This window comes from Tachypleus tridentatus, chromosome 1 (genome assembly GCF_004210375.1).
Source record: "Tachypleus tridentatus isolate NWPU-2018 chromosome 1, ASM421037v1, whole genome shotgun sequence".
NCBI classification, from domain to species: domain Eukaryota; kingdom Metazoa; phylum Arthropoda; class Merostomata; order Xiphosura; family Limulidae; genus Tachypleus; species Tachypleus tridentatus.
In genome coordinates, this window is record NC_134825.1 from 7,012,560 (window position 1) to 7,073,507 (window position 60,948).

Consider the following 60,948-nt stretch of genomic DNA (forward strand, 5'->3'; position numbering starts at 1 on the left):
ACGATCTTTAAAGGTCTACTAAACTTCCGCAACCACAAAAAAGAGGCAAAAACACAAATACTTGTAAGATGTAGTCAAACTTATTTCAGCTAAAGTACCAAACCATCTGAGAAATTGATTCGCGTAATATTACAGAAGTATGTGAACTTTAAATAAAGAAAATACTTGATATCTTTAAGGATGTGTTTTTAGGTTTAAACTCGGAAAGACTTAAAACAAATTACATCATTCGTTACATTATACGTAAGCATAAATATAGTTACTGTTCAATCTCTACAGAAATATATGTTAGACTGTAAAACTATAAAATATACTGACACGTGTTCACTGACTACAGCGACATATGTTACACTGTAAGACTACATATAGACCCAACTGTGGCTCGTGATATGGTGTAACGTGTAATAACACGCTTTGTTTGTTTTTTATTTCCCTCAAAACCACACGACGGTTATCTGCGCTAACCATCCTTAATTTAACAATGTAAGAATAGAAGGAAGGCAACTATTCATTACCATCGCCCACCGCCAACTTTAGGCTACTCTTTTACCAACGAACAGTGGGATTGACCATTAAATTATAACGCCTCCACGGCTGAAAGGGCGGGCATGTTTGGTGCGACGAGGATTCGAACAAGCGACCCTCATATTACGAGTAGAGCGAATTAACAACCTGGCCATGCCGGGCCGTAATAACAACCCTTCAGACTTTACAGTAAATGTGTTAAAAGTGAAAACTAAACCGATGCATGATCAGAATCTGCAGAAAAAGCATTTTAGATATTCAGAATCAACAACATCCTCAATTCAACAGCAACATAAATTAACACACGTTAAATCTCTTAAGAAACAAATAACTGACCGTAGTATACACGAGAATTTGTTTAGGTCTTAGAACAACGAGTTTTATTTTGTAACATATACTGACATATGTTTAGACTCTCAAGTAGTAACAGTTACACTATTACGTACAGTGTTTTATTGTACGACTACAACAACCTTATTTAGACTGTAACATTAGGCTCAGCAGCAAAGCTTCCTAGGTAGCAACATTTACTAAGCCGTATTCAGAACCTATACCAAAACATGTTAGATTGTATTGTATATTGATATGTATTCAGACGTGTATTTGATTATTACTTTTAGTGAAACGTTTGTAAACCTTCCAGTAGTGAGTGTTACACCAAAACATGCTCAATGATTGGAGTAACTTGTGCCGGGTTATAAAATAACCTGATGCATGTTCAGTCACTGTAACAAACCGTAGTAAACTATAAAATACACTGGCAAATGTTATTTTACTCCAACGAGAATTAAACTTTTAAAATATTTATACACATGATTAACCAGTGCACAAACTAGTGTTAGACTGTAACATATTCTCACACGTGTTCAGACTTAACACCACTTATGTTAGTTTATAACATATACTGGCATATGTTTAGACTCTGCAACAACGTTTTTGAGAGTGTAACATATTACTCTCGATAAACTTAGAAACATTTGTAAGGCGTAATTGAACGTTGGATAACAAGGCTCCAGGTGAACCAAGAACGTTAATTACTGGGTCCTCAGAGTGAAAATGTTGATGACTTATCTTTCTACCTTGTGAAATTATTTTACATCCTGTATACCATAAGCTGATGAAACCATTGTGGCAACAGCGACAATGAACTGTGTGGGTAATACAATTCTACATCATGTATAACGAATCTGAAGCTTTGAGAGTAGCAAATGGAGGACTGGAACTTGCGAAGAGAACTATTTACCATGTATTAAAGTATTACTACACGTTTTGGGTAAAACATTGAATTGTTTAAAAGGGTTCAGAGATAGGCAACTAGAATGGTGTCTCGAATGGAGAGGTTGTCACACGAGAGTAGCTGAAATGTCTAAAATTGTTTTTTTCTAGAAAAACAAATAACAGTTAGAGGCGATTTGTTTGAAGTGTTATATACTATGAATGGAATTGGTGATGGCTAGTAAGAATATAGTGTATTCTTGAAGTTATTTTTATATACTGACTAGGTCAGTCTCTACAGCAAACCATGTTAAACTGTACCATACATACTGACACGTGTCCAAACCCTGTGTTGAAACTTTTAAGAATTTTGCAGCAAACCATGTTAAACTGTATTTGTACATACATTGCAGAGGATTGTATTGTTTTATGTTTTCATCATTTAAAAAATATTGTATGCTTAGCTAGTTGTTTTTGTCCATTACACTTACCATTATTATATCATAATGGTCAAGTTTGGTATTACTTTCTTTTTGTTTGTGCTATCGTGTTCTTAAAGCATCCAACCCTTCATTCTTTTAATCAAAACATATGATTTATTGTTACTGACAATAGATACAGTGATGACTCACTGCATTTCTTTGCAGACATAAAGGAAACAAATTTGTGAAGAAATATACATTAAGATTTAGGACCATAATTATTGTTTGTGTGTCCCTAAGTAAGACGAGTAATTTTATTTATTTATTGAACAAGACGCTGAAAGAGTCGTTACATTCATCAAAGTTATGGCGTTCTGAATTTACACTTGTAACCATATATATTTATATATATGATAGTTGATAGACCTAATCATGATATTATTATTAATTGTGCATAAACAATTGTTTACATTTGTACTTGCTTATTGAAGATCCTAATACTCCTTTCTTATATTTTGAAAGTAGATGTGATCGGCAGGTTTCTTTACTTCTCTTACCCTCAAAATAATAACATTCATGTGTAATATTTACCAATAACTGAGAAGTAATACATCATTTATCATACCATTATTTATTGTAAGGAATGATAGCTGGAAAGTTTCAACATGTCAAGACTTCATTTGAGCCATACATCATGTTGCACAGGTCAATGTTGCATAATGTTTGACCTCTAAGACTACGCGAAATGCCGAGGTCTACCACAGAGTTACTGTATATGCCATAGGAACAACTGTAGTGAACTATAAAAAAATTTAAATGGAGACGTTTTACACAAAGCCAGTAGCTCTTGTAGACGTTTTACAGAAAGCCAGTAGCTCTTGTAGACGTTTTACAGAAAGCCAGTAGCTCTTGGAGACGTTTTACATAAAGCCAGTAGCTCTTGGAGACGTTTTACATAAAGCCAGTAGCTCTTGTAGACGTTTTACATAAAGCCAGTAGCTCTTGTAGACGTTTTACATAGAGCCAGTAGCTCTTGGAGACGTTTTACATATAGCCAGTAGCTCTTGGAGACGTTTTACATAAAGCCAGTAGCTCTTGGAGACGTTTTATAGAAATCCAGTAGCTCTTGGAGACGTTTTATAGAAATCCAGTAGCTCTTGGAGACGTTTTACAGAAAGCCAGTAGCTCTTGGAGACGTTTTACATAAAGCCAGTAGCTCTTGGAGACGTTTTACAGAAAGCCAGTAGCTCTTGGAGACGTTTTATAGAAAGCCAGTAGCTCTTGGAGACGTTTTATAGAAAGCCAGTAGCTCTTGGAGACGTTTTACAGAAAGCCAGTAGCTCTTGGAGACGTTTTACAGAAAGCCAGTAGCTCTTATAGACGTTTTGCATAAAGCCAGTAGCTCTTGTAGATGTTTTACATAAAGCCAGTAGCTCTTGGAGACGTTTTACATAAAGCCAGTAGCTCTTGGAGACGTTTTACATAAAGCCAGTAGCTCTTGGAGACGTTTTATAGAAAGCCAGTAGCTCTTGGAGACGTTTTATAGAAAGCCAGTAGCTCTTGGAGACGTTTTACATAAAGCCAGTAGCTCTTGGAGACGTTTTACAGAAAGCCAGTAGCTCTTGGAGACGTTTTACAGAAAGCCAGTAGCTCTTGGAGACGTTTTACATAAAGCCAGTAGCTCTTGGAGACGTTTTACAGAAAGCCAGTAGCTCTTGGAGACGTTTTATAGAAAGCCAGTAGCTCTTGGAGACGTTTTACAGAAAGCCAGTAGCTCTTGGAGACGTTTTACATAAAGCCAGTAGCTCTTGGAGACGTTTTACATAAAGCCAGTAGCTCTTGGAGACGTTTTATAGAAAGCCAGTAGCTCTTGGAGACGTTTTATAGAAAGCCAGTAGCTCTTGGAGACGTTTTACAGAAAGCCAGTAGCTCTTGGAGACGTTTTATAGAAATCCAGTAGCTCTTGGAGACGTTTTATAGAAATCCAGTAGCTCTTGGAGACGTTTTACAGAAAGCCAGTAGCTCTTGGAGACGTTTTACATAAAGCCAGTAGCTCTTGGAGACGTTTTATAGAAAGCCAGTAGCTCTTGGAGACGTTTTATAGAAAGCCAGTAGCTCTTGGAGACGTTTTATAGAAAGCCAGTAGCTCTTGGAGACGTTTTACAGAAAGCCAGTAGCTCTTGGAGACGTTTTACAGAAAGCCAGTAGCTCTTATAGACGTTTTGGACATAAAAGCCAGTAGCTCTTGTAGATGTTTTACATAAAGCCAGTAGCTCTTGGAGACGTTTTACATAAAGCCAGTAGCTCTTGGAGACGTTTTACATAAAGCCAGTAGCTCTTGGAGACGTTTTATAGAAAGCCAGTAGCTCTTGGAGACGTTTTACAGAAAGCCAGTAGCTCTTGGAGACGTTTTACAGAAAGCCAGTAGCTCTTATAGACGTTTTGCATAAAGCCAGTAGCTCTTGGAGACGTTTTATAGAAAGCCAGTAGCTCTTGGAGACGTTTTACATAAAGCCAGTAGCTCTTGGAGACGTTTTACATAAAGCCAGTAGCTCTTGTAGACGTTTTACATAGAGCCAGTAGCTCTTGGAGACGTTTTACATATAGCCAGTAGCTCTTGGAGACGTTTTACATAAAGCCAGTAGCTCTTGGAGACGTTTTATAGAAAGCCAGTAGCTCTTGGAGACGTTTTATAGAAAGCCAGTAGCTCTTGGAGACGTTTTACAGAAAGCCAGTAGCTCTTGGAGACGTTTTACATAAAGCCAGTAGCTCTTGGAGACGTTTTATAGAAAGCCAGTAGCTCTTGGAGACGTTTTATAGAAAGCCAGTAGCTCTTGGAGACGTTTTACAGAAAGCCAGTAGCTCTTGGAGACGTTTTACAGAAAGCCAGTAGCTCTTGTAGACGTTTTACATAAAGCCAGTAGCTCTTGTAGATGTTTTACATAAAGCCAGTAGCTCTTGGAGACGTTTTACATAAAGCCAGTAGCTCTTGGAGACGTTTTACATAAAGCCAGTAGCTCTTGGAGACGTTTTATAGAAAGCCAGTAGCTCTTGGAGACGTTTTATAGAAAGCCAGTAGCTCTTGGAGACGTTTTACAGAAAGCCAGTAGCTCTTGGAGACGTTTTACAGAAAGCCAGTAGCTCTTATAGACGTTTTGCATAAAGCCAGTAGCTCTTGTAGATGTTTTACATAAAGCCAGTAGCTCTTGGAGACGTTTTACATAAAGCCAGTAGCTCTTGGAGACGTTTTACATAAAGCCAGTAGCTCTTGGAGACGTTTTATAGAAAGCCAGTAGCTCTTGGAGACGTTTTATAGAAATCCAGTAGCTCTTGGAGACGTTTTACATAAAGCCAGTAGCTCTTGGAGACGTTTTACATAAAGCCAGTAGCTCTTGGAGACGTTTTATAGAAATCCAGTAGCTTTTGGAGACGTTTTACATAAAGCCAGTAGCTCTTGGAGACGTTTTACATAAAGCCAGTAGCTCTTGGAGACGTTTTACAGAAAGCCAGTAGCTCTTGGAGACGTTTTACATAAAGCCAGTAGCTCTTGGAGACGTTTTATAGAAAGCCAGTAGCTCTTGGAGACGTTTTATAGAAAGCCAGTAGCTCTTGGAGACGTTTTATAGAAAGCCAGTAGCTCTTGGAGACGTTTTATAGAAATCCAGTAGCTCTTGGAGACGTTTTACGGAAAGCCAGTAGCTCTTGTAGACGTTTTACAGAAAGCCTGTAGCTCTTGTAGACGTTTTACATAAAGCCAGTAGCTCTTGGAGACGTTTTACAGAAAGCCAGTAGCTCTTGGAGACGTTTTACATAAAGCCAGTAGCTCTTGGAGACGTTTTACAGAAAGCCAGTAGCTCTTGGAGACGTTTTACATAAAGCCAGTAGCTCTTGGAGACGTTTTACATAAAGCCAGTAGCTCTTGGAGACGTTTTACATAAAGCCAGTAGCTCTTGGAGACGTTTTACAGAAAGCCAGTAGCTCTTGAAGACGTTTTACATAAAGCCAGTAGCTCTTGGAGACATTTTATAGAAAGCCAGTAGCTCTTGGAGACGTTTTACAGAAAGCCAGTAGCTCTTGGAGACGTTTTACAGAAAGCCAGTAGCTCTTGGAGACGTTTTACAGAAAGCCAGTAGCTCTTGGAGACGTTTTATAGAAAGCCAGTAGCTCTTGGAGACGTTTTACAGAAAGCCAGTAGCTCTTGGAGACGTTTTACAGAAAGCCAGTAGCTCTTGGAGACGTTTTACAGAAAGCCAGTAGCTCTTGGAGACGTTTTACATAAAGCCAGTAGCTCTTGGAGACGTTTTACATAAAGCCAGTAGCTCTTGGAGACGTTTTACATAAAGCCAGTAGCTCTTGGAGACGTTTTACAGAAAGCCAGTAGCTCTTGGAGACGTTTTAGAGAAAGCCAGTAGCTCTTGGAGACGTTTTACAGAAAGCCAGTAGCTCTTGGAGACGTTTTACAGAAAGCCAGTAGCTCTTGGAGACGTTTTACATAAAGCCAGTAGCTCTTGGAGACGTTTTACAGAAAGCCAGTAGCTCTTGTAGACGTTTTGCATAAAGCCAGTAGCTCTTGTAGATGTTTTACATAAAGCCAGTAGCTCTTGGAGACGTTTTACATAAAGACAGTAGCTCTTGGAGACGTTTTACATAAAGCCAGTAGCTCTTGGAGACGTTTTATAGAAAGCCAGTAGCTCTTGGAGACGTTTTACATAAAGCCAGTAGCTCTTGGAGTCGTTTTATAGAAAGCCAGTAGCTCTTGGAGACGTTTTATAGAAATCCAGTAGCTCTTGGAGACGTTTTACATAAAGCCAGTAGCTCATGGAGACGTTGTACATAAAGCCAGTAGCTCTTGGAGACGTTTTACAGAAAGCCAGTAGCTCTTGGAGACGTTTTATAGAAAGCCAGTAGCTCTTGTAGACGTTTTACATAAAGCCAGTAGCTCTTGTAGACGTTTTACATAAAGCCAGTAGCTCTTGGAGACGTTTTACAGAAAGCCAGTAGCTCTTGGAGACGTTTTACAGAAAGCCAGTAGCTCTTGGAGACGTTTTACAGAAAGCCAGTAGCTCTTGGAGACGTTTTACATAAAGCCAGTAGCTCTTGGAGACGTTTTACATAAAGCCAGTAGCTCTTGGAGACGTTTTACAGAAAGCCAGTAGCTCTTGGAGACGTTTTACAGAAAGCCAGTAGCTCTTGGAGACGTTTTACATAAAGCCAGTAGCTCTTGGAGACGTTTTACATAAAGCCAGTAGCTCTTGGAGTCGTTTTACATAAAGCCAGTAGCTCATGTAGACGTTTTACAGAAAGCCAGTAGCTCTTGTAGACGTTTTACAGAAAGCCAGTAGCTCTTGTAGACGTTTTATATAAAGCCAGTAGCTCTTGGAGACGTTTTACATAAAGCCAGTAGCTCTTGGAGACGTTTTACATAAAGCCAGTAGCTCATGTAGACGTTTTACAGAAAGCCAGTAGCTCTTGTAGACGTTTTACATAAAGCCAGTAGCTCTTGGCTCAAATGGAGCGTGTGAGATGATTGACCAGAATTTAGGTGTTGCAGCACTACTAAAGTCCAAGCAACCCGCCTTGCAAGCTGTCCATTGTGATGACTATCATTTATGGATTTATAAGATTGGTATATCAACAAGGTAACTCACTACCAGAACATCGACAAATATACATGCGTTGTATCACAAGCTACCCTCTATAAGATTTGAACTTGAAGAACGATATGAGAAGCAATAAGTGGTCTGTCAAGTTCCGACAACAAATGGTGGTATACGTTGGATTCCGTTTGTAATAAATGCACTTAAAAGTTACCTTTGAAACTGTGGGATATTTATAACTAAGTCACTAAAGTCATTAAATGGAAATTTCCCGGATTTTGACGAACAATTTAAATTTAGAGGTATATTTTACAATATTAAATATTATTCATATTCACATAAGTATAATAACTCATGATTTTAAATCCTCTTGCCAAACAATAATTACAGGTGTAGTTTTGAACTTATACTTTGTAAATTAACAAAATATCTTGACGTTTAATGTTTCATTCAGTGATAAAGATTCTAAATAAGATCAAAGGTTGAAAGCCAAAGGGCAGCTTATACTGTTTTTACGTCCAAATGTCTTTACGTTTTGTCATATTCTTCAGGATGTTTACTGGAAAGCTATAACACAATGTTCAAGAAATTGTGTTGTAATTTTTTAATGTTCTAACTTTCTTCAAAAATTGTTGTTGGACGGAAAGGTTTAGTCACTATTTTAGCTAAGTACAAAATCTTAAATTACAAATAAGCAGTAAAAATTAATGTGTTGTTTGTTATGCTTTCATCGAAGAATTTTTGTTTTCACCACAGGTGCCAAGGTGAGACCAATAGAAGAGACTAGCTCAAGTGACTGTTTTAAAAACCAACTATAGAACATATCTGAGGAAGACAGACTCACATTTAATTGGATGAAACAATAATTTATAAAGAGTATTACTGACTGTGTAAACCATCAGTTCTGTGACACAACTGTTTGAGTCATCAAAGCTACCAACATTGTTAATATTTAATCATGACCGCAAGATGATCTACCTGATATAAGTTAATTAATAAAATTTACATTTTAACCTTTTTGAAGCCTATGCTGTACATTAATAGTCCTCTTGTATCACAGTTGCGTATGCTTGTTAATGTGTCTTTGTCTGATATTCTGCCAAGAAATCAAAAATATCCTTCCAAAATGCGATAAGAGATGTGAGAAATTTAACCTTATTTTGTGTTTAAAAGAGTATGTAGATCTATTGGTCCAAAGACTAGTTGAACACTACAGTGTTCCACTGACAGCTGCTAGTGTAAATATAGACATACTTGAAACATAGTGGCACAACCTCAAATATGAAATACTGACTTTATGGTAAAGAATAAAATTATATATATATTGCGTCTTATATTATTTAGAATTTATGCAAATATAATTACACTACGTAAAAAAAAAAAATATTTTCTTGCTCCTGGGCAGAAAATGTTATTTCCCAATTACTCATGCCTAAACTAAATGGAAAGGACCTGTTTTTCTCTTCAAACTTTGCTTTTGTGACCTAGGTAATGAAATTTTCAAATTTACCCATTTTTAAGAACATTCCAGATAGATTCAGTGCTGAGTAGCTGATAGAGAATTTTCTCGAATTTACAAGAATGTTCAAGAACTTTCTAAAATGTTGTAGAACATACGAGAATTTTCAAGAAGCTTTTAGAATTTTCTAGAACTTTTCATAGTAATATATATATACAGAGGCTCACCACTCACCACTTCAGTTTAGTTCTAGCTGCCTAAGTGAACACATAGACCTATCTGATTTTATCAGAGATGGCATCAAGAAGCTGCAAGCATTCTCCAGACGCATTCTGCTATGTATGTGGCCAATTCATCAATACAAGAGCGAAAAACTACTCTGTGACAGCATGTGCTAAAATGTGTGAAGCCTACAAGGCATATTTTGGCATGCCTATCAAGACAAACCCTAGGCACCTCATTTTACTTGTGAGCACTGCAAAGAAACTCTAGAAGGTAAGACGGACAATTTTCGCTTTCTTGAATAGTAAGATTTTATATCATACAAATTTTAGACCTTTTAAAATTTAAATATCTTTAAAACTATTTAAAATTTCCAGTAGTATAGAAAAATATCACATATGAGATATTTTGCACGAACCTCTTACACATTAGTTGTGGATTAAATAAATTTATTCTTCATAATAACAATTTTATTTTGCTCTTTTGTAGGATGGTACAGAGGGGAAAAGAGAGACATGAAGTTCGCTATTCCAAGAATTAGGCACGAACCCACTGACCACTCAAGCAATTGCTACTTCTGCATGGTGGACCCTTTCAAACGTCGGGCTAGCAAGAATTCATCTGCTATCATGTATCCGAACCTTACATCATCCATCACCCCAGTGTCACACTACCCTGACAGACAGAGGAGTATACCTAATCTGTGCAGTATCTTGTATGAAACTGTAACAGATAGAGGAGTATATCTAATCTGTGCAGTATCTTGTGTGAAACTGTAACAAACAGAGGAGTATATCTAATCTGTGCAGTATCTTGTGTGAAACTGTAACAAACAGAGGAGTATATCTAATCTGTGCAGTATCTTGTGTGAAACTGTAACAAACAGAGGAGTGTATCTAATCTGTGCAGTATCGTGTGTGGAACTGTAACAGACAGAGGAGTATATCTAATCTGTGCAGTATCTTGTGTGGAACTGTAACAAACAGAGGAGTATATCTAATCTGTGCAGTATCTTGTGTGGAACTGTAACAGACAGAGGAGTATATCTAATCTGTGAAGTATCTTGTGTGAAACGGTAACATATACTGACAGTTATTGGATTAAGCAGTAATGCCTACTACACTGCAACATAATCGGACATATGCTCAGTCTCTGCTGCAATGTGTGTTAAATTGTGTGTTTAGCCTTTAGGGCAATGTATGTTACATTCTAACATACAATACCACATATTCATAAACAGTCTCAATCTGTTTTACACGGGCACATATACTGGTAAGCGTTCAGTTTTGAAACAACACGTATTGTTACGCATAGTGACATGTGTTCAGACTCTGCAGAAATGGATGATAAAACTATAGCGTATACCTGTCTTTACAGCAACACCATTTAGATTGTAAAATATACGAACATGTGATAAGACTGTAAAATAGCACGTGTTAGATTGTAACACCGACACGTGATACAACTTTTTACCACTAAATAGTGTAACTGACTGCCACACTGCTGAAAGGACGAGCATATTTGGTGTGATGGGGATTCGAAACCGCGACCCTCAATTACGAGTCGAGCGCCTTAACCACTTGGTCATGTTGAATACTTGTTCAGGTTCTACGACAACGCCTATTAGTAAATGTAAACTTACTACTTTCACGATAACATGTATTCATACTCTACAGTAACTGGTGTTACACTTTAACATCTACTGACATGTTTACAAACACTGCAGCAGCGTTTGTTAAACTTGAAAATTTACTGACACATAATTAGGCTCTACGACAATACGTATTTGAATGTAATATATACTGATACATGATCAGACTTAGTAGAAACACGTGTTACACTGTAACATAAACTGATGTCAACATTAACGTGTACTGATGCTTCACTAGCTACAATGTGCACTAATCTTTTTCAACTTCTGAAACAACACTTGTTAGACCATAGCATACAATGAAAAGTTTCAGTCTCTGTAGCAATTATACAGTAACATACGCTGGTATGTGATCAGACTCAGCAGTAGCAAGTGTAAAACTAGCATATTCTGGATCACGTTTAGTGTCTGCAAGTACATATGGAACATATTATGTCAGATACGTGTCAAGTATTTCATGTTATGCATGTTATCCTGTAACATTTACTGTAGTTACATGTAATAGAATGTAACAATGGTAACGCATTTGTTACAAAATTCAGTTTGAACAACGTTTAAAAGTACACAGTACTTTAAGAAATAATATCAAAGCTATTAAACCTAACTAGAAACATCTATGTGGAAACCACCAGCTGATAAACCACCTTCTGATATTTATCTTATTCTCTTGCATTACGCTCCCCATTAGTAGAGCGGTATGTCTATGGAATTACAACGCTAAAATCAGGGGTTCAATTCCCCTCCGTGGGCTCAGCAGATAACCCGATGTGGCTTTGGTACAAAAAAACACAAACACATTCTTGCTTGATACAGACATAGTGACTAACCATTAAACACATATTGTGCTGCCATCTATGATCACTCATAAAAGAAGGATTCCCAGAAATTAATTTTCGAACCATTGTACTTGCATCTGTAACTAAAAAGTTAAATTCAAATGGTTAAATATTTATTGTGATTCTTTTAAATTTAGTTAATATTCATTATCACGTGCGTTACACATAATGTCAATTGACATACAATATCTTCATCTTTACTGTTAAATTTACCTTAAATGTTCACCATCCAATTAACATGCACGCCCATTCAGCTGAGAGCATTATAATGTGACTATTATTGGTTGGTAAAAGAGTAGCCAAAGAGTTGGCGGGTGGTGGTGGTAACTAGTTACCTTCCATCTAGTCTTTCACTACTAAATTAGAGACGACCAGCGCAGATAGCCCTTGTGTATTTTTGCTCGAAATTCAAAACAAACTAAACCTTTAAATGTTTTATTCTCTGTTATAGCATATTTTCCAAGAAATACCTTCAAACGTTATAGCGAGATTTCACTAAAATACTGGTTATTGTTAGAGCATATTTCCATAGAACATTGTTATATTTTAGTGAGTGATTTCAATCATATATTGTTAACTTCGTTTACCATAAATTTTTTAACCTATCATATACCTTTCGTTTTTTTCTTTTTTAACACAAAATTCTATGTATTTTCCACAATGGTTTACATTTTTATCCGTGTTAAAGGTTAATGTACATGAAACATTGCATCTGCGGCATTTTCTTCACCGGTAGAACTTTGTCTCCAATGGATACTTACATGTTAGAACATGAAATATTCTGAGTTGAAGCTTCGTTTACAAGAAATACTTGTTACCTCTGTTACAAATTGGTTTACAATTATATTATCACCTACGTTACGACGAAAGTTTCCCTGGACTATTGTAAACTCTTACTGTGATTGTTCTTCAAGAAACATTGTAAACTGTCAAGGCTCTATCTCCATGAAATATTAAAACATCTTAGGGTTTGATTTCCATGAGATATTGTCATCTTTATGACAGCTCATCTCTAACAAAATATGTGTCATATTTGGGTTTCAGTAAATACTATTTCTTTGTTAGTTTTGTTTTCAATAGAAATATTATCAACAGATGCAGTTTAATTTTTAAATAACATTATTCTTCCTATTATATAACCTTGTATCAATAAAATGTTGTTTTCTGTTGTATAGTATACTTCACAAAAAATTAACACAATGTCACAACCTGACATTCATGAACAATTTTAACCTGTGTTAGAGATAGTTTCCTAGTAAATATTTTAATCTGTATTACACCTATAATCCTATTAAATAGTTTAACCTTTGGTACAGCTAGAGTCTTTACTAAATACTTGACCTTGTGTTACAGCTAGATTTCTATTGAATATTGTAATCTGTGTTACACCTAGATTACTATTAAATATTTTAACCTGTGTTACAGTTAGATTTCTATTAAATACTTTAACTTGCTTTTTAACTAGTGTCACCATGTGAATTATAATATAGCTGTTAGTTTGGACTGTTATCAACTAGTGAATGATGAAAAGTAGAACTAGTGCAACCACGTGATTTATAATACAGCTGTTAGTTTAGACTGTTATGAACTAGTGAATAATGAAAAGTAGAACTAGTGTCACCACGTGAATTATAATACAGCTGTTAGTTTAGACTGTTATGAACTAGTGAATAATGAAAAGTAGAACTAGTGTCACCATGTGAATTATAATACAGCTGTTAGTTTAGACTGTTATCAATTAGTGAATAATGAAAAGTAGAACTAGTGTCACCATGTGAATTATAATACAGCTGTTGGTTTAGACTTATCAATTAGTGAATAATGAAAAGTACAACTAGTGTCACCATGTGAATTATAATACAGCTGTTAGTTTAGACTGTTATCAATTAGTGAATAATGAAAAGTAGAACTAGTGTCACCACGTGAATTATAATACAGCTGTTAGTTTAGACTTATCAACTAGTGAATAATGAAAAGTAGAACTAGTGTCACCATGTGAATTATAATACAGCTGTTAGTTTAGACTGTTATGAACTAGTGAATAATAAAAAGTAGAACTAGTGTCACCATGTGAATTATAATACAGCTGTTAGTTTAGACTGTTATGAACTAGTGAATAATGAAAAGTAGAACTAGTGTCACCATGTGAATTATAATACAGCTGTTAGTTTAGACTGTTATGAACTAGTGAATAATGAAAAGTAGAACTAGTGTCACCATGTGAATTATAATACAGCTGTTAGTTTAGACTGTTATGAACTAGTGAATAATGAAAAGTAGAACTAGTGTCACCATGTGAATTATAATACAGCTGTTAGTTTAGACTGTTATGAACTAGTAAATAATGAAAAGTAGAACTAGTGTCACCACGTGAATTATAATACAGCTGTTAGTTTAGACTGTTATCAACTAGTGAATAATGAAAATAGAACTAGTGTCACCACGTGAATTATAATACAGCTGTTAGTTTAGACTGTTATCAACTAATAATGAACTAGTGTCACCACGTGAATTATAATACAGCTGTTAGTTTAGACTGTTATGAACTAGTGAATAATGAAAAGTAGAACTAGTGTCACCATGTGAATTATAATACAGCTGTTAGTTTAGACTGTTATGAACTAGTGAATAATGAAAAGTAGAACTAGTGTCACCATGTGAATTATAATACAGCTGTTAGTTTAGACTGTTATGAACTAGTGAATAATGAAAAGTAGAACTAGTGTCACCATGTGAATTATAATACAGCTGTTAGTTTAGACTGTTATGAACTAGTGAATAATGAAAAGTAGAACTAGTGTCACCATGTGAATTATAATACAGCTGTTAGTTTAGACTGTTATGAACTAGTGAATAATGAAAAGTAGAACTAGTGTCACCATGTGAATTATAATACAGCTGTTAGTTTAGACTGTTATGAACTAGTGAATAATGAAAAGTAGAACTAGTGTCACCATGTGAATTATAATACAGCTGTTAGTTTAGACTGTTATGAACTTAGTGAATAATGAAAAGTAGAACTAGTGTCACCATGTGAATTATAATACAGCTGTTAGTTTAGACTGTTATGAATTAGTGAATAATGAAAAGTAGAACTAGTGTCACCATGTGAATTATAATACAGCTGTTAGTTTAGACTGTTATGAACTAGTGAATAATGAAAAGTAGAACTAGTGTCACCACGTGAATTATAATACAGCTGTTAGTTTAGACTGTTATGAACAAGTGAATAATGAAAAGTAGAACTAGTGTCACCACGTGAATTATAATACAGCTGTTAGTTTAGACTGTTATGAACTAGTGAATAATGAAAAGTAGAACTAGTGTCACCATGTGAATTATAATACAGCTGTTAGTTTAGACTGTTATGAATTATAATACAGCTGTTAGTTTAGTGAATAATGAAAAGTAGAACTAGTGTCACCACGTGAATTATAATACAGCTGTTAGTTTAGACTGTTATGAACTAGTGAATAATGAAAAGTAGAACTAGTGTCACCACGTGAATTATAATACAGCTGTTAGTTTAGACTGTTATCAATTAGTGAATAATGAAAAGTAGAACTAGTGTCACCATGTGAATTATAATACAGCTGTTAGTTTAGACTGTTATGAACTAGTGAATAATGAAAAGTAGAACTAGTGTCACCACGTGAATTATAATACAGCTGTTAGTTTAGACTGTTATCAATTAGTGAATAATGAAAAGTAGAACTAGTGTCACCATGTGAATTATAATACAGCTGTTAGTTTAGACTGTTATGAACTAGTGAATAATGAAAAGTAGAACTAGTGTCACCACGTGAATTATAATACAGCTGTTAGTTTATCAATTAGACTGTTATGTGAATTAGTGAATAATGTTAAAAGTGAATAATGAAAAGTAGAACTAGTGTCACCATGTGAATTATAATACAGCTGTTAGTTTAGACTGTTATGAACTAGTGAATAATGAAAAGTAGAACTAGTGTCACCATGTGAATTATAATACAGCTGTTAGTTTAGACTGTTATGAACTAGTGAATAATGAAAAGTAGAACTAGTGTCACCATGTGAATTATAATACAGCTGTTAGTTTAGACTGTTATGAACTTAGTGAATAATGAAAAGTAGAACTAGTGTCACCATGTGAATTATAATACAGCTGTTAGTTTAGACTGTTATGAACTAGTGAATAATGAAAAGTAGAACTAGTGTCACCATGTGAATTATAATACAGCTGTTAGTTTAGACTGTTATGAACTAGTGAATAATGAAAAGTAGAACTAGTGTCACCATGTGAATTATAATACAGCTGTTAGTTTAGACTGTTATGAACTAGTGAATAATGAAAAGTAGAACTAGTGTCACCATGTGAATTATAATACAGCTGTTAGTTTAGACTGTTATGAACTAGTGAATAATGAAAAGTAGAACTAGTGTCACCATGTGAATTATAATACAGCTGTTAGTTTAGACTGTTATGAACTAGTGAATAATGAAAAGTAGAACTAGTGTCACCATGTGAATTATAATACAGCTGTTAGTTTAGACTGTTATGAACTAGTGAATAATGAAAAGTAGAACTAGTGTCACCATGTGAATTATAATACAGCTGTTAGTTTAGACTGTTATGAACTAGTGAATAATGAAAAGAACTAGTAGAACTAGTGTCACCATGTGAATTATAATACAGCTGTTAGTTTAGACTGTTATGAACTAGTGAATAATGAAAAGTAGAACTAGTGTCACCATGTGAATTATAATACAGCTGTTAGTTTAGACTGTTATGAACTAGTGAATAATGAAAAGTAGAACTAGTGTCACCATGTGAATTATAATACAGCTGTTAGTTTAGACTGTTATGAACTAGTGAATAATGAAAAGTAGAACTAGTGTCACCATGTGAATTATAATACAGCTGTTAGTTTAGACTGTTATGAACTAGTGAATAATGAAAAGTAGAACTAGTGTCACCACGTGAATTATAATACAGCTGTTAGTTTAGACTGTTATCAATTAGTGAATAATGAAAAGTAGAACTAGTGTCACCATGTGAATTATAATACAGCTGTTAGTTTAGACTGTTATGAACTAGTGAATAATGAAAAGTAGAACTAGTGTCACCACGTGAATTATAATACAGCTGTTAGTTTAGACTGTTATCAATTAGTGAATAATGAAAAGTAGAACTAGTGTCACCATGTGAATTATAATACAGCTGTTAGTTTAGACTGTTATGAACTAGTGAATAATGAAAAGTAGAACTAGTGTCACCATGTGAATTATAATACAGCTGTTAGTTTAGACTGTTATGAACTAGTGAATAATGAAAAGTAGAACTAGTGTCACCACGTGAATTATAATACAGCTGTTAGTTTAGACTGTTATGAACTAGTGAATAATGAAAAGTAGAACTAGTGTCACCATGTGAATTATAATACAGCTGTTAGTTTAGACTGTTATGAACTAGTGAATAATGAAAAGTAGAACTAGTGTCACCACGTGAATTATAATACAGCTGTTAGTTTAGACTGTTATGAACAGCTAGTGAATAATGAAAAGTAGAACTAGTGTCACCATGTGAATTATAATACAGCTGTTAGTTTAGACTGTTATGAACTAGTGAATAATGAAAAGTAGAACTAGTGTCACCATGTGAATTATAATACAGCTGTTAGTTTAGACTGTTATGAACTAGTGAATAATGAAAAGTAGAACTAGTGAATAATTATAATACAGCTGTTAAAAGTAGAACTAGTGTCACCATGTGAATTATAATACAGCTGTTAGTTTAGACTGTTATGAACTAGTGAATAATGAAAAGTAGAACTAGTGTCACCATGTGAATTATAATACAGCTGTTAGTTTAGACTGTTATGAACTAGTGAATAATGAAAAGTAGAACTAGTGTCACCATGTGAATTATAATACAGCTGTTAGTTTAGACTGTTATGAACTAGTGAATAATGAAAAGTAGAACTAGTGTCACCATGTGAATTATAATACAGCTGTTAGTTTAGACTGTTATGAACTAGTAGTGAATAATGAAAAGTAGAACTAGTGTCACCATGTGAATTATAATACAGCTGTTAGTTTAGACTGTTATGAACTAGTGAATAATGAAAAGTAGAACTAGTGTCACCATGTGAATTATAATACAGCTGTTAGTTTAGACTGTTATGAATACAGCTAGTGAATAATGAAAATGTAGAACTAGTGTCACCATGTGAATTATAATACAGCTGTTAGTTTAGACTGTTATGAACTAGTGAATAATGAAAAGTAGAACTAGTGTCACCATGTGAATTATAATACAGCTGTTAGTTTAGACTGTTATGAACTAGTGAATAATGAAAAGTAGAACTAGTGTCACCATGTGAATTATAATACAGCTGTTAGTTTAGACTGTTATGAACTAGTGAATAATGAAAAGTAGAACTAGTGTCACCATGTGAATTATAATACAGCTGTTAGTTTAGACTGTTATGAACTAGTGAATAATGAAAAGTAGAACTAGTGTCACCATGTGAATTATAATACAGCTGTTAGTTTAGACTGTTATGAACTAGTGAATAATGAAAAGTAGAACTAGTGTCACCATGTGAATTATAATACAGCTGTTAGTTTAGACTGTTATGAATTAGTGAATAATGAAAAGTAGAACTAGTGTCACCATGTGAATTATAATACAGCTGTTAGTTTAGACTGTTATGAACTAGTGAATAATGAAAAGTAGAACTAGTGTCACCATGTGAATTATAATACAGCTGTTAGTTTAGACTGTTATGAATTAGTGAATAATGAAAAGTAGAACTAGTGTCACCATGTGAATTATAATACAGCTGTTAGTTTAGACTGTTATGAACTAGTGAATAATGAAAAGTAGAACTAGTGTCACCATGTGAATTATAATACAGCTGTTAGTTTAGACTGTTATGAACTAGTGAATAATGAAAAGTAGAACTAGTGTCACCATGTGAATTATAATACAGCTGTTAGTTTAGACTGTTATGAACTAGTGAATAATGAAAAGTAGAACTAGTGTCACCATGTGAATTATAATACAGCTGTTAGTTTAGACTGTTATCAATTAGTGAATAATGAAAAGTAGAACTAGTGTCACCATGTGAATTATAATACAGCTGTTAGTTTAGACTGTTATGAACTAGTGAATAATGAAAAGTAGAACTAGTGTCACCATGTGAATTATAATACAGCTGTTAGTTTAGACTGTTATGAACTAGTGAATAATGAAAAGTAGAACTAGTGTCACCATGTGAATTATAATACAGCTGTTAGTTTAGACTGTTATGAACTAGTGAATAATGAAAAGTAGAACTAGTGTCACCATGTGAATTATAATACAGCTGTTAGTTTAGACTGTTATGAACTAGTGAATAATGAAAAGTAGAACTAGTGTCACCATGTGAATTATAATACAGCTGTTAGTTTAGACTGTTATGAACTAGTGAATAATGAAAAGTAGAACTAGTGTCACCATGTGAATTATAATACAGCTGTTAGTTTAGACTGTTATGAACTAGTGAATAATGAAAAGTAGAACTAGTGTCACCATGTGAATTATAATACAGCTGTTAGTTTAGACTGTTATGAACTAGTGAATAATGAAAAGTAGAACTAGTGTCACCATGTGAATTATAATACAGCTGTTAGTTTAGACTGTTATGAACTAGTGAATAATGAAAAGTAGAACTAGTGTCACCACCATGTGAATTATAATACAGCTGTTAGTTTAGACTGTTATGAACTAGTGAATAATGAAAAGTAGAACTAGTGTCACCATGTGAATTATAATACAGCTGTTAGTTTAGACTGTTATCAATTAGTGAATAATGAAAAGTAGAACTAGTGTCACCATGTGAATTATAATACAGCTGTTAGTTTAGACTGTTATGAACTAGTGAATAATGAAAAGTAGAACTAGTGTCACCATGTGAATTATAATACAGCTGTTAGTTTAGACTGTTATGAACTAGTGAATAATGAAAAGTAGAACTAGTGTCACCATGTGAATTATAATACAGCTGTTAGTTTAGACTGTTATGAACTAGTGAATAATGAAAAGTAGAACTAGTGTCACCATGTGAATTATAATACAGCTGTTAGTTTAGACTGTTATCAATTAGTGAATAATGAAAAGTAGAACTAGTGTCACCATGTGAATTATAATACAGCTGTTAGTTTAGACTGTTATGAACTAGTGAATAATGAAAAGTAGAACTAGTGTCACCATGTGAATTATAATACAGCTGTTAGTTTAGACTGTTATGAACTAGTGAATAATGAAAAGTGAAAAGTAGAACTAGTGTCACCATGTGAATTATAATACAGCTGTTAGTTTAGACTGTTATGAACTAGTGAATAATGAAAAGTAGAACTAGTGTCACCATGTGAATTATAATACAGCTGTTAGTTTAGACTGTTATGAACTAGTGAATAATGAAAAGTAGAACTAGTGTCACCATGTGAATTATAATACAGCTGTTAGTTTAGACTGTTATGAACTAGTGAATAATAGTGTCAAAAGTAGAACTAGTGTCACCATGTGAATTATAATACAGCTGTTAGTTTAGACTGTTATGAACTAGTGAATAATGAAAAGTAGAACTAGTGTCACCATGTGAATTATAATACAGCTGTTAGTTTAGACTGTTATGAACTAGTGAATAATGAAAAGTAGAACTAGTGTCACCATGTGAATTATAATACAGCTGTTAGTTTAGACTGTTATGAACTAGTGAATAATGAAAAGTAGAACTAGTGTCACCATGTGAATTATAATACAGCTGTTAGTTTAGACTGTTATGAACTAGTGAATAATGAAAAGTAGAACTAGTGTCACCATGTGAATTATAATACAGCTGTTAGTTTAGACTGTTATGAACTAGTGAATAATGAAAAGTAGAACTAGTGTCACCATGTGAATTATAATACAGCTGTTAGTTTAGACTGTTATGAAACTAGTGAATAATGAAAAGTAGAACTAGTGTCACCATGTGAATTATAATACAGCTGTTAGTTTAGACTGTTATGAACTTGTGAATAATAAAAACTAGAACTAGTGTCACCATGTGAATTATAATACAGCTGTTAGTTTAGACTGTTATCAATTAGTGAATAATGAAAAGTAGAACTAGTGTCACCATGTGAATTATAATACAGCTGTTAGTTTAGACTGTTATGAACTAGTGAATAATGAAAAGTAGAACTAGTGTCACCATGTGAATTATAATACAGCTGTTAGTTTAGACTGTTATCAATTAGTGAATAATGAAAAGTAGAACTAGTGTCACCATGTGAATGAATTATAATACAGCTGTTAGTTTAGACTGTTATGAACTAGTGAATAATAAAAAGTAGAACTTGTGTCACCATGTGAATTATAATACAGCTGTTAGTTTAGACTGTTATGAACTAGTGAATAATGAAAAGTAGAACTAGTGTCACCATGTGAATTATAATACAGCTGTTAGTTTAGACTGTTATGAACTAGTGAATAATGAAAAGTAGAACTAGTGTCACCATGTGAATTATAATACAGCTGTTAGTTTAGACTGTTATGAACTAGTGAATAATGAAAAGTAGAACTAGTGTCACCATGTGAATTATAATACAGCTGTTAGTTTAGACTGTTATGAATTAGTGAATAATGAAAAGTAGAACTAGTGTCACCATGTGAATTATAATACAGCTGTTAGTTTAGACTGTTATGAACTAGTGAGTGAATAATGAAAAGTAGAACTAGTGTCACCATGTGAATTATAATACAGCTGTTAGTTTAGACTGTTATGAACTAGTGAATAATGAAAAGTAGAACTAGTGTCACCATGTGAATTATAATACAGCTGTTAGTTTAGACTGTTATGAACTAGTGAATAATGAAAAGTAGAACTAGTGTCACCATGTGAATTATAATACAGCTGTTAGTTTAGACTGTTATGAACTAGTGAATAATGAAAACCATGTAGAACTAGTGTCACCAGTGTGAATTATAATACAGCTGTTAGTTTAGACTGTTATGAACTAGTGAATAATGAAAAGTAGAACTAGTGTCACCATGTGAATTATAATACAGCTGTTAGTTTAGACTGTTATGAACTAGTGAATAATGAAAAGTAGAACTAGTGTCACCATGTGAATTATAATACAGCTGTTAGTTTAGACTGTTATGAACTAGTGAATAATGAAAAGTAGAACTAGTGTCACCATGTGAATTATAATACAGCTGTTAGTTTAGACTGTTATGAACTAGTGAATAATGAAAAGTAGAACTAGTGTCACCATGTGAATTATAATACAGCTGTTAGTTTAGACTGTTATGAACTAGTGAATAATGAAAAGTAGAACTAGTGTCACCATGTGAATTATAATACAGCTGTTAGTTTAGACTGTTATGAACTAGTGAATAATGAAAAGTAGAACTAGTGTCACCATGTGAATTATAATACAGCTGTTAGTTTAGACTGTTATGAACTAGTGAATAATGAAAAGTAGAACTAGTGTCACCATGTGAATTATAATACAGCTGTTAGTTTAGACTGTTATGAACTAGTGAATAATGAAAAGTAGAACTAGTGTCACCATGTGAATTATAATACAGCTGTTAGTTTAGACTGTTATGAACTAGTGAATAATGAAAAGTAGAACTAGTGTCACCATGTGAATTATAATACAGCTGTTAGTTTAGACTGTTATGAACTAGTGAATAATGAAAAGTAGAACTAGTGTCACCATGTGAATTATAATACAGCTGTTAGTTTAGACTGTTATGAACTAGTGAATAATGAAAAGTAGAACTAGTGTCACCATGTGAATTATAATACAGCTGTTAGTTTAGACTGTTATGAACTAGTGAATAATGAAAAGTAGAACTAGTGTCACCATGTGAATTATAATACAGCTGTTAGTTTAGACTGTTATGAACTTAGTGAATAATGAAAAGTAGAACTAGTGTCACCATGTGAATTATAATACAGCTGTTAGTTTAGACTGTTATGAACTAGTGAATAATGAAAAGTAGAACTAGTGTCACCATGTGAATTATAATACAGCTGTTAGTTTAGACTGTTATGAACTAGTGAATAATGAAAAGTAGAACTAGTGTCACCACGTGAATTATAATACAGCTGTTAGTTTAGACTGTTATGAACTAGTGAATAATGAAAAGTAGAACTAGTGTCACCATGTGAATTATAATACAGCTGTTAGTTTAGACTGTTATGAACTAGTGAATAATGAAAAGTAGAACTAGTGTCACCATGTGAATTATAATACAGCTGTTAGTTTAGACTGTTATGAACTAGTGAATAATGAAAAGTAGAACTAGTGTCACCATGTGAATTATAATACAGCTGTTAGTTTAGACTGTTATGAACTAGTGAATAATGAAAAGTAGAACTAGTGTCACCATGTGAATTATAATACAGCTGTTAGTTTAGACTGTTATGAACTAGTGAATAATGAAAAGTAGAACTAGTGTCACCATGTGAATTATAATACAGCTGTTAGTTTAGACTGTTATGAACTAGTGAATAATGAAAAGTAGAACTAGTGTCACCATGTGAATTATAATACAGCTGTTAGTTTAGACTGTTATGAACTAGTGAATAATGAAAAGTAGAACTAGTGTCACCATGTGAATTATAATACAGCTGTTAGTTTAGACTGTTATGAACTAGTGAATAATGAAAAGTAGAACTAGTGTCACCATGTGAATTATAATACAGCTGTTAGTTTAGACTGTTATTTAGAATGAACTAGTGAATAATGAAAAGTAGAACTAGTGTCACCATGTGAATTATAATACAGCTGTTAGTTTAGACTGTTATGAATTAGTGAATAATGAAAAGTAGAACTAGTGTCACCATGTGAATTATAATACAGCTGTTAGTTTAGACTGTTATGAACTAGTGAATAATGAAAAGTAGAACTAGTGTCACCATGTGAATTATAATACAGCTGTTAGTTTAGACTGTTATGAACTAGTGAATAATGAAAAGTAGAACTAGTGTCACCATGTGAATTATAATACAGCTGTTAGTTTAGACTGTTATGAACTAGTGAATAATGAAAAGTAGAACTAGTGTCACCATGTGAATTATAATACAGCTGTTAGTTTAGACTGTTATGAACTAGTGAATAATGAAAAGTAGAACTAGTGTCACCATGTGAATTATAATACAGCTGTTAGTTTAGACTGTTATGAACTAGTGAATAATGAAAAGTAGAACTAGTGTCACCATGTGAATTATAATACAGCTGTTAGTTTAGACTGTTATGAACTAGTGAATAATGAAAAGTAGAACTAGTGTCACCATGTGAATTATAATACAGCTGTTAGTTTAGACTGTTATGAACTAGTGAATAATGAAAAGTAGAACTAGTGTCACCATGTGAATTATAATACAGCTGTTAGTTTAGACTGTTATGAACTAGTGAATAATGAAAAGTAGAACTAGTGTCACCATGTGAATTATAATACAGCTGTTAGTTTAGACTGTTATGAACTAGTGAATAATGAAAAGTAGAACTAGTGTCACCATGTGAATTATAATACAGCTGTTAGTTTAGACTGTTATGAACTAGTGAATAATGAAAAGTAGAACTAGTGTCACCATGTGAATTATAATACAGCTGTTAGTTTAGACTGTTATGAACTAGTGAATAATGAAAAGTAGAACTAGTGTCACCATGTGAATTATAATACAGCTGTTAGTTTAGACTGTTATGAACTAGTGAATAATGAAAAGTAGAACTAGTGTCACCATGTGAATTATAATACAGCTGTTAGTTTAGACTGTTATCAATTAGTGAATAATGAAAAGTAGAACTAGTGTCACCATGTGAATTATAATACAGCTGTTAGTTTAGACTGTTATGAACTAGTGAATAATGAAAAGTAGAACTAGTGTCACCATGTGAATTATAATACAGCTGTTAGTTTAGACTGTTATGAATTAGTGAATAATGAAAAGTAGAACTAGTGTCACCATGTGAATTATAATACAGCTGTTAGTTTAGACTGTTATGAACTAGTGAATAATGAAAAGTAGAACTAGTGTCACCATGTGAATTATAATACAGCTGTTAGTTTAGACTGTTATGAATTAGTGAATAATGAAAAGTAGAACTAGTGTCACCATGTGAATTATAATACAGCTGTTAGTTTAGACTGTTATGAACTAGTGAATAATGAAAAGTAGAACTAGTGTCACCATGTGAATTATAATACAGCTGTTAGTTTAGACTGTTATGAATTAGTGAATAATGAAAAGTAGAACTAGTGTCACCATGTGAATTATAATACAGCTGTTAGTTTAGAACTAGTGAATAATGAAAAGTAGAACTGTTATGAACTAGTGAATAATGAAAAGTAGAACTAGTGTCACCATGTGAATTATAATACAGCTGTTAGTTTAGACTGTTATGAACTAGTGAATAATGAAAAGTAGAACTAGTGTCACCATGTGAATTATAATACAGCTGTTAGTTTAGACTGTTATGAACTAGTGAATAATGAAAAGTAGAACTAGTGTCACCATGTGAATTATAATACAGCTGTTAGTTTAGACTGTTATGAACTAGTGAATAATGAAAAGTAGAACTAGTGTCACCATGTGAATTATAATACAGCTGTTAGTTTAGACTGTTATGAACTAGTGAATAATGAAAAGTAGAACTAGTGTCACCATGTGAATTATAATACAGCTGTTAGTTTAGACTGTTATGAACTAGTGAATAATGAAAAGTAGAACTAGTGTCACCATGTGAATTATAATACAGCTGTTAGTTTAGACTGTTATGAACTAGTGAATAATGAAAAGTAGAACTAGTGTCACCATGTGAATTATAATACAGCTGTTAGTTTAGACTGTTATGAATTAGTGAATAATGAAAAGTAGAACTAGTGTCACCATGTGAATTATAATACAGCTGTTAGTTTAGACTGTTATGAACTAGTGAATAATGAAAAGTAGAACTAGTGTCACCATGTGAATTATAATACAGCTGTTAGTTTAGACTGTTATGAACTAGTGAATAATGAAAAGTAGAACTAGTGTCACCATGTGAATTATAATACAGCTGTTAGTTTAGACTGTTATGAACTAGTGAATAATGAAAAGTAGAACTAGTGTCACCATGTGAATTATAATACAGCTGTTAGTTTAGACTGTTATGAACTAGTGAATAATGAAAAGTAGAACTAGTGTCACCATGTGAATTATAATACAGCTGTTAGTTTAGACTGTTATCAATTAGTGAATAATGAAAAGTAGAACTAGTGTCACCATGTGAATTATAATACAGCTGTTAGTTTAGACTGTTATGAACTAGTGAATAATGAAAAGTAGAACTAGTGTCACCATGTGAATTATAATACAGCTGTTAGTTTAGACTGTTATGAACTAGTGAATAATGAAAAGTAGAACTAGTGTCACCATGTGAATTATAATACAGCTGTTAGTTTAGACTGTTATGAACTAGTGAATAATGAAAAGTAGAACTAGTGTCACCATGTGAATTATAATACAGCTGTTAGTTTAGACTGTTATGAACTAGTGAATAATGAAAAGTAGAACTAGTGTCACCATGTGAATTATAATACAGCTGTTAGTTTAGACTGTTATGAACTAGTGAATAATGAAAAGTAGAACTAGTGTCACCATGTGAATTATAATACAGCTGTTAGTTTAGACTGTTATGAACTAGTGAATAATGAAAAGTAGAACTAGTGTCACCATGTGAATTATAATACAGCTGTTAGTTTAGACTGTTATGAACTAGTGAATAATGAAAAGTAGAACTAGTGTCACCATGTGAATTATAATACAGCTGTTAGTTTAGACTGTTATGAACTAGTGAATAATGAAAAGTAGAACTAGTGTCACCATGTGAATTATAATACAGCTGTTAGTTTAGACTGTTATGAACTAGTGAATAATGAAAAGTAGAACTAGTGTCACCATGTGAATTATAATACAGCTGTTAGTTTAGACTGTTATGAACTAGTGAATAATGAAAAGTAGAACTAGTGTCACCATGTGAATTATAATACAGCTGTTAGTTTAGACTGTTATGAAACTAGTGAATAATGAAAAGTAGAACTAGTGTCACCATGTGAATTATAATACAGCTGTTAGTTTAGACTGTTATGAACTAGTGAATAATGAAAAGTAGAACTAGTGTCACCATGTGAATTATAATACAGCTGTTAGTTTAGACTGTTATGAACTAGTGAATAATGAAAAGTAGAACTAGTGTCACCATGTGAATTATAATACAGCTGTTAGTTTAGACTGTTATGAACTAGTGAATAATGAAAAGTAGAACTAGTGTCACCATGTTAGTTTAACTTATAATAGTGAATAATGCTAGTGTCACCATGTGAATTATAATACAGCTGACTGTTATGAACTAGTGAATAATGAAAAGTAGAACTAGTGTCACCATGTGAATTATAATACAGCTGTTAGTTTAGACTGTTATGAACTAGTGAATAATGAAAAGTAGAACTAGTGTCACCATGTGAATTATAATACAGCTGTTAGTTTAGACTGTTATGAACTAGTGAATAATGAAAAGTAGAACTAGTGTCACCATGTGAATTATAATACAGCTGTTAGTTTAGACTGTTATGAACTAGTGAATAATGAAAAGTAGAACTAGTGTCACCATGTGAATTATAATACAGCTGTTAGTTTAGACTGTTATGAACTAGTGAATAATCAAAAGTAGAACTAGTGTCACCATGTGAATTATAATACAGCTGTTAGTTTAGACTGTTATCAACTAGTGAATAATGAAAAGTAGAACTAGTGTCACCATGTGAATTATAATACAGCTGTTAGTTTGTTATGAACTAGTGAATAATGAAAAGTAGAACTAGTGTCACCATGTGAATTATAATACAGCTGTTAGTTTAGACTGTTATGAACTAGTGAATAATGAAAAGTAGAACTAGTGTCACCATGTGAATTATAATACAGCTGTTAGTTTAGACTGTTATGAACTAGTAAATAAATAAAAGTAGAACTAGTGTCACCATGTGAATTATAATACAGCTGTTAGTTTAGACTGTTATGAACTAGTGAATAATGAAAAGTAGAACTAGTGTCACCATGTGAATTATAATACAGCTGTTAGTTTAGACTGTTATGAACTAGTGAATAATGAAAAGTAGAACTAGTGTCACCATGTGAATTATAATACAGCTGTCAGTTTGGACTGTTATGAACTAGTGAATAATGAAAAGTAGAACTAGTGTCACCATGTGAATTATAATACAGCTGTTAGTTTAGACTGTTATGAATTAGTGAATAATGAAAAGTAGAACTAGTGTCACCATGTGAATTATAATACAGCTGTTAGTTTAGACTGTTATGAACTAGTGAATAATGAAAAGTAGAACTAGTGTCACCATGTGAATTATAATACAGCTGTTAGTTTAGACTGTTATGAACTAGTGAATAATGAAAAGTAGAACTAGTGTCACCATGTGAATTATAATACAGCTGTTAGTTTAGACTGTTATGAACTAGTGAATAATGAAAAGTAGAACTAGTGTCACCATGTGAATTATAATACAGCTGTTAGTTTAGACTGTTATGAACTTAGTGAATAATGAAAAGTAGAACTAGTGTCACCATGTGAATTATAATACAGCTGTTAGTTTAGACTGTTATGAACTAGTGAATAATGAAAAGTAGAACTAGTGTCACCATGTGAATTATAATACAGCTGTTAGTTTAGACTGTTATGAACTAGTGAATAATGAAAAGTAGAACTAGTGTCACCATGTGAATTATAATACAGCTGTTAGTTTAGACTGTTATGAACTAGTGAATAATGAAAAGTAGAACTAGTGTCACCATGTGAATTATAATACAGCTGTTAGTTTAGACTGTTATGAATTAGTGAATAATGAAAAGTAGAACTAGTGTCACCATGTGAATTATAATACAGCTGTTAGTTTAGACTGTTATGAACTAGTGAATAATGAAAAGTAGAACTAGTGTCACCATGTGAATTATAATACAGCTGTTAGTTTAGACTGTTATCAATTAGTGAATAATGAAAAGTAGAACTAGTGTCACCATGTGAATTATAATACAGCTGTTAGTTTAGACTGTTATGAACTAGTGAATAATGAAAAGTAGAACTAGTGTCACCATGTGAATTATAATACAGCTGTTAGTTTAGACTGTTATGAACTAGTGAATAATGAAAAGTAGAACTAGTGTCACCATGTGAATTATAATACAGCTGTTAGTTTAGACTGTTATGAACTAGTGAATAATGAAAAGTAGAACTAGTGTCACCATGTGAATTATAATACAGCTGTTAGTTTAGACTGTTATGAACTAGTGAATAATGAAAAGTAGAACTAGTGTCACCATGTGAATTATAATACAGCTGTTAGTTTAGACTGTTATGAACTAGTGAATAATGAAAAGTAGAACTAGTGTCACCATGTGAATTATAATACAGCTGTTAGTTTAGACTGTTATGAACTAGTGAATAATGAAAAGTAGAACTAGTGTCACCATGTGAATTATAATACAGCTGTTAGTTTAGACTGTTATGAACTAGTGAATAATGAAAAGTAGAACTAGTGTCACCATGTGAATTATAATACAGCTGTTAGTTTAGACTGTTATGAATTAGTGAATAATGAAAAGTAGAACTAGTGTCACCATGTGAATTATAATACAGCTGTTAGTTTAGACTGTTATGAACTAGTGAATAATAAAAAGTAGAACTAGTGTCACCATGTGAATTATAATACAGCTGTTAGTTTAGACTGTTATCAATTAGTGAATAATGAAAAGTAGAACTAGTGTCACCATGTGAATTATAATACAGCTGTTAGTTTAGACTGTTATGAACTAGTGAATAATGAAAAGTAGAACTAGTGTCACCATGTGAATTATAATACAGCTGTTAGTTTAGACTGTTATGAACTAGTGAATAATGAAAAGTAGAACTAGTGTCACCATGTGAATTATAATACAGCTGTTAGTTTAGACTGTTATGAACTAGTGAATAATGAAAAGTAGAACTAGTGTCACCATGTGAATTATAATACAGCTGTTAGTTTAGACTGTTATGAACTAGTGAATAATGAAAAGTAGAACTAGTGTCACCATGTGAATTATAATACAGCTGTTAGTTTAGACTGTTATGAATTAGTGAATAATGAAAAGTAGAACTAGTGTCACCATGTGAATTATAATACAGCTGTTAGTTTAGACTGTTATGAACTAGTGAATAATGAAAAGTAGAACTAGTGTCACCATGTGAATTATAATACAGCTGTTAGTTTAGACTGTTATGAACTAGTGAATAATGAAAAGTAGAACTAGTGTCACCATGTGAATTATAATACAGCTGTTAGTTTAGACTGTTATGAACTAGTGAATAATGAAAAGTAGAACTAGTGTCACCATGTGAATTATAATACAGCTGTTAGTTTAGACTGTTATGAACTAGTGAATAATGAAAAGTAGAACTAGTGTCACCACGTGAATTATAATACAGCTGTTAGTTTAGACTGTTATGAACTAGTGAATAATGAAAAGTAGAACTAGTGTCACCATGTGAATTATAATACAGCTGTTAGTTTAGACTGTTATGAACTAGTGAATAATGAAAAGTAGAACTAGTGTCACCACGTGAATTATAATACAGCTGTTAGTTTAGACTGTTATCAATTAGTGAATAATGAAAAGTAGAACTAGTGTCACCATGTGAATTATAATACAGCTGTTAGTTTAGACTGTTATGAACTAGTGAATAATGAAAAGTAGAACTAGTGTCACCATGTGAATTATAATACAGCTGTTAGTTTAGACTGTTATGAACTAGTGAATAATGAAAAGTAGAACTAGTGTCACCATGTGAATTATAATACAGCTGTTAGTTTAGACTGTTATGAACTAGTGAATAATGAAAAGTAGAACTAGTGTCACCACGTGAATTATAATACAGCTGTTAGTTTAGACTGTTATGAACTAGTGAATAATGAAAAGTAGAACTAGTGTCACCATGTGAATTATAATACAGCTGTTAGTTTAGACTGTTATGAACTAGTGAATAATGAAAAGTAGAACTAGTGTCACCATGTGAATTATAATACAGCTGTTAGTTTAGACTGTTATGAACTAGTGAATAATGAAAAGTAGAACTAGTGTCACCATGTGAATTATAATACAGCTGTTAGTTTAGACTGTTATGAACTAGTGAATAATGAAAAGTAGAACTAGTGTCACCATGTGAATTATAATACAGCTGTTAGTTTAGACTGTTATCAATTAGTGAATAATGAAAAGTAGAACTAGTGTCACCATGTGAATTATAATACAGCTGTTAGTTTAGACTGTTATGAACTAGTGAATAATGAAAAGTAGAACTAGTGTCACCACGTGAATTATAATACAGCTGTTAGTTTAGACTGTTATGAATTAGTGAATAATGAAAAGTAGAACTAGTGTCACCATGTGAATTATAATACAGCTGTTAGTTTAGACTGTTATGAACTAGTGAATAATGAAAAGTAGAACTAGTGTCACCACGTGAATTATAATACAGCTGTTAGTTTAGACTGTTATCAATTAGTGAATAATGAAAAGTAGAACTAGTGTCACCATGTGAATTATAATACAGCTGTTAGTTTAGACTGTTATGAACTAGTGAATAATGAAAAGTAGAACTAGTGTCACCATGTGAATTATAATACAGCTGTTAGTTTAGACTGTTATCAATTAGTGAATAATGAAAAGTAGAACTAGTGTCACCATGTGAATTATAATACAGCTGTTAGTTTAGACTGTTATGAACTAGTGAATAATGAAAAGTAGAACTAGTGTCACCATGTGAATTATAATACAGCTGTTAGTTTAGACTGTTATCAATTAGTGAATAATGAAAAGTAGAACTAGTGTCACCATGTGAATTATAATACAGCTGTTAGTTTAGACTGTTATGAACTAGTGAATAATGAAAAGTAGAACTAGTGTCACCATGTGAATTATAATACAGCTGTTAGTTTAGACTGTTATGAATTAGTGAATAATGAAAAGTAGAACTAGTGTCACCATGTGAATTATAATACAGCTGTTAGTTTAGACTGTTATGAACTAGTGAATAATGAAAAGTAGAACTAGTGTCACCATGTGAATTATAATACAGCTGTTAGTTTAGACTGTTATCAATTAGTGAATAATGAAAAGTAGAACTAGTGTCACCATGTGAATTATAATACAGCTGTTAGTTTAGACTGTTATGAACTAGTGAATAATGAAAAGTAGAACTAGTGTCACCATGTGAATTATAATACAGCTGTTAGTTTAGACTGTTATGAACTAGTGAATAATGAAAAGTAGAACTAGTGTCACCATGTGAATTATAATACAGCTGTTAGTTTAGACTGTTATGAACTAGTGAATAATGAAAAGTAGAACTAGTGTCACCATGTGAATTATAATACAGCTGTTAGTTTAGACTGTTATGAACTAGTGAATAATGAAAAGTAGAACTAGTGTCACCATGTGAATTATAATACAGCTGTTAGTTTAGACTGTTATGAATTAGTGAATAATGAAAAGTAGAACTAGTGTCACCATGTGAATTATAATACAGCTGTTAGTTTAGACTGTTATGAACTAGTGAATAATGAAAAGTAGAACTAGTGTCACCATGTGAATTATAATACAGCTGTTAGTTTAGACTGTTATGAATTAGTGAATAATGAAAAGTAGAACTAGTGTCACCATGTGAATTATAATACAGCTGTTAGTTTAGACTGTTATGAACTAGTGAATAATGAAAAGTAGAACTAGTGTCACCATGTGAATTATAATACAGCTGTTAGTTTAGACTGTTATGAACTAGTGAATAATGAAAAGTAGAACTAGTGTCACCATGTGAATTATAATACAGCTGTTAGTTTAGACTGTTATGAACTAGTGAATAATGAAAAGTAGAACTAGTGTCACCATGTGAATTATAATACAGCTGTTAGTTTAGACTGTTATGAACTAGTGAATAATGAAAAGTAGAACTAGTGTCACCAATGAATTATAATACAGCTGTTAGTTTAGACTGTTATGAACTAGTGAATAATGAAAAGTAGAACTAGTGTCACCACGTGAATTATAATACAGCTGTTAGTTTAGACTGTTATGAACTAGTGAATAATGAAAAGTAGAACTAGTGTCACCATGTGAATTATAATACAGCTGTTAGTTTAGACTGTTATCAATTAGTGAATAATGAAAAGTAGAACTAGTGTCACCATGTGAATTATAATACAGCTGTTAGTTTAGACTGTTATGAACTAGTGAATAATGAAAAGTAGAACTAGTGTCACCATGTGAATTATAATACAGCTGTTAGTTTAGACTGTTATGAACTAGTGAATAATGAAAAGTAGAACTAGTGTCACCATGTGAATTATAATACAGCTGTTAGTTTAGACTGTTATGAACTAGTGAATAATGAAAAGTAGAACTAGTGTCACCATGTGAATTATAATACAGCTGTTAGTTTAGACTGTTATGAACTAGTGAATAATGAAAAGTAGAACTAGTGTCACCATGTGAATTATAATACAGCTGTTAGTTTAGACTGTTATCAATTAGTGAATAATGAAAAGTAGAACTAGTGTCACCATGTGAATTATAATACAGCTGTTAGTTTAGACTGTTATGAACTAGTGAATAATGAAAAGTAGAACTAGTGTCACCATGTGAATTATAATACAGCTGTTAGTTTAGACTGTTATGAACTAGTGAATAATGAAAAGTAGAACTAGTGTCACCATGTGAATTATAATACAGCTGTTAGTTTAGACTGTTATGAATTAGTGAATAATGAAAAGTAGAACTAGTGTCACCATGTGAATTATAATACAGCTGTTAGTTTAGACTGTTATGAACTAGTGAATAATGAAAAGTAGAACTAGTGTCACCATGTGAATTATAATACAGCTGTTAGTTTAGACTGTTATCAATTAGTGAATAATGAAAAGTAGAACTAGTGTCACCATGTGAATTATAATACAGCTGTTAGTTTAGACTGTTATGAACTAGTGAATAATGAAAAGTAGAACTAGTGTCACCATGTGAATTATAATACAGCTGTTAGTTTAGACTGTTATGAACTAGTGAATAATGAAAAGTAGAACTAGTGTCACCATGTGAATTATAATACAGCTGTTAGTTTAGACTGTTATGAATTAGTGAATAATGAAAAGTAGAACTAGTGTCACCATGTGAATTATAATACAGCTGTTAGTTTAGACTGTTATGAACTTGAGTGAATAATGAAAACTAGAACTAGTGTCACCATGTGAATTATAATACAGCTGTTAGTTTAGACTGTTATCAATTAGTGAATAATGAAAAGTAGAACTAGTGTCACCATGTGAATTATAATACAGCTGTTAGTTTAGACTGTTATGAACTAGTGAATAATGAAAAGTAGAACTAGTGTCACCACGTGAATTATAATACAGCTGTTAGTTTAGACTGTTATCAATTAGTGAATAATGAAAAGTAGAACTAGTGTCACCATGTGAATTATAATACAGCTGTTAGTTTAGACTGTTATGAACTAGTGAATAATGAAAAGTAGAACTAGTGTCACCATGTGAATTATAATACAGCTGTTAGTTTAGACTGTTATCAATTAGTGAATAATGAAAAGTAGAACTAGTGTCACCATGTGAATTATAATACAGCTGTTAGTTTAGACTGTTATGAACTAGTGAATAATGAAAAGTAGAACTAGTGTCACCATGTGAATTATAATACAGCTGTTAGTTTAGACTGTTATCAATTAGTGAATAATGAAAAGTAGAACTAGTGTCACCATGTGAATTATAATACAGCTGTTAGTTTAGACTGTTATCAACTAGTGAATAATGAAAAGTAGAACTAGTGTCACCATGTGAATTATAATACAGCTGTTAGTTTAGACTGTTATGAACTAGTGAATAATGAAAAGTAGAACTAGTGTCACCATGTGAATTATAATACAGCTGTTAGTTTAGACTGTTATCAATTAGTGAATAATGAAAAGTAGAACTAGTGTCACCACGTGAATTATAATACAGCTGTTAGTTTAGACTGTTATGAACTAGTGAATAATGAAAAGTAGAACTAGTGTCACCATGTGAATTATAATACAGCTGTTAGTTTAGACTGTTATGAACTAGTGAATAATGAAAAGTAGAACTAGTGTCACCATGTGAATTATAATACAGCTGTTAGTTTGGACTGTTATCAATTAGTGAATAATGAAAATTAGAACTAGTGTCACCATGTGAATTATAATACAGCTGTTAGTTTAGACTGTTATGAACTAGTGAATAATGAAAAGTAGAACTAGTGTCACCACGTGAATTATAATACAGCTGTTAGTTTAGACTGTTATCAATTAGTGAATACTGAAAAGTAGAACTAGTGTCACCACGTGAATTATAATACAGCTGTTAGTTTGTTATGAAGTAGTGAATAATAAAAAGTAGAACTAGTGTCACCATATGAATTATAATACAGCTGTTAGTTTAGACTGTTATGAACTAGTGAATAATGAAAAGAAGAACTAGTGTCACCACGTGAATTATAATACAGCTGTTAGTTTAGACTGTTATCAATTAGTGAATACTGAAAAGTAGAACTAGTGTCACCACGTGAATTATAATACAGCTGTTAGTTTAGACTGTTATGAACTAGTGAATAATGAAAAGTAGAACTAGTGTCACCACGTGAATTATAATACAGCTGTTAGTTTAGACTGTTATCAATTAGTGAACAATGAAAAGAAAAATAGTGTCACCACGTGAATTATAATACAGCTTTTAGTTTAGACTGTTATCAATTAGTGAATAATGAAAAGTAGAACTAGTGTCACCATGTGAATTATAATACAGCTGTTAGTTTAGACTGTTATGAACTAGTGAATAATGGAAAGTAGAACCAGTGTCACCAATGAATTACAATACAGCTGTTAGTTTAGACTGTTATCAATTAGTGAATAATGAAAAGTAGAACCAGTGTCACCATGTGAATTATAATACAGCTGTTAGTTTGGACTGTTATCAATTAGTGAATAATGAAAAGTAGAATTAGTGTCACCATGTGAATTATAATACAGCTGTTAGTTTAGACTGTTATGAACTAGTGAATAATGAAAAGTAGAACTAGTGTCACCACGTGAATTATAATACAGCTGTTAGTTTAGACTGTTATCAATTAGTGAATAATGAAAAGTAGAACTAGTGTCACCACGTGAATTATAATACAGCTGTTAGTTTAGACTGTTATGAACTAGTGAATAATAAAAAGTAGAACTAGTGTCACCATGTGAATTATAATACAGCTGTTAGTTTAGACTGTTATGAACTAGTGAATAATGAAAAGTAGAACTAGTGTCACCACGTGAATTATAATACAGCTGTTAGTTTAGACTGTTATCAATTAGTGAATACTGAAAAGTAGAACTAGTGTCACCACGTGAATTATAATACAGCTGTTAGTTTGGACTGTTATGAACAAGTGAATACTGAAAAGTAGAACTAGAGTCACCACGTGAATTATAATACAGCTGTTAGTTTAGACTGTTATGAACTAGTGAATAATGGAAAGTAGAACCAGTGTCACCAATGAATTACAATACAGCTGTTAGATTAGACTGTTATCAATTAGTGAATAATGAAAATTAGAACTAGTGTCACCATGTGAATTATAATACAGCTGTTAGTTTAGACTGTTATGAACTAGTGAATAATAAAAAGTAGAACTAGTGTCACCATGTGAATTATAATACAGCTGTTAGTTTGGACTGTTATCAATTAGTGAATAATGAAAAGTAGAACTAGTGTCACCATGTGAATTATAATACAGCTGTTAGTTTAGACTGTTATGAACTAGTGAATAATAAAAAGTAGAACTAGTGTCACCATGTGAATTATAATACAGCTGTTAGTTTAGACTGTTATGAACTAGTGAATAATAAAAAGTAGAACTAGTGTCACCATGTGAATTATAATACAGCTGTTAGTTTGGACTGTTAACAATTAGTGAATACTGAAAAGTAGAACTAGTGTCACCTGGTGAATTATAATACAGCTGTTAGTTTGCACTGTTATGAACAAGTGAATAATGAAAAGAAGAACTAGTGTCACCACGTGAATTATAATACAGCTGTTAGTTTAGACTGTTATGAATTAGTGAATACTGAAAAGTAGAACTAGTGTCACCACGTGAATTATAATACAGCTGTTAGTTTGGACTGTTATGAACAAGTGAATAATGAAAAGTAGAACTAGAGTCACCACGTGAATTATAATACAGCTGTTAGTTTAGACTGTTATGAACTAGTGAATAATGGAAAGTAGAACCAGTGTCACCAATGAATTACAATACAGCTGTTAGATTAGACTGTTATCAATTAGTGAATAATGAAAATTAGAACTAGTGTCACCATGTGAATTATAATACAGCTGTTAGTTTAGACTGTTATGAACTAGTGAATAATAAAAACTAGAACTAGTGTCACCATGTGAATTATAATACAGCTGTTAGTTTGGACTGTTATTAATTAGTGAATAATGAAAAGTAGAATTAGTGTCACCATGTGAATTATAATACAGCTGTTAGTTTAGACTGTTATGACTATTGAATAATAAAAAGTAGAACTAATGTCACCATGTGAATTATAATACAGCTGTTAGTTTAGACTGTTATGAACTAGTGAATAATAAAAAGTAGAACTAGTGTCACCATGTGAATTATAATACAGCTGTTAGTTTAGACTGTTAACAATTAGTGAATAATGAAAAGTAGAACTAGTGTCACCTGGTGAATTATAATACAGCTGTTAGTTTAGACTGTTATGAACAAGTGAATAATGAAAAGTAGAACTAGAGTCACCACGTGAATTATAATACAGCTGTTAGTTTAGACTGTTCAACTAGTGAATAATGAAAAGTAGAACTAGTGTCACCATGTGAATTATAATACAGCTGTTAATTTAGACTGTTATGAACTAGTGAATAATAAAAAGTAAATCCAGTGTCAACATGTGAATTATAATACAGCTGTTAGTTTAGACTGTTATGAACTAGTGAATAATAAAAAGTAGAACTAGTGTCACCATGTGAATTATAATACAGCTGTTAGTTTAGACTGTTATGAACTAGTGAATAATGAAAAGTAGAACTAATGTCACCACGTGAATTATAATACAGCTGTTAGTTTAGACTGTTATGAACTAGTGAATAATAAAAAGTAGAACTAGTGTCACCATGTGAATTATAATACAGCTGTTAGTTTAGACTGTCATCAATTAGTGAATAATGAAAAGTAGAACTAGTGTCACCATGTGAATTATAATACAGCTTTTAGTTTAGACTGTTATCAATTAGTGAATAATGAAAATTAGAACTAGTGTCACCATGTGAATTATAATACAGCTGTTAGTTTAGACTGTTATGAACTAGTGAATAATGAAAAGTATAACCAGTGTCACCATGTGAATTATAATACAGCTAATAATTTGGACTGTTATCAATTAGTGAATAATGAACAGTAAAACTAGTGTCACCACGTGAATTATAATACAGCTGTTAGTTTAGACTGTTATGAACTAGTGAATAATGAAAAGTTGAACCAGTGTCACCGTGTGAATTACAATACAGCTTTTAGTTTAAAACTGTTAATAACTACTGCATGATGAACAGTATAACTGGTATCAACACGTGAGTTATGATATATCTGTTTGTTTGGACTATTATCGACTAGTGGATGATGAACAATATAACTGATATCAACACTTAAGTTATATCCACTAGTTTGGACTGTTGTCAATTAGTGGATAATACCCAGTATAACTGGTACTAACACGTGGGTTATAATACAGCCGTTAGAGTACTTTAGACTGTTATTAACTATTGAATCGTGAACAGTAAAATTGGTGCCAACACGTGTATTATAATCTAATTATTAATTATACTGTTAACAAACGTGTTGGATATGATTGGTTTATGCCATTACTAACCAAACTTTGCCCTCCGGTGAAGTCGTCAGAGTCAAACTACTAGAAACCGGTTTTTGATCCCCGTGATAGGCAGAACAGAGATAGCCTATTGTGTAGCTTTGTTCTTCTTTCTAAAATAACTAATTTAAAAAAGAAACTTGCACTGTTTACCCTATCAACTGTGTCTTTTCTGATAATGTAATCCAGGTGGTTAATTTAAATAATGGGTGAAAATCCATGACAATACATTTACCTTGACAAAAACGTTGAAACTGTTACTACAGTGTGAGGTTTTCGATCATCCTGTTTGTTTACACTAACAAAATATTCATATACTGTCAATTATTGTGCTAATATGAATAGCCAGGCAATTTGTTTTATAATTTTATTCAAACATAGCGAACAGTATTACAGTCCTTTCAACTCAGTTGGTTATTACATCATGTATAAGGACCAGAACAACAGATTTATGAACGTTACGTCCATGCCAAAAGACCTAGGACCTGAAAAAACGAACAAGAAATGAAAGCTTTTACGTCAGTTGTTTATTGAACCATAGTAATTTCTACTCTTTCAACAGTCAAACACAACATTTAAAATCTGCTAGAGTTAAGAATAATAAGATATGAATAACACAGAACTGCAATGGTTTTATTGTCTTGAAATGTTTATATGTCCCACAGTTATTCCTGTACGCTGAATCTGAAAATGATATTCATTTTTGTCCATCACATTGGCTTTCACATAAGCGAATAATTTTCACTAAAATCAGGTCATATTTTGTTATGATTAAAATGTTGGCAACCACAAGTTATAGATTTCTCTAGAACTATCGCAATGTGAGATTATTAACAGTCATTGTGGAACACAATGGATGATTGGACTGCACAGATGACCCTATATGTAGCATTGTTCTAAACTACAGATAAACATACATCTAATAAATTGTTTGTAAAAACTCCTTAAGTGACAAAAAATAAATATCAATTTCAAAATATGTGTAGCTGAATTTTGGAAAATACTTTATTAAAATAAAATAACTTTTATGAAGTTTAAATTCGCAAACCTGTCTAATCTACGCTTTTTAAATGAATTTTTGAATTCATTAAATTCTCGTGTTAATGAACAAGTCTTTAACGTTACAAATTGACTCTTACATCTAGCCAATAAAATATTATAAAACATTTACTGATTTTACACTGAATTGTAATTTAAAAGCTGAAATAACAAATCCATTATTTAACAAAACCCCAAAATGTTTGATTTGATATCAAGTAGGTGTTTTTGGTCCAAAACTAAACTACTTCATAAACTGCATGCCGTGAAAGAGGCTAGTTAATAACCATTTATTTGTTGTTTGTCATTAAATACAAAGCTAAACAAAAAGGTTGTCTTGTCCACCACGGGTATCGAAATCCTTTTTTTCTAGCAGTAATAAGTCCGCAAGCATACTGCTGTGCCGCTAGGGAACTAGTAATTTAATAATTTAACAATTAAAATTATTTTTAATAAGTTAATGTACACTTTACTAGAAATCATTTGTATTAAATTCTGATGAAAGCGAGCTACCTTCATAGATGAAATTAAAACCATATGTTTAGTAACGAGCATTACTAACTAATTACTTCATTTTAAAATTATATTGCTTATCAATATTAGAATACATTGTTTCATCAACTGAGTGTACAAGCTGCTAATAACATTTCCGACCGTAATGTAACACTTACTCACCAGGGTTCTAGGTTGATTTCCGGCAGGTCATTACAGTAAACGACTTCATTTCTACATAATTAAATATAAATATGCGTATCAGCATTACAAACCAATGGTGCAATAATGTATTAAAATATATACACAAATGCTATAGTACTACAGACACATTTCAATACCACACACACATATATATATATATATTTATACTGATAAAGTTAAGTAAAGACAATCAAAAGGAAGGACTGCGTCAAAAACAGCAAATTAAAACCTTTGGCAAATTATATAACTTTGCTATAACCTACAAACAAGCCGAAAAAAAATAATTTAAAAATAATAAACAAAAATTGCTGCACTAATTAAAATAAATCTCAGGGTACAAGCTATAACGTGGGATATAAAATGTACCCCAGGTTTTCGAGGTGAATGAGAAATAGGTCTCACGTTGCGGCGGGGATACACCGTCTACCAGTCTTAACCTCCATTCGCCAATCTCACATAAAGGAATAACTTAAAGGAGTGGCAATAGATATAGAAATTAAAAGAGTAAGATGTGAGTGCTACGCCCACAACGTCGTCCCACATCTGTATCACACTTCAGTTCCTGCAGACAGTTGTGGGAAAATGACTGCTCTCCCAAGTAAAGAAAAAAAAGTAATTGAAATAAAAATAAGAAAACGAAAAACAAGACACTACCACCTGGGGGTAAGTAAGTTAAAAACGTACATCTTGAAGTTAACATTCCAGTCCTTATTATGGTAGAAAGATACTAACTGGTAGCCTAGTAAACGAATTATACTAGTTTTTAAAAGCCCCATCTAGTTATTTAAATAAACTAGTATAGCACCCAATCACCACCCATTTGCTAAGTCTACTGTGACTATCATGCTTTTAAAAAGCCATTATATGCGTCAAGGTGTACATCCGCTTAAAGTAGTGTCAAGTTGTTAAATAGCTTTATTTATAACTAAAAATAGTTATTAAAATTTCAGTAAAAGTTCTCAAATTTTTATTTCTTAATATTTATTTAATACATTCTTATGTTTGTTTCAGAATAGTTTAATGATGTTATTTTCTTTATTAAATCCATTAACTATTAATTTTTGTGTCAGTATTTCCACATTTATTCAGTATTTATAATCGTTATAATTTTGCAATTATTCAGATATTGTAAAATTTGTAATAATTTACAATATTTTATCAGTAATGTCGAAATACTGATACAAGTAATGTGCTTCTGTATTAGATATTAAAGTATTTTCAATGATGACGAGAAAACTCACTTGTAGAGAAAAATATATATGTAAAAACGGCTGGTTAGGGTTGAGAAAATTGTGAACCTGACGATGACCGAAGAAGGGCGAAACGTTGTTCGCTCCTCTGCATAAAAATTTTCTCAACCCAAACCAGCCGTTTTACATATATAAAGTATTTTCAATTTCTGACTTAGCTAGATAAATACCGTTGATATAGTTCATAACATTATTTATTTCAGGATTATTGTTACTAATTATATCATCTGTGAATTAAGATAAAAATTTCTGGATTTGTTCAATTTTTAATAAATCTATTCTCACAACAGTAAAGATATAAATTTGCTATACAAGTGGAATAGTTATCTCCCATTGGAACTCCTATTACTTGTTTAAAAACCTGATTATTGAAAAATATATAATTATTGTAAATACAGAAACTTAATATGTCTTTTATGTTTTGGGGGCTATATTTTCTTTCTCCCACTGGTATAAAAGGATAACAAGACTGTTCTATTAATTAATTTAAAACAAAGATTAAAACTTTTAATGAAATTGGGGGTAACAATGTGGTGAACTCAAATGTTTGAATATTATTCATTTATTCACAATTTTTAGATATTTTAAAATTGATTGATTATTTTTTAATTATCCAAAAAGCATGTTTTTATTATTAACACTTACATTTTTAATTTTTTAAAGTAAAATATTAAGTAATTTTATTTAATAATATAGCCGGTTATTTAATAACTGTTCTTATTGAATTAGAAATAAATCTGAATTCAATTTGAGATTTATGAAGTTTTGGAATAGTATAAAGAAATGGTAAATCTACATAAGGATTTTGTTTAGAATAAAGTTTATTACAAGCTTTAATGAAATTATTAATTACTGTATCGTTGGATTGGTTAATAAGTTAAATGTTTGTGTACTATTGATTTATTTTATCATAATTAATGCATAAAACGTTTCACAAATCATACCAATATTACAATTAGCCTTACCAAAGGGAACTATAACATATTTTCTTGCAATTCTTGAATCTTACATTTTAACTGATGAAACGATAAATCTGTATGGTATTTCTTTACTTTTATATGGGATAATCTAATTATTATTTTTTAAGTACATAAAACCTCCATTCCAGAAATCATCTAGGTGGATAAGATATAATACAGTTAAGTTTTAAAATATATTCATCAATATTGTTTTAAATATATTTTAGAATATTATTCTCATTACATTTTGTGGCTATTCTGTATTCAGATCTTTTTTTGAGTATTTCACGTGATATTTTATTTTTATAATTTTCAAGTTACCAGTAACAATATGTTTATGAAAAGTATCAATAAATCAACTATTTTCACACTCACAAGGTAAGTTATTAACTTAATCTACTTTTAAATTAGTTAAGAAAATTTTATAATTACATAGTAATAGACCAATTGGAACTTCGTATTTATAACTGACGGTAGGCTATTAGTTTTACAAGAAAATATATTATTTTTTATAGATTGATGAATAATTTTAGAAATCTGCAAATTATTGAATATTTTATGTCTCAAATTAATTATCAAATAAGAAAGTTTGATTTGCAATTTCTTTATAATTAGTGCAACGGTTTTTGTTTATTATTTTTTAAAATTTATTTTTGTTTCGGCTGGTTTTAAAGTTATAATAAATAATATATACATAACTGAATTATTGTTTCTTTTTATATTGATTTTTAGTTCTTTAGTAGCGCTGTCGCAGCTTCAAGACTTCTCTTCATTCAATCCAATTAAAAATAATACATGAAATATTCATATAATCGTTAAAGTCGTAATGTATTGTTCTAAACTGTACTTTTTAACACTTTAATTTAGATATTTGTTTGCTAGAAAATACTTGTCAATTTGTCACGATGAAAAATTTTAAAAAGCTTTATCTAATAAGTATAAAACAAGTCATGATATAACAAAATGTGAAAGTAACTTAGTTAATAAGAGACTTACTGAAATGATGAGTGACTGAATTTAGTGTCACCTTGTGAGGCAGACAAAATGAATTATTACATATGTTCATCTGCGATTCAGTTAATCGGTGTATTTATTATGAATAAATGTCATGAACTAGATTTTATAGACGCACCCTTCGTAATTTTCTGGTCGAAAGGGTAGCCTTGAAATATTTTGGAATCCATCACTGTTGTCACAGAGAATTCTAGATAACGTTGTCTTCCTTATTTCTCTCAGCTGGTCTGTAATAATAGAAGACACAATCCTATAGTCATGAAACAAAAAACAGCTGGAAAATAACCATTTAAACATACGTGTCATTTCCAGCAAAGTAATAACGACTTCTATCACAGCAAGTCTAGTCACAAGGTATTTTGTCATAATATGACTAGGTGTAACGTCTTCTATTATGGCACATCTAGTCACAATGTATTTTGTCATTACATGACTAGGTGTAACGTCTTCTATCACGGCACGTCTAGTCACAATGTATTTATGTCATTACATTACTCTGTGTAACGTCTTCTATCATAGCATGTCTAGACATAAGGTGTTTTGAAACAACATGCCAAGGTGTAGTGTCCTATCATGATACACATAGTCTTGAAACATTTAATCAGAATGTCTGCTATCACAACACGCCTAATTGAAATGTATTATTATTCATATAACATTCCAAGTCATAACGCTTTCTATCATAACACGCTTAGATATAATGTTTTTTGTCATAGCACATGTAGCCAAACCATCTTCTGCCATGATATACCCAGTTATAACATTTATAATGTTTTCTGTCATACACACCAAGTCCTAGTGTTTTCAGCCATAATACGCCTAATTAAGAGAGCTACTGTCATCTGATACTATCTTACCGTCTTCTGTCATACTATGCCTAGTTGTAACATCTTCTGTCATAAATCTTTTACTATTATTATACGTGAAAACTTTTGGATCTATCTCCCTCCCTCTCCTCAAAGACTTTTCTTTTGCCTAATTAATCGGAGCTCCGATAAGTTTAATAAATGCCGAGACTCCAAGTTAAACCTGGAAAGTTTTCAGATATGAGTATTATTCATGAGGCCTCTTGTTTTTAATTTTCTATCCATTTTCAACCTTCGTTTCAAATTTTCCAAGTATTAAATTCTATTAACATATAAACTCATATTTGATTAACGAACACAAATAAATTAATTGGTCTAAGCCAGAGAGATGACTTTACACCTTCCAGTTTACCATAAATAGGCTTAACAGTTACTAGCAATTATGAAAATAATTGATGACTCATGTTTTAAAATTTGTAATATTTTTTTTCGTACAGTTTTGTTTACACTGACTACAAATTATGTTACCTGGGGTAAAAGATCCAGATTGGTTTTCGTGCTCAAAATAATAGCGATCGCCAAACTTCAGCAGACCAATCTGGATACCAATAATACAGCCGAACGTTGGACCAACTATTCCTCCACGTGGAGGACGCTCGTTAACACCCGCCGAAAATAAGTCGATATCTTCAACTTTTCTGTAAAAATGATAATACAAATAAATACTAAACTGATCAGATAATTCTATTTAAAACAAAACTCCACTATGGTATCATGCGACACATTAATCTTTTTTGTGTCGCATATTTTAAAGCGGTGTCTATACTTTAGCTATAGAACGTAGAAGAGTGGGTAAGAAGTGATTAATTTCACGATTTATTGGAATGGGGATCTTTCCTTAAACTTTATTCCGTAATAATTTTCGTTCTATGCATAACATGAAATATAATACGTAATTAATAATGAGGCGCAGGCCGGATAAACTCGGTTGTGCAGCCAGATACAGCCCGTTAATGGCCAGTCGTTATACCTCTTTAATTAACTGTAGTTTAATATAATTTCATAAAAAGGATGTTTAATAACACATGAAATATTAAAAAAACGATGGTAAAAAATATAAAGTGTAATTATTAAAAAGTATAAACAATGTGTGAAATTATTACAGTTATAACACATTAAGTATAGAGAGTCGTCGACCATGGATGTGACGAATATATATAATGTGGTTGAAATTCTATTATTATACACGCTTCTAATTCTTGGTAATCCCTACGAGACTAAGAATATAATATTAAAAATATAATAGGCTAAAATTACGCCTAGATATAGCCAGGTGGGTTTAAAGTGTTCGACTCGTAATCCGAGGGTCGCGAGTTCGAATCCCCGTCGCACCAAACATGCTCGCCCTTTCAGCCGTGGGATCGTTATAATGTGATGGTCAATCCCACTATTCATTGGTAAAAGAGTAGCCCAAGAGTTGGCGGTGGTTTGTGATAACTAGCTGTCTTCCCTTTTCTCTAACGCTGCTAAATTAGGGACGGCTAGCGCAGATAGCCCTCGCGTAGCTTTGCGCGAAATTCAAAAACAAATAAGTTAAAATTACTGCCTTATGAAAAGTATAATTGGTTATAGTTATGCTTCACCAGATTGTAAAAAGCTTTTACAAATAAAAATTGTTATAGAGAGATTTTTTTTTGTGTGTGACAACACAGTGAGCATCTTTCAGTTATGAAACAAACTGTTCCACGATTCCTCTCTAGAAATAAACATGTGGCAAAGATTCGGACACTTAACAGGATCTGGTGGGTAAATCCAGAAAAACATCCCGAAGGAACAAACAATAACTTACTCGATTGTTTGAGTGACCTCTCTCTGCTTTCTGCGTCCAGATCACAGCTCAGTTATGCATATTTTACCCTAATATATTTAGTTACTCCGTTATCACAATTTTTTCTTCAGAACATATAAATAGACACCACTTGAGAGTTGAACAACACTTCAATAAACATTTAACTCACTCGTAAAGGTTTTTGAAATGCTTTAGTCCTTTTTCAAGGTGAGCTTAAGATGATCGAAATTAGTAAAATGTTTGTCGAAACAATATTCCAAATAAGCAACGTAACTACGTATGCCGTGATCTCGCCCTCTTTGAATATTTAAGGCGGCTAGGTCCAATGCGTACGCTTCTCCTTGACGCTTATATAGGTGATTGGTAACGCTAGTAGATAAATATGGGTCGAATTCTTGAGCTTTTTCCTGTCATCAGGCCCCGCAAAAGTAGGTCTAGTTCCCCGTGATACAGTTCAAAAGGAAAGAAGAAATTATCTTGAAGTTCCATATTGCTTAAAATGTCAGACGAATTTATCCTTTCAAATTTGTTCTGAATTAGTGTATGGCCCAAACGGAAAGATGCCGTAGAAAACTCGTTCATGACGGTAGGGTCTTTTTTCTTCCAATACAAAGTGTAACCAGAACTCAGTGGCTTTAGGTTGAATGTTTGGTAAAATTTAGGACCAAGTACGACTGGCAGGAACTCATTGTATGTGATCATTTGCAGCTGAGCACCAACAATCCGTCTGTAATGTAGATATATTAATTGTTGTTTAATACGAAAATACATAAAATAACTAATCTTTCATTTAAGATGAGAGATCAGACAACGAATACAGCATTTATTTCATAATTATTTGGCGACTTTACCATTGATATAAGACTGTGTTTCTGACTGAAGTGTTTCTGTGCAGCAGTGATCAACAGACAGAGAGATCTTGATAATATGAAACAAAGCTAAACGATCAGGCAACGAACATAGCATTCATCTGACAGGTATTTGATTTTTACATCTGATACAAAACTATTTTAGTAATTTATTTACTTTCTGAATAGTTGTAACAAATAAACGTAACAAAGACGTACCTGAAGATGCCTTACCTAATACCAATTTTACGTAAAGTTTCTGCTTTAGCCTTTCGACTGATAAATGAAATATTTTCCTAATGTTAATATAATTAGGTGACGTCTTCATGTTAGGTTCCTTCGATCAATAAACTGCAAGTTTTGTCGCTTTGCGGTTGAGAAGAAGGCAGGACGTACGGGATAAAAATGAACTGGTGAACGTACCTTGCTTCCTGATAGTGTTTCATCATCCCACGAAGGGCTTAGTTGTTTCAACTAACGAGCTACGCGATTGTGTTGTCTTAGCCAGATAGTGTGTATAGACGTAAGTCCTGGTTGTTCGTTAACTCTTTCATCACCTAATTGATACGATTCAACCCAAATTATATTTCTTGAAAACGTACAAGCTGTTCTGTCTTTAGCTCGTTCAGGTTCAAATTTTATATATTTAAACAATTTTCCCTTAAAACAGTTTTCCCGAACTAATCTGTTGTTACTTTGATCTTATTACTATATGATCATCCTACTCAAGTATAACTAAACTATTGTTGACTGATATTGCTAACATAATCACAGTTTAAGACTGATTCAGTAAACCTAATTAATGTTTCATGTTTATAAATTTTAGGCCTAACTAAAGTTCTGGTTTCTGATTTGAGTTGCCTTGCACTGATGATGCTAAAAATGGAGTCTCGATACCCGTGGTGGTAACAGCATAACTAAGTTATTGTGTAGCTTTGAACTTAATAACAAATGAAATATGAAAAATCGTGAAAGACATAATAAAACATTTTGTTGACGAGTAATTATAATCAGGTATTTAATAATTGGGTTTTTCATCCATAAATGCTGTTTCATCATAATCGAAATACGTTAATAATTACTAAAAACAATAAAATATCACCAAATTTCTATCTTACAAATTACACAAATTTTACGGAAAAAAAATTAGTGTTTTGGTTGGGGTATCTTTTATACAAAATAATGACAAAATATTATGAGTTTGAGGTCAGGTAGAAATGATTTGATGAAAGAATATATGAGATAGCACACAAATGGTTTACCTGCCAGAAAACAAATTCTGTTATTAGCCACATCACTGCAGTCATCTGACTCCGCACTAGGTGACTCAGGAAGTAATTCTCTTCCATGGTCGTCTACCTGGGTCTTCAGTAGGCCTGAAAAATAAAATAAATATACTTATTAAGTTCACCTACAAAATTTAATTACTGAAAAAAGTTAAATATACTTAAATTAGAAGCTTTGTCTTCTACCATCTTCGCAACCGAAAAGCCCTTATGAATGAAAATTTCAGTATCTCCCAATACAAATACTGGACGTAACTTTGTATAACTGCTGTGACTTTGTTTTAGTTCTTTCTTTAGATAGAATTTCAGTTGTTAGTTGTCTGTACTGTGATTCACATTTATGATACTGTACTTACATTACAAATACTTTTGTTCAGTTGACGGTGTAAGAACACTTATCACTGTATAAGACTGTTATTTTTATAGATGATGTAGAAGTATTGTACTGAAGAATGCTAACAAGGTGTTAGAAATTTTCATGTAAAAGAGAAAAGGTTTCGTAACCAGAATTTTTCCGTCACTACCCAACTCTGGCACGTGCCGGATAATAAAGCTTTTACTGTACGTAGAAACTAAGCTGGAAAATAATCAAATATACTTAAAAAGTGGAGCTGAAAAAATATATATGTATATTTACAAACACACTTAAAAATGTATATGAAAACAAAAAAAATAAATATACTTAGAAAATAGAGCTACTAAAGAAATTAAAAATACCAAAAAAGTATTTATTAAAATTGTAAAATATGTTTTGAAATCATCAAACCGTAAATCTACACCATAACTTGAAGGCATCACGTGACAAAGTGTGTGTGTGTATGAAGCCAGTCCTTTATGACACAGTGATAAGTTTAGTTAGTAACATATTTAATACGTTAATGATTTATCTATATTTGGCTAGTTACTTTAAATTTCTTACGAACACCAAGCACCAGTAATGCTAGGATAATGTGAATATATTACGCATTATTCACGATGTTAAAACTGAATTATCATGCTGTCTAGTAATAAACTGATTTGTTTTGAATTTCGCGTAAAGCATACGAGGGCTATCCGTCCCTAATTTAGCAGTGTAAGAATAGAAGGAAGGCAGCTAGTCATCATCACCTACCGCCAACTCTTGGGCTACTCTTTTACCAACGAATAGTAGGATTGACCGTCACCCTTATAACACCCCCACGGCTGAAAGGGCGAGCATGTTTGGTGTGACGGGGATTCGAAACCGCGACCCCCAGATTACGAGTCGAGTGACTTAACCACCTGACCTTGCCGGGCCACTAAAATAAATACTTGTCCCTGATATGATGAATTGTTGGAACATCAAAGTACGTGTAAGAACTATCAGAAGAAATAGTAATGTTCTTACCATTCTGCAGCATTCTTAATGCTAGACTTTCGTTCAACGAACTCCCGTAGATTTGAGAACCGTCTATAAATGATGTAATTTGGTTGATCTGTTCTCGTTGACCTGAGAGCGATGGAAAAAATAATTGATTACTTTTCTTAGGTTTGGCCTAAAAAACATCGGAAAGCACATCGTTTAATGTACCTGTTAATACTATAATGTAATAGATTATTACTATACCCAACATTAAACACAAAACACAGAAAAAATTATACTCTAGTTATCAGGCTTTGATCGCAAACATCTTGCAGATCTTCTAAAATCCATGCATCGGATATTAAACTGTGAGAAAAAAAGGATCGTCAGGTGGAATGGCTAGTGGGAAGCATTGTGAGTTTTGGCGGGTGTTTGGTGCACAGCAATCAGTCGTTCTTCTTGGAGCTTTAGAATAAAACAATACAGTCCAGAAAACAAACAGCTTTAACTCAGTCATCCACATCAGTACTCAACTGATACAATTGTCATAGAATTAAGCGAGTACAATCGTTTATACAAAGTATTTCAAAACCATTACAGTATTGAACTCTTACTTCCCCGATATATCAAAATAACATCGTTGTCAAACATATCAAGAAGTATCTTTCGTCGTGACGCAATCACTACTCTAAGTTAGGCTTAATATATGTAGAATTGGGCAGTAATCCTCACTTGCGTAGCTTTGTAATCCCAAGATAAACAAACATTAAAGGTATCTCCTAACAGCAACGTGACCGTCAGTTACTCTGAATTGAACTCATGCGCTTCAAATTTGTGAACAAATGTCAAAACACTTATATCTTTCAGTTCTTGAAAAATTACTGTTTTAGAAACTTCTGAAATTAATATTCCAAATTAATAAACTCTTTGATGGATGTGTACTTAAGTCATACAACAAGCGCCCAAATGTACGCATTATAAGAAAACAATAATTAATATTTACATCAAAAACTCAAAAGCAGAACATTTAAGAAAGTAGCTAATTATGAAACTAAGCCTAAATATAAAATCTCCAATTTTGATTGAATTTATTCTTATTTTTATTTTATTTTTCTTTCATTCGCACCGAAAGCACAAAACTTTACTTGATAAAGAAAACATATTTAAGTTTTATGGATTGTTTTTTTGCAAATCTTGAACCCTGATAAAGTTTTACACCCTACAATTAGAAGTCAGATTTGGTCTACATATAAGCTACATGTGAAAAGTTATTCAACAAAGATCACTCAGTTCTGAACAATTTTTTGCACACGTCTACGCAAAAAGTCAAGTGAGTTATGGGTCTAAAATATTGAATGCAGCTTCATCCAAAAGTAAAAGTGCGTCGTTTTTAATTGTTTTCTCATTCAGATGAAAGACGGCTAATTTAGAGCAACAAACTATAGGGTGGAAGCACATACAAATACATAAGTACTGGATAGGCCAAGCAAACAAAATTAGCAAGTTTTCCAGGAAATGATACAGGTGGACGGTTATTATTTGTTATCCACTGCTAAAATTTTATGCACACGTTTGCTAAATTCTATGCAAATCTCATAGTTAAAGAGAGTTTAGCGTCACATGATATTAAACATAAAACACAGAAAAAAATTATACTCTGAAAACAAGTTACCAGTCTTTGATCGCAATAAGCATAAATAAAGATGCTTTACGGATTGCATGCGGATGATGACAAGAAACTTTAATCTAAATTCCATGGCGTTAGTGTAAAGAGTATAAAGGAAGTTATTAATATTGTTTTAGAGAGGAAAACTACCTTTATATATTCTAAATAATCTGGTTGGTTCTGTAAAGTACAGGTCTGTTACGAATAATAAGGTTGCGATCCTAAAGCTAATAGTAGTCACTATCTAGTGTAACTTTTTGACTTTGTAACGGATTTACCGTTACACATTTATTTTAGTGTCTACGATTGTTTCTATATAGTTTGTTGTTTATTTTGCGCCTGTGACATATATCCTTAATTGTGTATTGCACATTCCAGATCTGTAGAACCTTCTTGAAAGTGAGAATCAACAATACTTTTTTGACGAAAGCGCGCGAAAATATTATCGAAATTTCTATAAACTTGCATGATTCCTATAAAAAGCGGCTAGCTGAGTGACGGAAAACGAGTATATTATTGGACAGCTACAGTCAATGGGCTACAGGCCTACGAGACTGTAATTGTGATTAACGTCTATCAATCGGAAAACTAGAGAACTTGTCCAGGAACGTTTATAGACTTACAAACCGTTTAACTTCAGTGAATTACTTGGAATGCTGTTGTTTCTGCGATTACATCAAATATCTTCGCCGGCAAAAGTCAGCTTGTGAAGATGTGAGGCTAGCTAATAAAAGACGTCGTTAACTTAAGCGAGAATCAAAAATAACAACTCAGAATTAATTCGTTCTTCATTAAGAAGGGAAATTGTGTGTATCAGTCTTGTTGGCAAATACAATAAATTTAAAACATGTTAACAGTTAATTAACTTCTAAATTCATATTTCCAGTTATTTGAGATAGCAAACGTAACGTACATTATGTAATAAATTGGAGACTCTTCCGAAGTAAATGACAATACGTAACAATTTGCTTTGGTTTTTATTGTGCTTTGACAAAACGTCATGATATCTATTAAAAACACCTTGGGTGTGAAAAGGTGAGACCAAAAAAAAAGAAGATTGATCATGCAGCTTAAAGGAATGAAATCAAAATTATTGACCAAACTGACAGCTACACTTAGATCATTGAAAAGAATATTGCAGTAAATATTCATTCATTAGTTAGCTAAACTATATTTTTTGTTTATCCACCATCATGCCTCATGATGAACAAAAAAGAGGCCTAGCTAACTAATAAACAAATATTTACTGTAACATTGTTATCAATGCTCTAAGTGAAGCTATCAGGTCGGCCTCTAATTTTGATTTCATTTCTTTAAGTTGCATGCTCAATCTTCTTTTTTTGTTTGTTTGCACTTTTTTCACACCTAAGGTGTTTTTGATGAGATTTATATACTATAAATGTTAAGCTTAGTCATTTTAGAAGCAAAAGTTTATCACAGATTTTTATGTAACTGTTTACGAATCTTACGTTGTATCGCTCAATAGTTATGAACTGGTGATCGTTATATTATTGGATCATGTTACTAGAAAATACTTAGTGTTTCTTGTTGTTTTATTTGAATATTATTTCACCATACTAGTAGTGCTGGAACTTTAAAAATGTATGCCGGGATGTAAATACACATCAGAAATTTACTTCGATAGATAGATCAAGACTGGACCAGGCATGATCAGGTGGTTAAGGCACACCACTCGTGATCCGAGAGTCGCGAGTTCGAATCTTCGTCGCACCAAATATGCTCGCCTTTTCAGTCGTGGGAGCGTTATAATGTTGCGATCAATCCCATTATTCTTTGGTAAAAGAGTAGCCTAAGAGGTGACGGTGGGTGATGATGACTAGCTGCCTTCCCTCTAGTCTTACACTGCTAAATTAGGGAGGGCTAGCGCAGATAGCCCTTTGTAGCTTTGCGCGAAATTCAAAACAAACCAAACCAAGATTTAGACTGAGTGATCTTGAATAAGCTGGAGAGAGTATATAGTGGCGGTTTTAAAGTGAAGTTATAACACGTTGTATTGCAATAACAGTGACATATGAGAATAATGTATTATCGAATTGTGCTCCAGAGTGACTGAACCAGCCTGTTCACATATACTTTTACGAAAAACAGACAATTACTTAAAGCTCTAGATACAACTGTTATGACTAAAACTGTGAGGTACATTTGTAAATACTTTTTACTTGTTTTAATATAGTATTTTGAAACAAGTGGATTTTGTGTCATTTGTTTATTGTTGAAATGTATTACCAAGTATTCGAAGAGATACTATAAAGAATCCGATCCATACATAAAAACTAATAAACATGGTCCTTATGAAGTTCCAAATATATTATTGGACCTGAAACATGATTCTTATAAAGTTCCAGATATATTATGAAATCTTAAATATGATTCTTACAAAGTTTCAAATACGGTTCTTATAAATTTTCAAGTGCAGTCTGGATCCTCGAAAGGAAGTTCTAATAAAATTCCATACAGTTACGACAGAAAGTGTTTGTACCCCTGTGTCCCGAGTAGTTTTTTGCTCATAACTTAAAAAGTATCACGATTAGGCTAATAGACGTATGGTTCATTATAAATATTATACTAACACACATCTACATAATTTTTATATAAATTAAACGACAACTAAACTGTTTATAAACAAATAACCAAAAATAGGAGGAGCAGAAAGTGTTAGTACTTTTCAAAACGTGTGAAAAAACTGTTATTCCCATAAATATTTTGTTTAAGTTGGGAAATAAACTACATTATACCATTCTAGAACTAGACACTGGGTTCATAATTATTGAAATTTAGCCAGCAAAAAATGAACTTCCGGCAATTTAGCGACATCTTTATCATTATCTGCTTGGTCATCATGGCAAACAGGAAATAACTGTCCAGTGATTTAAAAAAACTGAATTATTGTAAAATACAAGTCTCGTGTGTCTCTTTCCGGTATTGCTACATAACTTACTGTGCCGAAATCTACTGATCAAAGCATAATTGCCAAGTTTAAGCTCACAGCATCAACTGTTAACCTCCCTCGTTCCGGACGCCCCACCAAAATTTCAGAGAGTAGGAACCCTCGTTTAACACGTAATGACATACAGAAACTGGTAAGGGAAACTGGGATTGAAGTAAGCACCTCTACAGTTAGGAACATGTTACGCTCTTCTGGGTTAAAAGCATGCCGTCCTCGTAGAACTCCATATTTAAAGCCTGTTCATTTAGAAGCAAGATTGAGGTATGCAAGAAAGCATATAGATAAACCCTTTACCTATTGGAAGAGTATTCTTTGGTCAAACGATTTTCGGCCACAATCATTTTCGCAATATTTTCCATAAGAAGGGGAAACGAAATCTTCCAAAAAACACCATCCCTACAATTTAACATGGAGGTGGCTCGATCATGCTATAGGATTTCTTCAGCTCTTCTGGTGTAGGCAGCCTTTACCGCGTCAACAAAATCATGAAAAAGGAAGAGTATGTTAATATATTAGGCACTTATATCAAGAATGATGCTCAAACTTGCGGCTTGGGCGTCGTTGGATCCTCCAGCACGACCATGAACCTAAGCACTCATCGAAATATGTGCAATCCTGGCTGCAGAGGAACCATATAAGCGTTCTGGAGTGGCCATCGCAGTCACCCGATCTCAACCCAATTGAAAACATTTGGCATGAGTTGAAAACCAGGGTTCATCAGCGTCATTCAAAAAACTTGCAAAAGGCCTTTTGTAAAGAAGAATGGATTAAATTACCAGTCGAGTACTGTCAAATGATCATGGAGGACTATGAGGAGAGATTGCGCCAATTAATTCACCTGTAAGGCTACATAACTGATCATTAAAGTAGACGCACGAACACTTTCTGCCCCTCCTATGTTTGGTTATTTGTTTATAAACAGTTTATTTGTCGTTCAATTTACATAAAAAATTATGTGCATGTGTGTTATTATGATATGTATAATATATTATACTTTCATTATCCTAGGTATGAGGAAAAACTACTCACGACGCAGGGGTACGAACACTTTTTGTCTTAACTGAAGAATTGATCCTAAAACATGACTTTAGTGAAGCTCCAAGTTCACTGTGGAACTTGAATGATGATTCTTATAAAAGTTAAATGCAGTAAGGAATATGAAACACTCTTCTTGTAGAGGTTAAAAAGCAGTGCGGGACCTTAAACATAGTTCTTATAAAGTTCCAAGTGCAATCCAAGATTGAAACATGATTCTTATAAAGGTTAAAATGTAGTTTCGGACCTGTAGCGCGATTAACCTCAGTGTACCTCTTGTTAATACTTTGATACGTATAATTAAAAACATTATTTCTTCTTCTTATAGATTATTATCAGCAAAGGTGTTTTTTACAAAAATCACATAAGAAAGGTCTAAACCTTACACTGTTTGGGCAAACACAATAAAGTAAAGGGCTTTTTGTCAATTAAAAAATTAAATCCAGTTCAAAATTTTAATTATACCAACCATAAAAATGGCATCAAATACACCAACCAATGAAAACTCGATAGGTACTTGACTATACAAAGTGCCCTTACGTGACTCAACAAATGTATTTGGCCATCATTCCTAGAGTACACCTGTGTTGTCAAAGTAAGTTTTTTTTTCAACGGAATGTGAAACAAAAACACTTGGATTCACAGTCCGGGCACACTGCCCTCATGCAACGCCCGGATCATATTTTAACCAATAAATAACAAAGGTTAATTTGGTGAAATGTAACATATACTAATTTTATAAGTATCATTTATAAATCACAGATATAGTATGAATTTATTCAGTTATACTTGGGTTAACATAAGTCATCATCAGAAAGTAAATTCTGACCCAAATCCACTTCCTCTTCTGGAAAGCTGAAAGAAGGAGTGAGTGTGATGTCGTGATCCAGAAACTGACCCCACTGCATCAGAAGATGTGTGAAGTCTCGTGCTGCTACGTCTTTTTGGAAATGAATGGTAGTGGACACTAACCTTGGACTAGGAAGGTCATTTCCAGAGGAAGCTTTACGGGGATTGGACACACCTGAAAATTAGTGTTTTGTTATAAATGATAACAGTTTAACAAGTCTGACAGACGTTTTATTGTTGTTATCATTACCCAAATAAAAGACAAGAACTGTTGACAAACAATACAGCAAAAGGTAATAAAACATGTAGTCTAAAACAATTCATTTTTTTGTAATCATGAAAAATATATTTACGTAATTCTACGATGTAAGAATTAAAAAAAAACGTCCACTATTGTTTTATAGGTGTTCTGTTAATAGATAACAGGGCCTGGTATGGCCAGGTGGTTAAAGCATGCGACTCGTAATTTGAGGGTCACGGGTTAGGATCCCCGTCACACCAAACATCCTTGAATTTTCAGCTGTGGACGCGTTATAATCTGACGGTGAATCCCACTATTCGTTGGCAAAAGAGTAGCCCAAGAGTTAGCCATGGGGGGTGATGACTAGCTGCATTCCCTCTGGTCTTACACTGCTAAGTTAAGGACGGCTAGCGCAGATAGCCCTCGTGTAGCTTAGCACGAAATTAAAAAACAAACTGCATACTCTATGCAACAGAAACCAGAAATTTTGTAATGTATTATACAAATAACATTCAATATAAACACTACAAACACTATATTGGATGAACTAAAAAGAATTTTAGAAAAAAAATACAAACCTTAAAGATTAAATCAGTTCTCAACTCTATGAACGCTACGACTCTTTATGTCAAATACATCAGAGAAAACCTAATTAGGTTATGGAAACGAGTCGCAAAGACAGCTTGCATCGACATAAATACAGTAATAACAAAAAGCAAAAGAAAACAGGTATTACAGTTAAGATTTTTTTTGTTTGAATTTCCCGCAAAGCTTCTCGAGGGTTATCTGCGCTAGCCGTCCCTAATTTATCAGTTTAAGACTAGAGGAAAGGTAGCTAGTCATCACCACCCACCGCCAACACTTGAGCTACTCTTTTACCAACGAATAGTGGGATTGACCGTCACATTATAAGGTCCCCACGGCTGAAAGTCGAGCATGTTTGGTGTGACAGGGATTCGAACCCGTGACCCTTGGAATACAAGTCGAACGCTGTAACCCACCTAGCCATGCCGGGCCATTACAGTTAAGAACTGTATTACGAACAATTGCAATAAAAACATCAGAATCAGCCATAAAATCAACTTCAATTCATGCAAAAAATCTTATAGTGGAAAAAGATTGAAGTTCTGATTCAGGAACATTCAGATACTTTCAATAATGTAAGAGAAATACTCAAAACCTTGTTGGAATCATCAGAAGAGAACCAGAAATCGACAGCTGAAACACCATTGGTAAAGTTATCAAAGGCAACCCTAAATAAATGTTCAGGAGCCTCTATCACATCTATTGACATTTTACTCGCATTATTTTAATGCCAGCTTGCGATCAGAACATAACTACTTGTCTGCTACAAAACTACATGTTATTCTATTTTGAATCTTTTAAACATTTTTGTTCTGAGAACAGACCACAGAACGAACTTTCCTTCTTGTCACGATAAGTAATGAAACCCGACTCGGAAATGACGTACCATCTGAGTAGTCAGCTGGAAGAATACGGTTCATGCAACTTAACGCAGCTCCCCAGTCACGGTGTTTCAGATTATTACATGATCCGTCAATTGTTCGGAACTTGACCCTTTTGTCACAGTTGGTGTTCACTGACCTCTTTGCTTCCTCCTCCTTAATATGTTGGAGCTTTGTTCCTTCCAACTTGATGTTTTCCAGGTTCGGTATATCCTTATTAACTAAACCTAGTCTTTGTCATATTATAAATGAATAATTATTTTGTATTCATAACACAAATAGTAATCAACAGAGGGCCTGACAGCCAGAAAATAAATTGTGTTGTATATTAAGCATAATTTACATAATAGACTATCTTGTACTATGTTTACTGCAGGTATATATAAAAACACAAACTATTTTTAGCGTTATAAGCCCTCAGATTTATGACTCAGCTACCAGAATAAGAACTACCTTAAGTAATTGAAATAAAATGTTGTTATCTTTGTTATTTTTATATTACCAAACAAATTTTCAGTCAACCACAAAGTCCTAAATCTTTTTTTCTAAATCTTTGTTTCGTAATTCAAAACGTCTGATATTCTCGCACTTTCTTCACTGAAAGGCCCGGCATGGCCAAGCGCGCAAGGCGTGCGACTTGTAATTCAGGGTTCGCGCTCGCGTCGCGCCAAACATGCTTGCCCTCCCAGCCGTGGTGGCGTTATAATGTGACGGTCAATCCCACTTTTCGTTGATAAAGAGTAGCCCAAGAGTTGGCGGTGGGTGGTGATGACTAGCTGCCTTCCCTCTAGTCTTACACTGCTAAATTAGGGACGGCTAGCACAGATAGCCCTCGAGTAGCTTTGTGCGAAATTCAAAAAACAAACAAACAAATCTTCACTGAAAAAAGTCTAATGTTAACACTTTTCTTAACACATCATCACAATAATTTCTCTATAAAATTAATAAGAAAAATAAAATAAATGGGTCATCAGTCATAGTGGGTGAAAAATATCAAAAGCTTTCCTTATAGTTGGTAGTATACGTCTCCAGCTTGTCACTTCATCAGTTGGATACCACCATCCTTATAAAGATTTTCTGTCATTAAACCTCTTGATCCAACAATTCTAAAGTGGTATACACAAACTTCGCCCATTTAGGTGGTATCGTTAAATTACCCGTTGGCTAGTGCAGTGGTCGTGAACTCCAATAACTTTGCTGTGTTATCCATTGCAGAAATTATTGGGTTAGCTGTCATTCGACGATGATGTCTACTGAAGGCAGAACAGTCAGATGACAAGGAACTTGTAGACGAAGGATCTATAAGATTGAAATATACGTAAAAAATATTGTCAATAAATACATCGGATTTATTATGTATTGTTATTTTTTATGTTCGGGCCTTCCTACACCCAATAAAGTCTCTGCATGTTTGTCTGACATACAATGAATATGAGTTTTTATTACTGTAACGTATAGGAGAACCATCTGATAATATGAGGTGGCCTTAACGAATTTCTGTTACTACAATAGACTTTATTAATTTTCGTAAATCTAATATCAATATCGTACGTTTAATATATAAAATCTCAAACTCTATTAACATATTGTACGAATCCTCCGCTGGTACAGCGGTAAGTCTACAAATTTACATTGCAAAAATCGAGGTCGATTTCCCTCGTTATAACTGGCAGATAGTCCAATGTGGCTTTGCTACAATAAAACACACACACGCACATGCTATAGGATGGGAATAACATTAACTTAAATACAATAAACATGATCTAGGCAGGTCATACATCTTTGACCAATGGTCTCTGAAGATAATTGATTAACTTAGTAATGTCTTATATGTTTGTAACGTACTTGAATATCAGGCAAACAAAGGCTCAGCTTAAACAGACCCGGCATGGTCAGGTAGTTAAGGCACTCGACTCGTAATCTAAGAGTCGCAGGTTCGAATTCTCGTCACACCAAACATGCTCGCCATTTCAGCTGTGGGGGCGATATAATGTTACGGTTAATCCCACTATTCATTAGCAAAAGAGTAGCCCAAGAGTTGGCGGTGGGTGGTGATGATTACCTGCCTTCCCTCTAGTTTTACAATGATAAATTAAGGACGGCTAGCGCAGATAGCCCTCGAGTAACTTTGCGCGAAATTCCAAAAAACAAACAAAAACGAACTCAGCCGCCTAAACACTATATCCACTACTAACATTACGTCGCTTATTAGAGCATTCAATTTTATATGCTACATTACCAGCTAACCAAAGAGCTCTGGTACTGGACGTAAGACATCTTCAGCAGCGGCATACATTGTAGAGGGTGAGCAGTCTAGATTCTGTTATGTATATTATCCTTGTAAACCTATAGTAAAGAGTCAGTAAAAACAGATTTGAAAACAAATATCAACATTCCTGTAACTCAAGAAAAGTTACCATACGTTTTTGCAACTCTGTAAATTAAAAGAGAACCTTACTGGTTGACTACCCCACTATAAGAGAGAAACTTTGTTATGGACTATTACAGTGGTTTTCTATTTTTTTATGGACTCTTGGCCGCATATCCAGACAGTCTTGACATGAAACTTCAAGATTGCCATCGAAAGTAGGTCCATGACAGTTTTTCTTTTCGTCAACAAAATTCGGTGGAAAGAGGCTTCATATCGTCCACCTATTTACCTTTAAAAG

At 32.9% G+C, this 60,948-nt stretch overlaps 1 protein-coding gene and 1 pseudogene across 2 annotated transcripts; both read right to left on the bottom strand.

Moving 5' to 3' along the window:
- Nucleotides 1–39,340: 39,340 nt before the first annotated feature.
- LOC143223320 (chorion peroxidase-like) lies at nt 39,341–46,574 on the bottom strand. Its single transcript, XM_076451202.1, has 5 exons — nt 46,498–46,574; nt 45,279–45,448; nt 44,063–44,171; nt 40,701–40,751; nt 39,341–39,472 (listed from the first exon to the last, which is right to left on the bottom strand). Exons 1-5 carry the CDS (start codon nt 46,572–46,574, stop codon nt 39,466–39,468), a joined length of 414 nt encoding a protein of 137 aa, XP_076307317.1. The 3' UTR covers nt 39,341–39,465.
- On the bottom strand, nt 45,309–58,712 carry LOC143223369 (myeloperoxidase-like; annotated as a pseudogene). Its single transcript, XR_013012886.1, has 7 exons — nt 58,285–58,712; nt 56,521–56,747; nt 50,100–50,247; nt 48,710–48,823; nt 47,871–48,004; nt 46,600–47,326; nt 45,309–45,448 (listed from the first exon to the last, which is right to left on the bottom strand). The product of XR_013012886.1 is annotated as a myeloperoxidase-like (transcript).
- Nucleotides 58,713–60,948: the final 2,236 nt, after the last annotated feature.

Coding starts and splice junctions, on each gene's coding strand:
- LOC143223320 (XM_076451202.1), bottom strand. CDS start 46,574: ATGTTTTTCTGGATTTACCCACCAGATCCTGTTAAGTGTCCGAATCTT. Junction 45,449..46,497: donor TTTATTTCTAGAGAGGAATC/GTGGAACAGTTT, acceptor TCATTTTTACAG/AAAAGTTGAAGATATCGACT. Junction 44,172..45,278: donor ATCTGGATCTTTTACCCCAG/GTAACATAATTT, acceptor CTATTATTACAG/ACCAGCTGAGAGAAATAAGG.